The 63,324-nt window shown below is 41.9% G+C and overlaps 1 protein-coding gene across 1 annotated transcript; it reads right to left on the bottom strand.

Moving 5' to 3' along the window:
* Positions 1 to 12,394: 12,394 nt before the first annotated feature.
* Positions 12,395 to 41,992, bottom strand: dcn (decorin). The gene is made up of 8 exons (XM_084049810.1): positions 41,793 to 41,992; positions 29,100 to 29,356; positions 21,508 to 21,620; positions 19,605 to 19,818; positions 17,268 to 17,381; positions 16,411 to 16,504; positions 14,376 to 14,514; positions 12,395 to 14,027 (listed from the first exon to the last, which is right to left on the bottom strand). The coding sequence occupies exons 2-8, from the start codon at positions 29,335 to 29,337 to the stop codon at positions 13,827 to 13,829; spliced, it is 1,113 nt and encodes a 370-aa protein (XP_083905936.1). The 5' UTR covers positions 29,338 to 29,356; positions 41,793 to 41,992; the 3' UTR covers positions 12,395 to 13,826.
* Between the last annotated feature and the right edge of the window lie 21,332 nt (positions 41,993 to 63,324).

Raw genomic sequence — 63,324 nt, 5'->3', positions numbered from 1 at the left:
TAGAGTATGTTAATATAGCAATATATCTACATCAGCAGTGGTTGGAGGTGGGGTGGTTTCCCTACTCTTCCATTGAGACATTAAGACCCTGGCGTCAGGTTGGACACTACTACTGGTTGACAAGTACTGCCTGAAGCTCATAAGCCCAACATGTTTCAATCAATCTCATGCATACAGCTCTACGGTTCTTCTTTGAGCTCTAAAAGTATTGCATGGCCCTGCTCCAAATTGCTTATCCCATGCAATTAGGCTATAATACCATAATACAATTTACAGTTTAGGCATTTAGCAGACACGCTTGTCCAGAGCATGCGTGCGTGCGTGTGTGCAGGGTCCCACAGCAGACCAGTTGTCCAAATAAGCTCTATTCACAGCAGCCATATTGTGAAGACATTCACAGGTGTTACCAATGATACTAATGAAGGCTCTGTTCCATTCTGGTCAAACAGAGTCAGGGTGCTGATATTGTGCATTTTGGCTCACTGGAAACACTCTGTTACACCAGTGGGACTAAAATGTGGATCCAGGGACCCTCATGGTTCCTTAAGGGGTTTCCAAATGTCCCTTTACGGGTGTGTAACTCTGAGAGTGTACAAATGGAACCAAATGGACCCTTACGGTCCAATGGAACAGAGCCTTCATTAGTATCATTGGTAACACCTGTGAAGGAAGTGATACTATGGCTGCTGTGCATAGAGCCTATTCCTCCAAACTTGGCACAAATATCGCTCATGGGTGTGGCTACTGGCGATATGGGGGGTGGGGTGGTTATGGGGGGGGCTTTCAGGTTGGATGTCAGAGTAAATGTCATGAACCCTAGTCAACAAAGGACTGGGTACATAGTCACACTCACATAAGTAGAGTGCAAAGAAAACAATGTATAGCCTAGTGCTTCAAAGAAATTAGGATTATAGGTAAACATCAAAGCTACTGTAGCATCTGTCTAAACAACTTAATCTGAATAATATGCTTAGCATTTGTGGTCCAGCAAAAAACTAATCTAAATAGCAAAACATATCTGAAAAGTAACCTGTATACTGTAGCATAACTATCATCTATCAAAATGTGGGGCACAGCGTTATTTTTTGTGTTGAAATTCCCATAGGGGAATCTTAGATCGTGTCATGTAAGAACTGTTTTCCAAAAATAAACAAATCATCCGGGCGCTTCTGTCAGGGGGGTGGCTCTGCATCGTTAATGATATTCATTCATATTTGAAGAGAAAATTTGATCAATTCTGCCTTCAATTTCTTAAAAACTACACTTCCGGGTCTGAAATCACTGTCCCTACAGCAGCCACGTTCATGGAAAATGTAGTCTTTGGGTAGTTTGACTTGTTTGTAGCGTTTATTGTGTTACTCTTTGGGTAAATTTGTACATTTCTACTTTCAGTCGATACTTCATATCCATATGAGTAAAATAGCCAGGGTGGTGTGTTTATGTTTGGAACACAGTTCTTAGATGAGAGATCTAAGATTCCCCTATGGGGATTTCAACACAAAAAAATAAATCTGTGGCCCAGAGATAGCGCCATCTAGCGGCAATGACGTCAGGACATTAAAACATTGTCTTCATTTTACAAATAGTTCATCTTTTACTCAAGGGGAACAACAGCGGTCGCAAGTTGATGACATCATTTGTCCATGTGTGGTCCAGCAATAAACAATCGTATTTAACCTAAACATAACTAAAGAGTACTTTCTAAGGTTAATATGAGCATCAAAGCAATATTATAAATGTTTTTTATTAGCACATGCATTCCATACATTCCAAAGGGCTGGGCCACACATGGACAAATGACATCATCAACTTGGGCCGGCATTGGCCCAGTTGAGTAAAAGATGAAAATAAAGACAATATTTAAGGTTTTTTTCATTCTTAATTTTTGTTATAGAGGGCAATTATAAGGCATACAAGGCTTTTTAGCCAGGGATTCTTCTTAAAGGATCACTTCACCCATTTTGAACCTTATATATATACTTGTGGACAGTTCAGACACCGACAGTACCTACCAGTGATATCAATGGGGATTCAAAGCTGATAGAAACTAGTCTTTTTCTTTTTGGAAAGTTAGCAAGCTGAAATAGAAGCCATTATTGTTGCCTTAATAAAAAGTAAAAAAAAAGAAGAAAGAACAAAAGTTTGAAATGTTGTATAAAATCACCAACCCTGCCTACCGATGATTTGACTGAGCTGTCCTCAGCACCAAGTGCCACGCTTTGAGCTTGTAGATCTGCTATTTTTGTGAAAGATTGTGAACATTTGTGCAAATCTTTGAATATATTCATTCATATATTTTTTTATTTTTTTAAAGCAAACATTTGTAACTCAAAACTTTGCTTCTGGGGATTCTACAAATGTCTTCTAAACAGTTAAAAAATATATATATATATGTTGCTATATGCGGTTCTGAAACTTTTTTCATGCAAGGACCACCCAAAATGATGTATTTGTCCGCGGACCCCCATCTCAAAATATTTTGTTCCAATAGCAGATCTACATGCTCATAGCGTGGCACTTGTGCCTTGCTGTGAGCTTGTATATCTGCTATTTTTGAATAGCCAAAGAAGTCTTATAATGACACAGTGAATCAGTGAGTCTGACAGAGTGAGTCTGCAGTTCTCCCTGCAAAGAGGAGTTTATTCCACAGCTTTGGAAGCCAGGAGGGAGGAGAGTCTAGGATGTGTCGAGTGTTGGCCAGGGTGTTTTATATTCCTTTAACCTGATGTCTTTAATATGGTAGTTTTATTTAGATTTTATATACTTGCTGTATGTTTTTTGTGTTCCTTTTATGAAGTATATTGGGGACCTTGTCACAAGTGTTGATTCTACACTTTAAATACATGAAATGGACTGATTATATAGGTCAGAGGTAATCAGATCATTTACGAGCACCAAGGTTAAAAGGACAGTAGGTTACTTACTTTTCAAGCTACAGAATCTCTGTGGGAGATAGAATTAGGACAATGTAGGAGATAAATATGAATTCACCAATGCTTAATGAGGAGAAGGCAGAGAAAAGTTCAATTTATATTTGGTTTAGGGAACATAAACTTAATTATTAGTAAGGCAATGATATAAAAACAATCTAAGAATATGTGTGGTAAACACTCCCCCAGTATGTCTCAGTTACACAGGGGCAAATACAAAATATGTATGACTTTGCATATCATCATATTCAAAAACAGTTTTTATTAGCTTCTAAGTATTTTTTGAAGGATTTTCTAAGGAAAATATGCCAGACTGAAACACTGGCCCAGTCCTTGTTGGTGTACCTCATCTGCGATCTGTCCAAAATGTTTATTTCTTTGCGGTTGAAGTGTTTTCAAGTCTATTACTGGCAGTGTTTTCGTGTGAATCCAGAGCGTGCCTATTCAAAACTGTTCCTAGTCTGGAGGCTGGAAAACAGACATTTTGCTTAGTCACTGTTTCCTGTCTTATGCTGTCACATCCTTTCCATGAAACCAAACTGCAGACATTGGCTTTCAACATTGTTTTCCCCTTTTCCTCTTTTTTACTATTACGGTAACACCATTCAATACCTCGTGAAACTGGAGCTCTGGAACATTGTGTCATGAGCTAATAAAATAGTACACACATTCTGTTTACGTATTGTTTCAAAGTACACAATAACCAATTAATCCCTCTATACTTAGTGTGTGTGTATATATATATATATATATATATATATATACTGTGTGTGTGTGTGTGTGTGTGTGTGTGTGTGTGTGTGTGTGTGTGTGTGTGTGTGTGTGTGTGTGTGTGTGTATACTGTTTTTTGGGGGGGGATTTTCCGGTAGGTGTCTAAATCTCAGCCAATCAGGAGAAAGTACCCATTTTTAAGCTTCATTTTTATAGTGTTCCAGTTCCAATTTTGCCTGCTCGTTTCTTAGTGTCATCACTTCCAATTTCACTTGTTTAATCTATATCCTGATTGAGTTCTCTATCCTGATTGGATACAATTGGAAATGAAACTGAAACGAAAATGCATTTTCTGTTTAATAAAGAGCTGGAGAGACAAGGAGACTCCTTTTACTGAACAAAGACTCTATAGCAATGAGTACTATCAGAATATAGAGCTATTTAACACTTATTTTAACCAAAGAAAATCACTTACCCTACCTTTAAGCCCTATTTTATACTTCCGTACAACATGTCACAAAGTGAAAATAGCTGATCTACAAGATCATAAAAAGCTTGTGAGCTTGTTAATATAATGTCAAAATAGGAACGGCAGGTTGAAATAGCTTAACCCCCCCTCCCCCATTTGCCAATGGAATGGCCCCTTAAAAAGATCCGCCAAACCATGCACGTCCCTGTTAATGAAATCATGTTTTTTTGTTTGTTGTTGTTGTTCTTTTGGTTAAAGAAGCTTACATCATCAGCTGATATTCACAGAAATGGGATTCTGTGGCTTTCCTTGAGTGTCATGATATCAATATAATATTTGTATGGAATATTTGACCTGAGTTTGATGTGGTCAGTCAGTTGCCTGGGCAGCTCTACGTGAACTATTTTAAGTCTCACCTTTCAAAATATATGACTGTAAAACAAAAACGAATGACTGAATATATGGATATGGACTCTGTCTCTCTCGCACACAACACTGATGATGTGTCCAAGTTTGTGCATCAGTTGATGTTTTATTAACTGAAAACTCTGGGAGTGCGAGTACCAGTGACAACCAGGAACAGACTGGGTGATAGTGTTGATTTTGACACCAAATTTTGATTCAGTTTTAGTCATAGTCTTTTGAATCAAATTCCATTTAGTTTTAGTCATATTTTAGTCATCTTAAATGTTTTACTGTTACTCTAGTTTTTGTTGACTAAATATCATAAGATTATAGTCGACTAAATCTACAGTTGATTAAGTCGACTAAAATGTATTTTGGCGGGGCCTTGATGGCGTCTTAATGGTTGATTTTACCCTTGGTTGCATGCTGAAAATAGCCGATCTACAAGCTGTGAGCTTGTAGATCTGCTCTTTTCAGAGCGCAACACCTAAGCATAAAGCATAGTCTTTTAGTTCTACTGGATCTCTTCTCCACTAGTCCCTCCCTACCATTTTAGTCTAGTTTTTATTTGTTGAAGAAATTGTCAATATATTTAGTCTTAGTCATCATAGCTTAGTTTTTATTTAGTTCTTATTTCTTTTTCGTCATTGAAAAAAGGTAGTCGACGAACATTTTTCGACGAAATCAACACTGGAGTGCGAGTACCAGTGACAACCAGGACTAGACTGGGTGACGACCACGAAGAGTGTGGTGACATCTGGAGAGACAGAGGACGGCCGGAGAGACGGCGACCCGGGGTGGAGAGGGTTGGCAGCCCAAACCACTTCTTCCGTGAGGAAGAACCCAAAAGCTACAGACTGCGGTCTGGGGACAAACATGCATATGCACACAATAATAAAAACACCATCTATACATGCTCTGACTGGGGCAAAGGTGATGTTCTTCACGTTGTAAGGGGGCTTGGATACTTCAAAATGGTCCCAAGACTCCCAACTACTTTCCAAACTTTTTTTGGCTCGCCTATCCGAGGCAAGTTCGGAAAGGACGAAAGTGATAGTGGACGGGGCCCGCCCACTCAGTAATCCGCTCATTGAACCTGCCTAGCAACACCGTGGGACCCATGCCCATCCGTCGTGAAAATTTGTCTTTCGCTGTACTGTGATTGGCTGATAAGTATTCAGACCCTTTGCTCAGTATTGTGATTGGCTAGCGAGACGCATGATGAAATTCATAACCTATAAATAGCACCACGTACTTCAAAATAATTACTTTTTTTAAAGTGAGCTTCCATCACTGTGATGACCTTAAATAACACCGCTCACTTCACACTGGGTGTGATTTATGGGCGGTGCAACCGCCCCTATATGTGAGGTTTGGACATCGACATTGGCTGCACTGTGATTGGCCACCATTGTACCCCCCTAACCCTACACATTCAATGCAAATCACTGGCCACCATTGTACCCCCCTAACCCTGCACCGTGATTGGCCACCATTGTACACCCCTAACCCCTACACATTCAATGCAAATCTATTGGCTGACTCTATTCAGGACTGTGATTGGCTAGTGAAACACATGACACATGTGCATAGCCCTATAAATAGGACTATGCACTTAAAAAAAACACATTTATGTTTTTTTTTAAGTGAATCACCCATTGTGGACCAACCATTGTTTATTTATTGTTTATTGTTAATAAATAGCACCACACACTTCAGAAATATTACTTTTCTTTAAGTGAACTTCCATCACTGTGATGACCACTGTGACCACACCGCCCACTTCACACTGGGTGTGATTTTTTGTATATATTTTGTATATCTATTTTTGAATAGCCAACGCTAAAATCTAAAATGGCACAGATGCTTCCTGGTTTTAATTGGTTAACCCCCGTATCACCCTCTTGACCCTCTGTGGGAAATCTGTCATGGAGGTACGGAGGTTTTACGATTTCTTGCAACAGGTTGGGTTTATGCATGGTCACTAGAGAGGGATTTAAGAGGTGTTTGTATCTCCTGGAGGCTGGCTCGTGAGACTACTACCTCTCCTATCAGCCAAAACATCTCTTTAAAACTATCACTGCTTTCACTGCTGGCAGAATGAAGCCTTGGGCTGAATGTGGAAACAAAAATAAATATATCACGCCCACCGTGAATGTCGACTGACCAACGTCTGACCAATCACACTGGCCGAACTTTCTTTTTAATGATTAGAACTCAAAAAAGATCTCATTTTATAGTTATTGCCTCCCCAGCAAAACAAAGTCTGGATGTTTAGACGGAGTATGTACCAGGCTTTAACCACTTAAACCTTACAGTATAGTATATTTAGTTCACCTGGGTCCCCCTCCCCAGGGCTCTATACTAGGTCCTCCGTCTCCTGTACACTAAATCTCTTCACCAAAAATAGCCGATCTACAAGCTCACAACGCGTTGCATTGTGAGCTTGTTGATTGGCTATTTTGGCTAAGTTGACCCCGGAATAGTAAAGTCTTAAGAATCAAGTGAACTGTTGCAGAACCACATTTCAGCAGAATGGTTAAATGACATTCTGTGGCATTCGGAAAATATATTGTAGGTTTATTGAAAATGGGGGGATGCTCATTATTTCACTAACTCTGAGCTAATTAAAACTCAGCTTGTGAGTCATTATTTGGTTCAGGCTTGAATCTTGCTGACTTAGGGTTCCATTTCATTGGTACATGCCGAGCAACAGACATATTAGATGCATAAGAGATATTTTTGGCCTTGTTGGCATGGACACACAGAGACTTGTAATAAAACCTCAGACACACTACCTAACCCAAGACAGAACCTTCTGTTCTGACCATGTGGACATGTGCTAAGCACAGTGCTTAAAACACAGGCTCATCCCTGTGCAGTGGTATAAAGTAACTAAGTACATTTACTCAAGTACTGTACTTAAGTAACATTTTGAGGTACTTTTACTTTAGAGTATTTTTAGAGTATTTCTATATTGCAGTATTGGTACTTTTACTTAAGTAAAACATTTGAGTACTTTTTCCACCACTGTCCCTGTGCAGGCCAGCACTTTCCCTGCACACACTCGCTCTCTCAATCTCACACACACACACACACACACACACACACACACACACACACACACACACACACACACACACACAGAGGTACGTATGCAAGCAGGTGTACAGCCCCCCCCCCCCACAGAGTACAGTACCCCTAAAAGCTAATGTTGATGTGTGAATGTGAATGTTAAACATTTTGAAGGGGAGTGTCTGTGGTTGATTGTTATTATTAATACAATGTATGAAGTTTACAGCATTATGATGTTGAATGTTAGCTTGATGCTGCCGGCAGAGCGCCATGTACTGCTGGGCCGTGGGATCCTACCGCTCTACCTTTACGACATGCCGAGAGAGCTCAGGTTACCATGGTTACATAAGTGCCACAAGAGCAGAAACTTCAAGCATATGCGACTAAACACAGCTCTCATGCAGACACACAGAGCACAGCGCACGTGCACATGTACGCATGCATGTACGCACCCACGCGCGCGCGCGCGCACACACACACACACACACACACACAAACCACAACTATTGGCTATAAGCCTATAGCAAAATAAGGTTAACGTCAAAAGGATGGACTGATTTTCAGGGGATCAACTTGCAACTTGCAGGGAGAGAGAGAGAGAGAGATAGAGAGAGGGAGAGGGAGAGAGGGGAGAGAGAGAGACGGGGGGAGAGGGAGCGCTGGAGAAGGTCTATACTGTAGTTTGATGTTAGTTGGAGAGAGAAAGGTGCCCTTCCATTAACGACCACATGGGGGCAATACATGTAAGTAGACTGGTCTTCTCATTGCAGAGCTGAGGTGGGTAGAGACGCTGGGATGTGTGCCAGTGCTCAAACACTGATGTGCTTCATTCTGCCCCCCCCCCCCCCCCTTACACACCAGACCCCAATCACATTAGAGGCCAAAAAAAGAAAAATCATAATCATAACTTCGCTCAGGTTAACCATTTGCGTCACTTACAGTATATCCAATGCTGAAAATAGGTTGATCAACTGAGAACTATGTATACTTTATCAGTGGAGCAAAGTACATTTACTCAAGTACTGTACTCAATTTTGACGGAGGCACGTTTACTTTACTTGAGCATTTCCTTTTTGATACATCTCAGAGACAAATATTGTACTTTTTACTCCACTAAAATGTTTTGAACCAGCTCAGTGCCCTGAAATCGGGAAGTCGGGGTTCAATTCCCCGGCCGGGGAAGTGGTGTAAGAGTACTTCTTATACCACTGTACTTTCTAATGAGTGGAAGGTGTGATCCTTAGACCTCTGCATGAGTACCTTTAAAGGGGGACTTTGCCTATTTTGCACCCAAATCCTGTTTTAATGAAGTTGAGGACATAATAAACCTGATGTTGGAGTGTGTTTTGTGTGTTTTTTCCCCTGTGTTTTTTGATTGACATCAGCCGGAGGGGCCAGTCTGACTGGAACTACAGGAAACATGGGCTGTAGTCCATTGCAGTGGAAGAATGGACCATGGTCCAGGAAGTGATGTCCGAGGGGAAAATCATGGCAGAAATAATGTTCCAAATAAATAAAAAACGACCATGTTTATTATGTCCTCAACTTCATTAAAACGGATTTGGGAGTAAACTCGTCAAAGTGCCCCTTTAAGAACTGATGCTGGACCAACAGTATAAGTATCATGTACTGTACCTCTGTGTATCTTCAAAACTGATTCTGGACCAGCAGGAGACTTGTCTCATACCGCTTGTGTATCTTCAGAGATGATTCTGGACCAGCAGGGGTCCCTTCTATGTGATCTCAGTTTCTCTCATCCAGCCAAATGTTCCCATGACAACTCATATAAATAAATGAGAAAACTATAAATCAGTGGTGACTCAGGGGCCAAAATGGTCCATATGTTTTTTTTCTCCCTCTCCAATATCCTTCCATATGAATGAAACGTGAACTGCATTCCAAATGAGTGATTTATTATCTTACCCCAGAACCCATGCTCCTTCAGTTACACTATATCACCACCTGGGAAACCCTGAGATACAGTCGTGACTACATTTTTATGCTAATGGTAATTTTTTTAAATAAAAAAATTCAAAGATTCCAACTGAAAGGTGATAATGAATTAATGGACACCCCTAGCGTCTTAGTATTCCAGTATGACACCCACTCATTTGAGCAGTCTGTAGTCTCTAAAGGTGTTTCAGAAAAGACATTTTAAGCACTTTCCATTTATAACCTTTGTCTGTTGATTGATATCAGATGTAAGAAACCTTAACTCTGTTCAAAGAGGTGTCTGAACTCTGAAGTAACTGACATTGAGCCAAAAAAATCACTTCATATGTTATCCCATACATACAGTATGTTGTGAAATATGTGACATATGTTTTGAAACATACTTTTCTATAGTATGCTCATTCTAATGAACACATGCTGCGCATCATGACCTCATATGAAATGGCTAATAGAAATTGTAGATTTGTAATGGCTGCAGGAAATAGTGGGATCATTGAACATTTTTACATTTTTATTTAAAAGACTGATTTTTACAAGATTTCTACCTCTCTCTCTCTCTCTTTCTCTCTCTTTTGGAATCTGAGGACTAAACCTAGGACTATGAATTGATGTCTATGCATCGTTGTCATATTTATATACGGACGTGGACGGCATAGTGAACGGTACCTTGTTTGAGTCCCATGTTGACGAGGAGGGATAGTTATTTACTATTTTCACACCGCTTGTCGCAGGCACAAGCAAGAGCTGTCACGATCATGAAATTTTTTTTTACTACACAAATAGTTCCGACGAACGATTTAATTATGTTTTTGGCATTGAACATTGGAACATAGTATTACAATTATATTTCTGTTTGTTTTTTTTTTTATAATTTTCAAATAATTTTCAATACATTTTATTAAATGGTCAAATTTATTGAAAATCTAATTTTAAACCCTATGTACTTCGTTGACCGGTGTCCCCTAAGGTTCTATACTGTAGATCTGCTGTTTTCGCCAAAATGTTTGCCCCAGAATAGGGACGCAAGGGTTCAGGTGGTTAATGGTGTTCACTACCACTACCCTGAATGTTGAAAAGCGATGTTAGGGGGTACGGTGTGCTGACCCCATGAAGAAATGGGGTCCTTCTGACCAAGTATCAGTATGTGACGATTTGGGAGTGAGAAAATAAGCACTTGAAGATTCTAAATCAGCATAATTTTGGATCAAAATCTGACCAGACAAAGTTTGTGAACTCTCTGAAATGCACGGCCCTGTGGTGACCCCTTTATTTTTCCCACTGGTGGGTCACATATACATAAAAAGTAACCAAATCAGTGGTCTTATTTTACCACAAAAACCAAGCCATAGACTTGAAGAGCTGTAAACTCCACTCTTATCCAGTTACTCTGTGCTGTAATTAAGAAAGGGATTATGGTCAGCTTGATAGCCTCATAAAAAAAACTACTTAATTGCAACTTACAGTAACTTTCAAAATGTGATCCTAGCAACACTCTCCAAAGACACATAACACTCGAACAAAAACTAATTTGGCACCCACACAGTAAATTCCTATGTTTTAATTTATCCATTTACCCTAACGGGTCCATGTGGTTACATGTGTACACTCTCTAAGTTAACACAGAGCATTTAACTGTTTAGATTGTATGAGATTCTCTGCTTTTCCTGCCCCCTACTTGTCATGTATCCTGAAGACGACAGTTCATCTTTTCACCAGTATATGTATTTATTAACCTAAAACCCTCATAACCCATACAGTTATAATAGAGAGGTAACTGGAAATCCCCGCCCATTCACTTGTATGGAGTTGCTCACAGAGCGCATACTCCCTTTTTACACTTTCTTCCGGGTTGGGAAAGTTTGACGGCCGGGGACTATCTGAGGCCTCTGCGCAAGCTTGTGAGTCGAGCCCATTGGTCTAAAACGTTTTCATTTGTTCATGTGTCTTCACTTCTCCCTCTCGGTTCTGGGGACTTGTCATAAGCCCAGCTGGTGGTTGTCTCTGTGGGCGCACTGTGATGATGCCATCTCGCCCATAGCCAATAGTTTATATTGAACCTGCAATAGCCCTTGCCACTATAGGCAGATTAGGCACGCTGGTGAGTTCAGAATGGCTGGTAGTCTATGATGCTAAAATTGTTTATTACAAAAGAGCGAAAATATTCACACATGAATTTCAGTTCGGTAATGATTAGAATCCATTATTAATTGGCATCCAACTAATCTAAACTATAACTGCCGCATGAAAAAATGACTTCAAGTGTGGCAGCAGTAGCATAACATTTGATTGATTGCATTACATAACATTTAACTGATGCTGTCTTCCTTACAACCTACTCGACTGACCATGGCGCCACCATCCCATGGCCGGTCCATATGGGCTATATGGGCTCTCCACTCTATCTACGTCAACTTCAATAAATATGCCGGCTGGCGACCACAAACAATAGAACGGCAATTATTTATATCACTTTATATGAATGATAATAAAAACTAGCCTATTCTTGCTAGTGTAAATGGGTGTTTTGGAGGTTATTCTCCATAGAGCTCTCCATAGAGTTCAAATCATTATGCTCAGCTGTGCAAGTCATTTGTCTTCTCTGTAGAAGTGCTTTGGTATATCTCACCTGTTCCTCCTCTTGACCTTGTTACAGTGGAGAGCATGCCCTCGAGAAGGAGCACAGCTTTGGTGGTGAAGCATTTTCCGGTCTGGTCTATCTCCCTGGTCCTTACATTGTGCTGTGACTCTTACAGAACCAGCTCTAGTGACTATAGGAGCACGTAACTCTCCACACACACCGTGGGTAGAATGTGAGTTGTGGTTGTTGTTACATCCACCAGAAACGGCTCCTCTTTTTCATTAGTATTTTTATTTTGTTCAGGACACCATAGTGGGAGCCCCTGCTCCAGGAAAAAAAAGAGAGGAACACCTTTATTGCTGATATATTAAGTCTGAGCTGTGGTAAGTGCTTGTGCTTTTAAGCAATTGAGAAGGTTTTATACAGCGTTTTATATACAGCGTCTATACATACAAACATTCACACTAACATGGGTGGGTGCTGCGGGCATGCCAGTCCGCATTCACTCTGAAATTCTTCTCAGACTCTTAAAAAAACAAAATTAATCAAAAAGTAAGGAAACAAAAGGATGGATACAAACACTCGTTAACAAGAAAGTCCAGAAACCACCTGCTTCAAGTTGAAAAGTAAAAAAAACTAACAAATCAAAAAGCATGCATACTTATAGATCTTTGGGAATGGCTTCTGTTCAAAACATATATGGTTTATTCTACATCTTGATAAGCTATTTTCTCGTTTTTCTTTATTTTTTTGTCTTTTTGTTTTGTTTTTAGCAATATTACATACCACAGGGAGCAGGGGATGGAATGTGATGAAGAAAATCACTGTTGTGCCATTGAACTATTATAGAAATACCCAAACTAAGTCAACACTGAAGCAAGCAGAAGACGTCAAAATGTGACAGAAGATACAGTTGCTTTTCTTTTCTTTTGTTTTCTTTTCTTTATCTGTACTTGAGTTGAGTACAATGCAAATAGAAATTCAGAATTCTTTCAAAGAGCACTGTATGACAATCGTAGACTCTGAATGCTATTCCTACTACACAGGTAAATATCTAGTACATTCTAATATACCGATGGTTGTTAAAAGGTATAGTAAAACACAAGTTTAAACCCCTCGCTGCCTGCTCTACAGGACAGCCCTCTCATAGTTCATGTGATGGCTTGAGGTTCAAAAAGCCTACAATTAATCCAACTGGGATTTCCTAAGATGTCCTACCGACTGAATTTAAAAACCCTTCAGAGTGGTTATTGTTTACAATTTTATCTGGTCCTCTGAACGAACGGCAGTGATGTTATGAAGGTGTAGAGATTATTTGCAGTGTTCCCGATGCATAGTATGGCGATATGATGGTGATTGGTATTGATATGATAATGACAGCCTTTAATAACCTGGTGTAAGTGAGAGCGTTTGCCATAGCGTTAATGCTGGTGATTTCTGTTAAAGCCGGAGGCGCTATCGATGCGTTCCGCGAGAAGACAATGTACAGTATCTGAGGTCAATGTCCACTGTCAGAGTTTTCTAACATTTCCGAGTCATTGGAATGGTGGTGAAATTAGATGACATCATTTAAGGGGAGGCCGCGGGGGGGGGTGGGGTTACAGATCAGTGTTGTTGGGGCCGTGGTTCAAACACACACTCTTACAAATCTCTCGCGCGCACATTCACAATTCATTCTTTCTCTTAGAAGGGTCGGGGGACTCTCTACTTCTTCCTGTAGTTGCCGAGCTGGATGGCAGAGCGGTCAAAGACACAGCGGAACGTGATTGGCTGAACCTCCCAGTAAGGGACGGGGTTGCTGAACAGGCTGATTCCAGAGTACATGGCCTTCTTGGTGTTGAAACCAGGGGGGCAGAAGTCCTCTGTTCCCACCACGGAGATCTTGTTGGCATGGAGATAGACCACCTGGAAGAGACATTGAAATTAGGAGAACTTTTGGCTCTTGGAAATTGATAAAAGTAAACTATAGAATGGGTATTTCCATTCATAACATAACATAACATAACATAACATAACATAACATATATATAAAGCCATATTTGCTCATAGGCACTCGGTGCCATGCTATGAGCTTGTAGATCTGCTATTTTTGAATAGTCAAAGTATAAAATAATGGTTATAGCTAAAATCTAAAATGACACCTGATGCGTTCCCGGATTTAATGGGTTAAACTCTCAAATAGATCATCACCCGGTTTTAACAAGGAAAGCTGTGAGATTGTCCTTGAGCGAAGCGTTTAGAGAGTCTACTCACCTGTATGTACTTGTGTTCAGGCAGACCGGGAGGCACAGTGGTCAAGGCGTTGTTGTCCATGTGCAGCTCTCTGAGGTGAGGAACGTTGGCCAGTGAGCTGTTATCCACAGAGCTGATCTCATTGTAGCTCAGACCAAGCCTGCAGATGAGAAAATGAACATAACGTGCAAAAGGAACTATAAGCCTAGGTCGTGCTGTATGAGACAATAGGTGAGCAACCTTTTGTGTGTGAGATCTAACCCTAACCCGAGGTCGAATGTTAATTTAACTTAAAAAAGATACATTTAGCCTTGACTTACTTATATGTCTACACCGTTATCTGTATGATCTGTAAGGGTCAAGGAACATGGACCCGTAAGAGTCTACTTTTAGCTGCAACCTCGTATAAAGACTGCGGCAAGTGCGGCATACTCCAGCCGAACATGAACTATTTCTGGCTTCGACAGGCCAATAAGAACAAAATGACGTCATAAGAACTCCAGTAGTGCCTTGCCGATATTAACTTTGGTTTGGCAGTTCTTACACCTCCATACACCGCTCGCCGACACTCAATGCTCTTATGATTTATAGTGTTTTATTTCCACAATCTGCCAGCAACGTACCATGGATAGTAATACAAAATATTGTGTGACGAGGTTAGGAGGTAGTCGGTACAAACCTCTATGAGTACGCTGTAATACAGTTGGTTGGTCTGTTGGATCAAAGATGTCAAGCGCTTGCTGATAGCAGGTCGCAGTTTATCACAAATTACATGTTACCCTTTCAGTAACACTCATGATTTTACTGTGTAGTTCCAAGGCTGGATAGATCTTCAGCCTGATCTTATCATCACCAGCCAAGCACACAGTGAAAACCACAGCAGTTTTCTAAGTCTTAGAATAAAGTGGAAGTTAATTTAGACTGTTTCCTTATTAATTCCATTTTCACAGCTGATTGCATTCAAAATATTATACAAATCAAATGTCTCTATTCATAATAGAGTATGGCCTGTGCATGAATGAAACGAGTGAAATTGCGTAAATGGAGTGGGATAAATGCATATTACAGATGGAGAATTTGAAAACTATTCCACACCAGCTGTCTATGAGTAAGTATGAGTAAATGGAAAATAAAAGAATCGCAGGCCTTCATCTTCTCCCTCTTCCTCTCCAACATAAACTATCTGTGCTGTACAACTGTGCTCTTTGTTCTCGTGTGGAATATCTTCCTCCCTCAGCCATCTGAGCGGTGATCTTATAAATATAGTGTATCCACTTTTATAAGGCAAACAGTTATTTTGATTATCCAGAAAATACTGTTTATGTCTGACTTTTGTTTGTAATCCAGATTATACCGGTAATGTGCTTTTGGTCCATGGGTAAAGCTAATGCTGTTAACGGTGTTGGGCAGTAGCTAAGAAAGTAGCGTAACCATATTTCCCAATAGCTTGTGGGTAGCTTCACTACTTTCAGCGTTCAAGTAATTAAGCTATTGTTTTCAACAGTAGCAAGCACTCCATTTTCAGTTGGCACATCAACATAAAAGAGCACAACCGATGCATTTTGAGTGTAGTTTGTCCATCACATCAAAGAGAGAATTCTCCATGTTCATCATTTTACACATGTTCTTTTCAATCAGTGTATATGTATGTAATAACATGTCATCAGCCACATTACTAAACCCATTAAGTGCAAAGTAGCTTCAATATTGCTCATTACTTTTACTAACTAACTTGTAGTGTAGCTTAGTAAATGTTTTACAAAGTGTACGCTTAGCTATAGACACAATTGCTTTTAAAGTAGCTTGCCCAACACTGGCTGTGTTAAACCAGAGAGTGAAATTGAGTGAGGGAACATTTAAATGGCAGAAAAAGAGTGAGACATGCATCAAGGTGAGCTTAATGCATGCAATCCAAGCTGCTGTATACATCGCTGAGCAGGAGATGTACGGAATGGCAGCGGATGGCTAAAATGTGGAGTGCAATCATCATGAAAGAATTTGATGAGTGCATGTATGGGAAGAGCAAGTCAGTCAGATACATCAGACGAATCATTACTTAGCCAGGTTCTTCAGGCCCTTCAGATTGTCAGCCGTGATCTTGGTGATCTTGTTTCCATCCAAGTGAAGCTCGGAGAGAGAGCTGGGCAGCCCTGGAGACCATCACAACAGGATTACTAGCTTGGTATGAGCAAAGGGCAACTTACTTTACAGTTTAACCACTTAAACCCTATATACTTCATTGACTCTACTTGGTCCTATACTTTTTGCCCCTCTACACCAAATCTCTTTGTCGAAAATAGCTGATCTACAAGCTTTTGTGAGCTTGTAGATCTGCTATTTTTGACAAATGTTCGCCCCATAATCGAGACTCATGGAGTTACCAAACCAAAGGAAAAACTGTAAGGCAAACTAAACAAGCTTTTTTTCTGGGCTAGTTCATTATTGGAACATTAAAAACCAGCAGCCAACACATGGCTGGCTTTATAGATGACCTTTTAGAGTTTTCCTGCAGCTACTAAAGAGCACCTTCTGGTTCACTATTTGTCTGGTAATCTTTTGAAAATAAGCAAATATTCAACAAATATTTTATATTGAAAGGACACAGCATAAGAGTATACTTTTTGATAGTAGTGGTAGTGTACTGGCTCCCAGCTATGCTGCAGAAATTCAAATTCTGTGTGCAAAAGATCCAGGCTACAGTAGCCATGTGCCAACATTTCAGGATCTGGCAAAAATGTTCCCATATTAAGAGAAGGCCGTTTTGAATTTCTTTGTGGTTAATTTTCTCTGTACTTTCACAATCCAAGTCTGCATTCTTGTGAAGGGTGTTTTTGGATGACTGAAAAAAACTCTGATTAAATCCCTCCATTCCCTCCTCCAAGTACTGTGTCCAACCATACATCAGAACTGTACCTTTGGGGATTTCGCTGATGTTCGTGTCTGCGATGCGAACGTAGGAGACCTTTTTCAGATCAGCAAAAGCGCCAGCGTCAATCCCGGCACCCTTAAGAGGGTTAGACCCCAGTTCTGAACACGGGATAGAGTACAAAGCCACAGAGTACAGAAAATAAGATGGTGGGAGAGACAGATGAAGAATAATAGTCATGAATCAGAAACGGCTTCATACTTCTTGCAGCGTGTTACAGGAACATACTGTACGTTTGAATCAGTGGTGTAAAGTAACTTTTACTACATTTTTAAGTACATTTACTCAAGTACTGTACTTAAATACAATTTTGAGGTACTTTTTCTTTACTGTAGTATTTCCAATTGTCTACACTTTTACTTCTACTATACATCTTAGAGGCAAATATTGTACTTAAATTCCACAAAAATGTATTGAAATTATTACATTATAAAACTTACATTAACCACTTTAGCCCTATTTTATAACTAGGCTATTTGAAAATAGCAGATCTACAAGCTCACAGCGCGTCGCATCACGACACGTTGTGAGCTTGTAGATCTGCTATTTTCAAACATTTTAGTTATTTTAGTTTTGGTACTTTAAGTACATTTTGATACCAATACTTTTGTACTTTTACTCAAGTACATTTTGAATTCCAGACTTTTACTTGTAACAGAGTATTTCTACATTGCAGCATTGATACTTTTACTTAAGTAAAACATTTTTCCAGTACTTTTTCCACCACTGGTTTGAATCATACATAAACTGCTATATAAATACAGATCCATTCTACTACAGAGAGGGGAGCTGTGAAACAGACCAAAGAGGGAAATGGGCAGTTGGAGTGAGATTCCATTTTGAATGAGAACTACAGCACAGATGCTGTGGAACCAAAATATTAAGGGATATGCATGCTATCATCACTGTCGGGTGGAAACCTTGGCCTTGATCCAATGAATCCAATGTAGTTATTTATTCACAAGCTTGTGTTAATATCATTGGTTAAATATAAAATACATAGACATAACCACTTTCAACCCTATACAGTATTATTAGGCCAACATTTTTCAAAACGTCACATTGCGATGTGTTGAGAACTTGTAGACTCAGACTGGCTGTTTTTGCTACTTTTGCAAAACACTGTCTATTGTGATTAAGTATAAACTAGGGCATTTATGAAGAAATACATTTTTAAAAAACAAAAATATATGAAATATGGAGATCCAAGGTTTCTAAGTCCAGCCATGACACTGAAACAACATACACAAACTTTCCTGACTCTGTAATTCTCTCCTGGCATACTGTATTAAACATTGACACTGCATGTCTTCAGTCAAACTCTCTCTAATTCTGAGTCTTAGAAATCCAAAGTAGGTCATTATCTACAGCAGCAAAAGTTTCCTTTCTTCCTTTGCATGGTTTTAAACTCCATGAACTCTGTCGTCGACAATATAACCTATCCTCAGCTGTGGAAAAGGATTGAGGTATTTGCAGTAGCACAGAACTGGATTAAATCGGATTTGCAAACATGGGTGGGGTGTTCCAACGTAATACAATGAGTAGCAGAAAATGTAATTATGGGAACACATTCGAAAGCCAGTTTTGTACTCTTCTGTTATTCAGATTAACCTGACACTAAAACAATAGCAGCTTTGATTTAAAAACAAATAGTATTTGACTGATGTCTGCTAATGTCGGCTACTTTTTGCTTGTCTGAAGTTAATATAGTTTCTGCAGCTTGATTTAATTTCCTGGAGAGAAATTTCTATTTGAACAAGAGATCCAATGTGTAATAATCAGCCCTTCCATTCCAAACGTTATTAACACAAATCAAGCCTTTTATTCCAAGGCTCCAAATCTTTGTTTTACGAAAGAAAATGTTCAATTTCATCTGTCAATATAAGTAGAGTAGCACAGTAGCTCTGCCAGCTCATACATCTCCCCTGGCCAACAAGGGATTCCTCTTTGGCTGAGTAGTACATGCTTGGTTTCCCATGTGGGAGACCATGGGTTCCAATTGCACTTCAGCAATTTCATCAACCAGGGAGGTAGTATTTATTATCATCAGACTGTAGCCTACCACTCAGTTTTGTAAGAGTAATTGTGACTTTTCTGAAATGAATATCATTGTTCGAATAAAACCCTTTTAACCACTTAAACCCTATACAGTACTTTGGTTACCAGAGTATATAGCCGATCTACAATCTCAGACATGACGCAAAGCGAGGCATTGTGAGCTTGTAGATTTCACTGAATGTTCGCCCCCAGAATAGGGTCGCTATGGGTTCATGTGGTTAATATAACAATCCTTAAAACAACCAGGAAGTATTTGATGTCCATACCCATGACGATCATATTGACCATGCCCTGGAAGGAGGCCTTCTTGATCTTGGTAATCTCGTTCTCGTGGATGCGCAGCTCCTGTAGGCTCTTGGGCATGTTGGCAGGGATGTCCTTCAGCTGGTTCTTGGACAGGTAGAGACGCTGCAGCTTTGACAGAGGAGTGAAGGCCTTGGCATGGATGGTGGTGATTTTGTTGTTGACCAGGATCAGAGCCTACGCGGGAGAACAAGGAGACACACTTTACCTGTGATGCTAGCTCCAATAATGCTAATATTAATGATAATTTGTAAAAAAAAAAAAAAAAGAAGCTTGTGCTTAATTCTGATTAACCAATGTATTTCTGCAATGGCAGGTGAAGATTAGCCCTTGTTTTGGTTCACTGAACCTCCTGTGAATGGTTTGTCAACAAATGCATTACTTTTAAATTACTTTAAAACAAGGGAGATATCGTTCAGAGTTTGCATACCAACTTCCCTGTTTGTGAAGGCAGTCTGGGGCTACTTTGCTGTCAAAATTATTCTTGTAGTGAGATTTTGAAATTGAACAGGGTTTTAATTTCGATATGTGCAGACATGTCTGTCTGTCTGTCTGTCTGTCTGTCTGTCTGTCTGTGACCAATGTGTTATTGCCAGAAAGTTACTCTGCACATTCATGCACATTCATGCACATTCATGCTTGTGGTGATCCCATCACCATTCTTCTAGGACCACCACAATGAACTGGGGGAGATTTTTTAGATCTTGGCGAAGGCCTGCGCTCCACTCAGTGCATTCTTGTTCAGATAAATTCTCATACTTGACCTTGGACTATCCATGTCAGAACCGTTGAAGCATTATTGCGTTATGCAAGTGTTTGTCATGTTAGTAAGGATAACATATTTTCCATGTGGTGCCTTGGCAGTCTAGATACAGGGCCAAGTTCAAGTTGACCCTGGCCTCAACTCTGGTGCAGTTTCAGAGAAAATTTCACTCCCGCTGCGTTCAGCTCTCACGTATACAGATGGGGGGAAATGTGAGGTATGTGGTCCGTCCCACGTGAGAGGCCAATTAGATTACACTGGAAGCAGCTTTGGCCGACAGAGGTATTTATTGCGAGCTATACAAGTTGTGAGGCGTGAGGTTGTCAGGCCTAGGGGTGAATACTTTCCTTGCACCTGGGGTTTTGGGGAATGGTGGTGCTATAGGATTCAGTTCCTCTGGCTAATGCATGGGAGCAGAGGTACTTTGTGGGTGGCAAGCCTGAGGATGTGGAATCCCTGTATGTTTTAGGTTACAAGTTATGGCTCACACTGTTGGGGTTGAGGACGGTGAGGTTTGGCTATACAGTTAAACAAACATAAACATTAAAGTTCATATTGTAAACTTCATGCTTAAGAGAAGAATCAGCTGTTGTAGCAGCAGCTACAGTATGCAGTAAGAGTGGAAACACAAGAGAGGTACTGGTAGAGAGATGAGAATAAACATAAAATAGAATAAAATAAATGCACTTAGCGTCTACCACTAGACATCTGCAGGTCTGACTGAGTTAACATATTTTATCAATAAATAATAGTATAAATGCATAATCTACGTATCACCAGAATATAATATTCATTCACTTGTCTCATGCATATTATGAATGAATATATGCAGGCAAGCACAAGTTAAATTTGATTCTATTCTACTGTCTCAGTCAAGCCAGCATTCTTTGCTGCTGTTTTCTATTAATTCTTCCTCATTGTTCAACACCTTTTTTTGTTATTACCGTACATCTACCCTGCCTCCTTGTCAAGATTAATTTCACGCTTGATTAAAATCATATTTTATGAAGCATATTATATCTGCTCAAGCCAAAATGATTGATGCAATATGTTGACATACAGTATAAATCACAGCCGTACCGTTAGGTCAACGGTTCACTTACATGGAGTCCCTTGAGGTGCTTGAAGTCGCCCTCTTTGATTTCGCTGATCTTGTTGTTCTGCAGGTCCAGCAGGGTGGTGTCTTCTGGGATGTCCTCAGGAACGGCCTTCAGACCTTAAACAAGGACATGATGACACAATAGAGTGATCAAATCAACTCTCAGTTGCTGTGTGTGTGTGTGTGTGTGTGTGTGTGTGTGCGTGTGTGTGTGCGTGTGCGCGTGCGCGTGCGTGTGTGTGCGTGTGTGTGTTCACAATGCAAGTGCAAGTTTGTCCTGGCAAATGGACCACGTCCTTTTCTGTGCTTCGGCTGTAATGCACTGAGGCTGATGGGAGTTGGAGTTTGCGGTGGGTGGTGACTGACAGCCCTGGTTCTAGTGGCGAGAGCTTGAGGTCTCGCTGTGACCTCAAGAGGAAATGGCAACAAAAGGGTTTACTTCAGTGGGCTCAAGCTTCCTATACGGACCACTGTTGAAATGTAAATCTTTCACGTTCAAGATTGTGTCCTTACAATTCTGTTTATTCGGTTCTTGAGAAATTAGATGACCTCAATTGCTTTACCTAAACGTGCAGGCATGTGAAATACAAGCACACACAATGTGTTATTGCTGAAAAACCCCAGTGGTCCAGTACAACAGCATAGTTGAATCTGAAATGTCAGGAAGTAGGTCTATAAGAGCAGTGACCTTCAAACCAAGACTCTAAAACGTTCTACTGAACAGTCCCAGGGAACTGAAGCACAATGTATTTTATGGTGACATTCCTAAGGGACCAAATGACTATGTTAAGTGCTCCAAGGTACACATGATGGAAATGGCCCTTGAAACTAATTTCCTTTGGAGTGAGCCAGTCACTGCATACCTGGACCTTGAGCTCATGCTGAACGCAGTTTTGCTTGGACCAGAAAATGGCAACAGTATATAGTATGGGAACCAAGGTCACCAAGCCTGTGTTTTGAAGGAACCGAACAAAGATGGCAGTTTTACGGCTCCGAGTAGCAACGTATGCTGGTTTGAATGTCGGGAGGATATGCCAAAAAAACAAACAAGTAATAGGCCGACCCCGCGATTCACAGCAGGGCATTTCGTTTCCATCTCTGGGAAATGGGACATGTAAAATAAACTGTTTGGTCGTGAGAGGCTTACGCGTAGCTGTCTTCCCAAGGTGGAAGCACTCATACGCAGACACATTTTGGCTCAAAGAGCCTTTGGCTGTGTTTTGCGCACACAAACATTGTTTTCAACTCAAAAGTCCTTTTCTGCCTCGTTGTCAGCTTTTCCAACTGTACTGAGGAAGACCTAACAGTCAGACAGCATTGGTGGTCAGCGACCTCACGACTGTAAACCTCCGCTCTTCTCACCCTCATTGTGTCTTTCTTGACCCTTGCTCATCCATTTCTCCTCTTTCACTGTATTTTACACCTCTCAACCACTCTTTCACTGTATTTTACACCTCTCAACCACTCTTTCACTGTAGTTTACACCTGTCAACCACATGAAACATAGCGTCTTGATTCTAGGGCGAACATTCGGCAAAAATAGCAGATTTACAAGCTCGTGACCTTGTACATCTGCTATTTTTGGGAGACAACACAGCACACAACAAAGTATATCAAGCTTTTTTTCACAGACTATGCTTATTACTTAAAATAATTCTTAAATGTGATGGAAATATTATTTAAACATATTTTTGATACATTTAACAAAGGTGCAATATATATATTTTAAACATTATAAAACATTTTCCCATGGACCACCTGTAATAATTCCATGGACCACTAGTGGTCGAGAAACAGTGGTGTAGAACTTAAAACGTAGGGTAAGTGATATTTTTTGGTTAAAATAAGTGATTAATAGCTCTACTGTATATCCTAATAGTAATCATTGCTATAGAGTTTTTGTTCAGTAACTGGAGTCTCCATGTCTCTCCAGCTCTTTAGTAAACAGAAAATGCAATTTCAGGTCGTGATACCAATTTTATCCAATCAGGAGAGATAACTCACACTGGATACAGATGAAACAAGTGAAATTGGATGTCATGAGACAAATAAGTAAGCAGCCAAAATTGGAAATAGAACACTATAAAATTGAAGCGGATAAATGGGTACTCTTTCCTGATTGGCCGAACATTGGCAACCCACCTGAAAATGTATTTTCTGTTCATTAAAGAGCTGTAGAGACATGGAGACTCCTGTTACTGAGCAAACACTCTATAGCAATGATACTATCACAATATAGTAGGGATGTCCGATTTTATCGGCCTCCCGATATTATCGGCCGATATTAGCATAAAAATTTATATCGGGAAAATATCGGTATCGGTTTTTGAAAAAAAAAAAAAATTTTTTTTTTTTTTTTTTTTTTTTTTGCTTTATAAATAAGTTACAGGAGTTTTTACTGTATATGGTGTGTGTGATATGAAATTTGAGCTTACCCTAATCACAATAATCCCCGCATATATCGGTATCGGTTGATATCGGTATCGGTAATTAAGAGTTGGACAATATCGGTATATCGGTTATCGGTAAAAAAGCCAATATCGGACAACCCTACAATATAGTGTTTTAACCTTTTAACAACAAACATTTTGTTTTAACAAAAAAATATCACTTACCCTATACTTTAAATATTAAGCCCAACCCTTACTTTGTTGTCAAATAGCAAAACTAGACAATCTACAAGCTGACAGCGCATCATGTTGCTATGTGTTGTGAGCTTAGATCACCAATTTCACTGAATGTTCGCCTATTTTCACAGAATGTTCTTCTATTTTAGCCAAATCAACTTTATTGTCACATCACAGGTATACAGGTGTAATACAGTGGGTGAAAAATTCCCTTTTGTGCAAACTCCATCCATTTTTTGTTATTTCCATAAGGGAAGAAGCTGAAGGGGGGACAAGGGGGAGAGACATCAATACAAGCAAACACATTATCTATATATTTACACATAGTACCGTTAGCCGGTGCGGTAAGTACCTGAGGTGTTAGCCTGTTATGACATTCCCAAAAAGGGACGCTACGGTTCATGTGGTCACTGTCAATGTCATCACCTTCTTTCCTCTCCTGATCCCTCTGGCGAGGAAGAGCCGTGTGATCGAATGCATTCCAAGCTGCTGGGAGCTCGGGGGAAGGGAGCCACATGATACAATGGTTTCCTAGCTGTCATGGAAGGTCTTATGGCTCCAGTAAACAGTTTAGAACAGGCCTGTCTGTGTATACGCATGGGGGATTTTAAAAGAGGTGAGAGGTGTGTTATTCAGGTGCAGTGTCAGAATTGGCTCTCCCGAGTTGTTTAGTCTCAACAGCCTTTAACCATCTGACTAAAATGCTCTAACCCTTATGAAAACACAAAACATAATGGATTTGTTTTGTGTGTGAAGTCTAGTCTGAATGACGTCTAATTCCACACTGGACTGTAGCCACTTTGTTAGAGATCATTTACCATGACACACTGTTCCACCAAAGCACTGCGGGGTCATATCTATCAACATAATCAGTGCTGTTGTAAACGTTTAGATGTATGATGGCAGCAATGTAACCAAGTTGGGCAGCCATAGCTGAATGGGCAGAAAGGCTGTGTGGGAAACCAAAAGGTCCCCGGTTCACCCCCTAGCTGGCCCCAGTCTATGTGTGGAAGTGTCACTGAGCAAAATAATTAACTCTGCACTGTATTAATGGCACCCACTGCTCCTCCTGATAACAATGACATTTCATGTACGTATGTGCAAATGTACTGCGACAATAATAGGAACGGGGAGTCTGGGGACCATATGTACACCTCTGAGTCACTCAAATCCTATATACTTTGATGACTGAACTTCCATGGTGGTGGGCAGTACAGCTTTACCCCTGCCCCACCCGAGCACCGCTATACTAGTTAATTTGAAGCATCACTGTAGTGTACATTGCTTTCTTTGCACTCTATTTACTTCCCACAGACCTGTATGTTCCCTCAGATTTGCGTTGGTGTTAAGGTTATAGGGTTGGCACAGAGATGAGTGAACATTGGGCTGAGTGAAAATAGGGCTGGGGGAACACGGACACCCTCCCTATTTACAGTACTTGATTAATTAGTTTACCCTGTTGTTTGTTGGGTTCTCTGATCTTGCACTTTGTACATTGCTCTGGATAAGAGTGTCTGTGCTAAATGCCTACATTGTAATTGTGTCCTGAGATTCTATCTTCTGCTATATACAGTATATCTGATGCTAAATGTTGTCTGCACGTTTGCACTGCACTGACTGTGACTGATTACTACAACCTATTTCTTAAGTTACATTTTGACCATGCACCTTGTGACACTTTGTCCTGTTATCTGACTTCATATCTGTCTCTATTGTATTCTCTATTCCTTTGACTAGTTTTTGAAAGTGCAAAACATTGGGAGCTTGTACTAAATATAATTCCACCCCCTTCTACAGCTGTCAACGGTGTGATGATTTGACAATAAACCTCAAGTGAAGTTGAATAATCAGCATCGTGGCTTTGTACTGACTGTGGTGTTTCTCTTCATGCTGCGCGATGTAGTAACGTACTAACGTTCACTCGACGGGAGAGGAACAAGACGTTCAAACCCAATACCTCTATTGTAGTCACTTTTAATCATTGTATTTGAAAGCTAAGTGAAGGGGATATGAAGCGAATGATTGCCTTGGGCCGAGGCCCTGCTGTCTTCAGCACATCCAACCATTAATGACCGTGTTTATGTCATTTCCTGCTCTGGGTGTGTAATTTTGGAGTAGAGTGAGGGGAGAACTGTGTTGATGTGCCTGGATCATCAACGGCCTGATTACCCCACGGGATGTGAGTTGGCTCTGAGTTCCTATGTTAGTCATTCACAGGCCATGCACGCGCGCACACACAGCAAAGCCCAGTCCATGTTTATTGAAAGATAAACAGTTGCTAAGGTAAAACTGTGCAAACAGGGGAGAAGTCACTTGTTTGGAAATGAGCAGGTCCAGTACATGTGTAGTGGCACTGACACTTTCTTAACAGCTCTGGTGAATGCATTCACAACTATTTGCCATCAAGTGTTTTAGCTGGATCCATGCCAGCTGCAAACTTGCTGGGGGATAAAAAAAAGACTTTGAGACAAAACGTTCCACTTTTCCCCCAAAAAAGGGAAGGGGAGAGTCAGGATGGTAGGCAGGCGGGCTGGCTTTCTCACCCAGGCCTCTGTGTGTGCGTGTGTACAGTATGAGTACCGTATTTGCTTGTGCGTGTGTCTCAGAGAGAGTGTGCGTGCGTGTGTGCGTGTGTGTGTGTGTGTGTGTGTGTGTGTGTGTACACACACACATACGTGTGTGCGGTGTGCAAGTGAAAGCACGTTTGCATATTTGCCAACGGGTCTGGGGAACAGATGCAGTCTTCAGGCCAGAAGGACCGAGACGCCGGAGATGAGAGCGGCGTTCTGCAAGCTCTCTCTCTCTCTCTCTCGGTCTCTCTCTCTCCAGGGAGAGGCTGCTGTGAGCTGCTGGGCCCGGCCTGATGGTTACAGCAGTGAGGTAATGGAAGCAGCCCTTTCCTGAACATCACTCTCTCCAACTGTCTGTCTGTGCGTCTGTCTACCTATCTATCTATCTGTCTGACTGTCTGTCTGTGTCTGTGTGTCCTGCCACCTGTCTGTGTGCGTCTGTCTGCCTGCCTGGTGTGCCTGCATATTTTGTTCACCTCAAACACTCTCCGTGGTTATCGTCAGGGATCTAGAAATTACTGTTTCTTAACCCTTAATGGGTTAAGAAACACATATGTTTCATTTTAGATTTCTTTGGCTATTCAAAAATAGCAGATATACAAGCCATGTTACGAGATACGTTAGCCACGTTACGAGCTTGTAGATCTGCTTTTTTATCGCTAAAATGTTGTGCAAATCTTTCAATATATATATTTTTAAGCAAACATTTGTAACTCAAATCTTTGCGTCTGGGGGTCCCTGGAACAAAATATTTTGAGATGGGGTCAGCGGCCAAATACATAATCATTTTGGGGGTCCTTGACATGAAAAAGCTTGAGAACTACTGATGTAGCAACATTTTTCATTAAAACTGTTGGAAGACATTTTGTAGAATAATGGGTTAATCTTCCCCCTTTCAGGCTATACTCTTTGTAATGTAACTACTGTACATGGACCAAATTGCTTTTGGTTTCTATTTCTCTGTCAGATCAGTCTATTGCTCTTTTTAATTACTCCTGCTTTTGTCTGTTAAGCCCACACATCTCCCTCTCAGAACACATAAACACATGCATCATGAATCATAAGCTCAAGGTGATGAAATACTGGGTTGTATTCTATGCAGCAAGAGGTGGGGTTCAGGGACTTTCCGTGGCTTCAGGTGACGCACACCGCGGTATAGCGTAGGCAGTCAATTAGACAAACAAACTTGATAAAACTCTAAACAATGATGAAAACAATCAAGTAAACTGCTTTAATTGTGCTGATGCAAGTTGCAGACCAATCATCTGCAGACTATTAACCTTCCAGTGTAAACTTTAAGGGTGGAAAACAACTTTCAGAACATGTTGGCTTGTTAAAAAACGGGGACAAATTCCGGACTTTCCCCAGACTAACCTTGCTAACATCAACCCTGTCTGAGAAAACAATTAGGAAAATGAGAAAAGGGCCCCGATTGGGTCAAATAATGTCATAGTTTTGCAGGAAGTGAAGCGCAGTTCACAGCATCTGTTAGTATTTAAGGAGTCTGCGCTGGGGCGATGTTCTGTGTGGGGGAATTAACAAGCTGATGATGGGCAGATCAAAGGCAAATGGCCTTTGAAGATCCCTCCATCTCTGGGCTGGATGTAGGAGACACCTTCATGGGAATGAGGATGACCGACCTTGTAAAGTCTCTCCCTCTCTCTCTCTCTCCCTCTCTCTCTCTCTCTCTCTCTCTCTCTCTGTCTCTCTCTCTAAACTTGGGGATGTGACTTCAGCGCAGAGACTTTTGTACTGTACATGTAAACTATCACAGTGTGCCATCAGGCCCGCCGTGCTCCATTCAGTTGTTTGATATCCAAACTACGCAAAGATGATGCTTCAGGTGGAATACACTAATATGAGTTGGATACAGGACGGGACTCATATTTGGGTCACGGACCAATTTTGTACGGGTCGCGAGTAAATATCCCCTATTTTGTGTCTTCCATTTTCAAAAAATATATTATTATTTCAAAAGATAAAAAAAAAAAGAATCACCACTTTTCATCTATTAAATGAATTACAACATATTTCAAAAGTATTTCATAAATGAAATTACCGGTAGATAAATCAAAACATTTTCATAAAAAAAAAAAACCCTTTTAAGTAGTGAAAATAGCAGATCTACAAGCTCACAACGCAGCACGATGCGATGTAGATCTGCTATTTTCATTAGTTTGGGTCCCGGGCAAAAGTCTGTAAGTGTAAGATAATGGTTAAAGTGGTTAAAGTCTAAAATGACAGATGCTTTCCCGGTCTTAATGGGTTAATTTACAGTAGATACAGGGCACTGTGACCAGCCGTAATTGAGACGGGTGATGGTGCAATTAATGTGGTTACCACGCTTAAGTTTCAGTTTTACTATCAAAATCACCCATGAAAGCGAGACGTTGTCTCACCGAGGTCGGAGCACTGCACCACGCGGAGGTGACACTGGCACCGGAACGGGCACTTGGGTCCTGCCGGCGCACCGACGGGCATGTCAAACTCCTTGTCTTCCGCCGTCGTGGTCAGGTCGGGCAACCGGTCCCCAGAGGCGCCCTCGTCCTCCAGCATGAAGTCCAGGAAACCGGACTGACGGAAGGGCAGCGCCCAACAGGCGGTGACCAGGAGCAGGGAGAGACAGGCCGACCTCATGGTGCTGCTGGCTGGGAGCCTGGGGGGGGGGGGGGGGGGATAGAGGTCACAGGTCAAGGGTCAGGGCATACATACAGGATACATTGTGAGTTGTGTTTGAAAGCTGAAGTGGAATGTCGTTAGTTTGTCCCACCTGGTGAGAGGCCACCGTAAATGATACCGCGTGGAGATTGATAACCCATCAAAACAAGGACAAAAGAACAAGCAGAAATAGACTTGAAATGGAGTGAACCTAAGGTGCATGGAGAAAGAGACAGACAGACAGACAGACAGACAGACAGACAGACAGAAGTGATACTGTAGGTAGGGGAGGGAGATAACAGTGGAAACCTATTGTAGTCTGAACAGTCATACATTCTCTCATTGGGCTAATAACTTCTAGTTGGTGAAATAGTAGTGGAATTAAACTATCCCTCGTTTTGCTGGGGACCCCCTGGAAACCCCCTCTGAATGACACCTGGGGTTCCCCGGACCGCACTTTGGGAACTAGTGGACAGATAAAAGTCCAGGACAAAGGGTACAGGTGAGAGGTTGAAGGTTAAAGGGTTAACTACTTGGGCGTAGTCGTTTTGTGGCACTGGTCACATAATGATCTATTTAACTGAGCAGCTGGTGTCACAGGTTGAGAGATTAGAGAGGTTATAGGTCAACCCAAAACAAAACACAGCAAAAGATCTCTAGATCACTGGTTCCCAAACTTTTTAGCTCAAGACCCAAACGAGAAGCTAGACATTTGTCCGGGACCCAAACTAGTGAAAATAGCAGATCTACAAGCTTGCAACGCGTCGCGTTGCGAGCTTGTGAATCTGCTATTTCCACTACTTCTTAAATGTTTTTTTTAAAATGTATTTTATTAATGGAAATTATTTAATTTGATTCATGAAATACTTTTGAAATATGTTGGAATTGTTTTTAATTGATGAAAAGTTGTGATATTTTTGATATTTAAAAAAAAAAATGTTTGAAGTATATATATATTGTTTTTATGTAGGAAACAAAAAAAAAGGGGAAATTTACTTGCGACCCATAAAAATTGGTCCACTACCCAAACATGGGTCCCGACCTACTGTTTGGGAAATGTAGGGTACGGGGGATCTTCACCTATCATCAGTGATAGGATCTTCACCATTATTACATGTAGTAACCTAGACAACGTACACAAAATGTCTATTTTGATTAGAGTTTCACTTTCAGCTGTTCCCAGTATCTATGTACAGTACAGGAAAAGAAATGTAAAGGAATTCTGGAGGAAATGACAGACCAAATCATGGCCAACAGTAGAAATATTCTCAGACTGAGGTGTAAAAATATATAATAATATAAATAATAATAAGATGGGGGTCTGTGGACTAATGCTCATCAAATGAGTGTCCTTGAAATGGAAAAGGTTGATCATTGCGCTAGAGGACACATTTTAAGGTATTAATTATAGTTTTAAATAACAAAATAATAATATTAAAATAATAATAACAACAATACTAGCTTGCTTTCCGACTTTATCTTCACATGTTTATTGGTAGGATCAATGACAAATAAAACAGTGCTAAGTCTGTCAACAGAATCTTTATTGCACATGCAGCAAATAAAAAACACCACAGATTGTCCACCCAGACATCAGAAGCTACAGCAATTCTCCCCTCTGCCACGAGAGGCAGTGGCCCGGAGAACTGCTTGCTTGAGAACCAAAGTGAGGTCTGAATATTGTAGGATCAGACAGCTACTGTAAGCACTACGTTCAGAACCGGTTCAAACAGTTTGCTGTTTTCTCAGACGGTATTTCCGGTAAAAAATGTTTTTGCACCGATTGACACAGATAATGTCACAAATTGTCTTCAACGTCATTTACTCCAAGTGTTTGGTGAATTACAACCTCAGCACTCTGCTTCACTGTTGGAGATGGTTGTTCACAATGGAAAGAAATAGCTGTTATCTTTTCAGCCATAAGGCACACAATTTACTACTGAGCATATCATTCATAGCGACTTACAAAGTGCAAGATCAGAGTAAAAGGTCACAGACAGTAAATTAAGCTCTATAAATTAACTAGGACACCAGGTAAACATCAACCCTAGTATTTTGTCTAAACACCAACCAGTGGAAGCCACTGTAAGTTTTATATTAGTCTACTTAATTTGATTTCACATCTTTGGATAACAAAGAGGCCACGTTGCAGGTGGCCATCCCAGTGCAGGTGATGACTGGGTGATTTCTAGACCTCAAACCCCAACTGTCTATCCTCTCTTAAGGCCTGCCTTGCCGACCTACAAAATTGGATGTCTGCAAATTTCCTGCAACTCAACACAGACAAGTCAGAAATTCTCCTGTTCGGCCCTCTCACCTCTAGATCCCACCTACACAACTGTCTTGAATCCATGTCAGCCAATGTATGCATCTATGCATCTATTCTCACTGATACTGTTGTTGTGTGTTGTTTTTGTTGCTGTAATTGTTTATGATTTATGATTCACTGTTTGATTCTAAGTTGTTAAGCACTTTACTTCACGTAACATATATTATATATATATTATTATTATAGAATGAAAGGTACAGATCATTACAGTATAATGTCAAAAGTACAGAGTCACAAGTACCACAGGGTGTAATAGAGTTGCTGTGGGAACCTTGTCTCCTTGTCCAACCATCCTTTTGTGACAACAGGCCCAACCTGGTACCCACACTGTCATTAAACACATATACAACTCAGTGACCTTTCGCTCTGTCTCTCTCTGTCTGTCTGTCTTTCCCTCTCTCTGTCTCTCTCTTTCACTTTCTCTCACACACACACAGAGCGACCCAGCAATCTGCCTGTCACACGCTTAGCCAAGAGGTCCTTCTTTTTCCTTTCGTTGCTACAATAATTGAAAGGCCCCAATGAGCCACATTTGCTAACAAATGATCTTAGTGCAGTTGACCATACAGTCCACCATACAGTGGACCGTGACCTTAACATCATGACCTGCATGATGAAACCGACCCCAAAAACCAGCTGGCAAGAACTGAAAGTAACTGCAGCCTGGCTTGAATGGAGCTCAATGACATTGTGTGTGTGTGTGTGTGTGTGTGTGTGTGTGTGTGTGTGTGTGTGTGTGTGTGTGTGTGTGTGTGTGTGTGTGTGTGTGTGTGTGTGTGTGTGTGTGTGTGTGTGTGTGTGTGTGTGTGTGTGTGTGTGTGAGGGAGAGAGGGAGAGAGACAGTGGGAGAGAGCAACCACTGCATCCGATTTTGAAAGTGTGCACGTATACAGTAAGCTTTGTAGACAGATAAATAAAGACAGATGGATGACTGACAGACAGACAGACAGACAGACAGACAGACAGACAGACAGAGATATACTATATGGATAGATAAACTGATAGTCCGATTATTTAACTCTATAAAGTGCTTCGAGTCAACGAGAAAGTGTTATGCCAATAAAATGTTTTACTATCATACTAGATAGTACAAAGTACAGCAGATTAATAAATACACTCACAAGTAAATAAATGCATACGTAGGTCAAGTCAGCTGTGTGTGTGTGTGTGTGTGTGTGTGTGTGTGTGTGTGTGTGTGTGTGTGTGTGTGTGTGTGTGTGTGTGTGTGTGTGTGTGTGTGTGTGTGTGTGTGTGTGTGTGTGTGTGTGTGTGTGTGTGTGCATGACGGGTCCAGATCCCAGGGTTGAGTCAGGTCAAGAGACTCATGGTTCATGGGAGCTCCCTCTGAACATGAGAGATAATTACAGTACTAACCCACAAGACAACCGCCACTGAGACTTACTGTATACTGTAATCCTGCAGAGCTTCAGCTGCTTGCCTCCGTGCACGTATTGTGCAGGCTTTTTTTTTTATCAATTTGAATATTTTTTTATCATATACAGCAGTGTTTTTCAACCCCTTTCATATCAAGGGCCATCATTTATTCGGCATTTGAGCCACGGAACCACCATTTGATGAGATTTAGCCTCTCAGACCCAAAACTTAGAATATTTCGTTATCGTTGGATACGATTTTTCCAATTCCATGCTGTATTGATGTGGTACCAATAGGAGAGATAACAGGCAAACGTTGATCAAAATAACAATTCTTTAATTAAAGTAATGCAATTTAAAGGTAGGGTAAGTGATTTACTTTGGTTAAAATAAGTGTTAAATAGCTCTATATTATGATAGTACTCATTGCTGCAACCCGATCTCACACGACTTAGTATACATTGCACGGGAGTGTCATTTCGCGCATAGACAACTGGAAAACCCAAAAATCTGTGCATAGCCGCCTCGCTTCTCCCCCATTGACAAAACCATTTCGGAGGAGCGCAGTCTCGAGGGAACTGGAGCCACGTTGAGGGACCACCGAGTGAGCTAAAGCGAGCGAGTTGCCGTCCCGAACGTTGCGACGTTCCCTTGAGCCTACTCAGCGCCGTTTGAGTTATGTACCGATAGGCACAGAATCGTAAATTTTGTTGTGGGGACTGCTCTGCTGCCGGGTTTTTCCGGGTTGCAAGTGGTTACGCCCACCGTGGGACTCGCCGTACATTTTCGGGTTTTCTAGGCGACTATGCACGGAATGAAAGATCTATAAGGGTCCATTTGGTTACCAACGCACCATCATTTAGCTCGGGACCTGGAACCCCCTCAAGGACCACTGGTGGTCCCCGAACCACTGGTTGAGAACCACAGATTATACAGGTTTATTTTTAATCATGAAAATGAATATTGTCTTTGCAAACGCAAGTAATATGACCCGAGGGAAGCGTGTGCATTGAACACAATAAAGCGCCCACAGTTTATCCCCGGGAGACACCACAGGAAAAGGGGGTCAGAGAGGAGGACGCCCGCCCCATTACCACAGCGGTTGATTTTCATTATTGTTGTTCACATTTCCTTGACCGACAAGTGAAGAGGTCATGTATGGAATTGCTTTTTGAGGTCAGTCACAAAGCTAGCTCACTGTTATTTGAGCATATAATCCTCTATGACACTCTATTGGCCTGAAAATAAACAATATCCAAGTTGAAATAGGTTGGGACTGCCCAATTGGTTAGGACGCGTAGCAAGTCCCCGGTTCGTTTCCCGGCTGGACGTACCGTTTGCTGCATGTGCTTCCCCTTCTCTCTCCACATGTCTTGTCTCTCTCTACTAGCACTGTCTAATAAGGGCTTAACCCCCCCCCCCCCCCCCCCAAAAAAAAAGAAATAATAAATGGGTTTTGACATTTATGTTTCATCATAGCGTGTAATAGCATGTGTGTAGTTTTCCATGCTGACCATTTGACATGTCGGAGCGTTGGAAACGTGGAGTATATGGTCGGTGAGAGATGAAGAAGTAATCTCCAGTCCAGATCCAGAGAGAACATGCTGTTCCACTCTTTTCAGCTCACTGAGTAATGTTGGCTGTTGTAAGAAATCTCTTATCGAAGTGAAGCTCGAACCTCAGTCCAATGAAAGCCATGTCTGCACACTTGGCTCTGCATTCGATGATGCAAAGGAAAGTCTGCTTCAAACTGTATTTGTGCTGTAAATACTTTCATGGTTTGATTTAGCTGATCTTGGGGCGAGATGGAGTTTGTCACAAAGGACAATTAAAAAAAAAAAGTTGTATTGATTAGTTTGATTAACTGTTGCAGGGCTAAATGAGACTGATCTAAGTAAGATGAAGCCTACCTGTATTGACATAATGCATGTTCAGGAATTCACTTTTGTCCCAATAGCAGATACTGTAACCCTTCAATTGTCATCGTTGAACCTTATCTCCTTGGATTCGACCCATGACCACAGGCACGTACTGTAGATGCACACACACACACACACACACACACACACACACACACACACACACACACACACACACACACACACACACACACACACACACACACACACACACACACACACACACACACACACACACAGGAAGCCATATAAAAGCCAACCTCCTGTGTATCCTCCCATTTATCTTAGTCCATAAACATTTCAGCAGTTTCTAATGTGAACCAGACAGGCAAGAGAGCGACCAAGCTCAAAGCTCTGACAACACAATGCTGTGAGCATTAAACAACTCCCGCTCCACTCCACACACAAGAACATGTAATTGCTGCCGACTGCCTAGTGAGTCATAATCAGTCACAGTAGATTTCCCTGGACATAAAGTAACAATTTGAAAATAAAACCACAGAAAGGAAAAACAAAGACGAATTTCCAGGACAGTTTATTTATTTTTTCTCTCTTTTTTTGTGTGTGTGTGTGGGGGGGGGGGTCTTCTACTAACAAACTTGAGCTGCAAGACAAACAAGAATGTGGTCATCCCAATATCCATGAGATAGCGGTGGTCATTGTCAGTTTGTGCGACAGGTGGTGTGCGTAAATGGTTGCATTCGCAGTTAAGCATGTAATGGTATTTTGTCTTGTTGACATGAAAGAATGTCATCAAGACCATGTCACCTTTCATTCACCAAGAATGAAAGGTGACATGAAAGTCACTTCTGTTGAAGTACAGTGTCGGTTGCTGATATATATCGTTAACTACGTGACTTTTTGACGAGATCAGTGTCTGCAAATTACGCAGCCGACGTGTCCCGACAAGTGTGACCACTTTCAACCTTGCATCCATATTTTGAGCTTGTCATTATGCGTAAGCATAACATTTTCAAAAGGCCTCTGAAATGTTCAATAATAGGTGACCTTACGCGCTTACAATGCGTCATGTTGTGGCGTGTTCTGAGCTTTTGGATCAGCTACTGTATATCAGATTGTAATTTTTTTTGGGAAACTTTATTCAAAGTTGTTCCAATTGATTAGAATTGATTTAGCACTACAAAATATCGGTCAAAACAATCAGTGATCGGTGGATTGTCCAAAATTGCAATCGTTATCGGACCCACAACTATGCTGTTGGTTGGCTGCTGATCTTTTAGACAGATCGCGCAGCCTCAAGAATCATTAGAAACCTAGATATTTCATTGATGGGGATCCCTCAGGGGTCTATAATAGGTCTCCTCTTTTTCCCCCTCTACACGAAAATGGCCGATCTACAATCTCAGAGTAGGCACAAATAGAGATGAATGTGGTTAACTAACACAGTTCAAGCATGTCTATGTTAATGCATGAGCATATATGAGTGTGTGTGTGTGTGTGTGTGTGTGTGTGTGTGTGTGTGTGTGTGTGTGTGTGTGTGTGTGTGTGTGTGTGTGTGTGTGTGTGTGTGTGTGTGTGTGTGTGTGTGTGTGTGTGTGTGTGTGTGTGTGAGAGAGCTGAACCTAGAGGGCTATCTCAGTAGCATGCTGGAACATGACATGAGTGAGTCCAAATCGTACCCATGTCGGCATTTTTTATTCTGTACACTTTTCAGAAATATCTGCACACACCTCCAGAACTGAAGCGTTTTCCATTTTCCTTTCAATCAAAGCCCTTCGTCATCACCATCTCTTTCTTATTCACTGGGAACCTATTAATGCTGAATGTTGGCAAACACTGTGCTTTCAGCTTTCTGTTTTATAATCCCTGTCCTTCAACATAATATTTTGTTCAGGATTAACCTTGAAAATTCAATGTGCAGTTAAAATGAATTGTTGATGGCTAACATAATTGTTTGCTGATAACTGCACAAGAAAGGCTTTGACAACACCAAGGATCATTGCTGAAAGAAAAACCAAACCAAAATGTTTGCACACTCATAATTGCCATTACTTACTTAAAGAGCACAGTAAACAATGCAGATACCACATTAACACCCTATTGACAGACTGACAAATTGATCCACTCATAGTCACCCAGATTCGCAGAAGACATCTGGTGTAGATTAATCAAACTATTTTAGTTAACATGACACAAAAAAAATCAAATCAATCTGGATGAGACCAGAATCAATGGTGGCTGGCTCTCTGACATTAAAGCTTCAAGCATTATTTTGTAAACGGCACAGTATTCCCAAAAAAAAACAGAAAACAAACAAGCTAGCTGAACCACAGAGGAACTGAAGTTAAACTTCATGTGCAGCAGTACATGATACAGTACAGTAGCTAATATTGAACAGTCAACCAGTCTTCCCATCAATAAAAATTGGAAATGCTTGGGGGATCTTTATTATTTACGCTGAATGTAAACTTTAATGTCAAACTTTCATCAGACCTTTATTTATTTATTTTTTGGAAGAGCAGTAGAATGAGTGGTGCAGTGAATGGGGCATCGTATATCACGAGCCAAACGTCAGTAGTGTGCAACTTGAAACGCTTTACTCTGATCAGTGGGGAGTCGGACGACAATTTAAGCTGTGTGAACTTTACTGCATTGGGATCGGCACTCTTTCAGGCCTTCAAAGAGCTTGAGGAATCTGCCAGGAGTCATGAGGGGCTTATCAAAGTTCTGCATGTGTGCACGTGCGTTAGACAGATGTGAAAAAAACAAACAAAAAAAAACAACAACCTGGCACAGGGAGGCAGAGAGAGAGAGAACGTCTGTGTTTTCAATCAATGGAAAACGGATATGGTGGAGATAAAGAAGTAGCTACAAGCCCAGGCTTTAAACATTTTAGCAGCCCGTGCATCTTCTATGCTCCTGCCTCTGCATGAAGCCTGAGGCCTGTGATTTGTCATTCCTTGTCTGATCTCTCTTTCTCTGAACGGAGGGGTGGAGGTTGACTCTTAACCCCTTAGGCGGCATCATCTCCCTTCACCCTCCATAAGTCCTATAGTAGTGTTCCTAATAAATCTAGGACAGGAAGCAGACTCCAGACTCACTCCCCGTTTTCCAGCCTCAGTCTGAAAACTCACCTCTTCAGACTTTACCTCACCCCCTAACTCTCCTCATTCCATCACTCACGTTGCCTCTTTAGGATAGATGCTATATGCTATACTATTTGCTTGTCCCAAAGGGTAAGAATGTTATTTGGATACAGTAGCATATTGTTTGGATAGATGCTGCTAGGTTTGATGTTTACCCGGTATCCTAGTTTCTTTGCAGCTCTAAATTGTTTTCTTTGCTCTTTTTTTTCTTTTTCAGTTGCTCTGGATAACAACATCTGATAAATGCCCAAATTGTAAGCAGAGACTCTTGAGTTTTCATCTCTTGAGTTTCCCGTCATTACTCCCTCTCTCATCTTTCTTTGCCTGTTCTCTGAAATATGAGACATATAAAAAATGATGAGTCATCCTTCGCCTGTTTCCATTTTGTTATATTTGTAGTCGATCTCTCCATTCAACAACATTCACTCGCACCTCTGCACTGCAGAAATGGAAGACAAAATACAAACAAATCATAGTATACAGGAAATGCATAACAGACATAAGGTAGCCATTGGCTGTCTGCAAGCATCTTTGGTCCATTGTCTGCAGACCTCAACCTCCCCCCTCCCCAACTCGCCACAGGTCTGTGTACTGCCCCTCCGGAACCTCTGACAGCAATGAATCATGGGAAGGTATTTACAAGGCTACGGGACATTTAAAACACGTGTGCCCGCTTTAAAACACATCAACAAGTGGTGAATGTTCTGTCCTTTTGTGTGCTTGCACATGCACGCACACGTGCACACGCACACACGCACACACGCACGCACGCACACACACACGCACACGCACACGCACACACACTCACTCACAAATATTGGCAGGGGTCATTTAGCATTGTTTTCAACAAAGATTTCTGACATGTTATTTTTCTGCATCTGGAAATATGCAAGAAATACAACCAACAAAAGAAATTCATCTCCGAAACAATGTGTTCAGCTGGAGTAATGCCATATGAGTTTTGTTTTGGAACCCAGCCCGCCCATGTAACCGGTCAACCCATCGTCTAGAGGGTCAGAACATTGCTTCAAGCGAAGTCCCCGAGACCATGACAAATTAGAGGCCATTTGACGTATCTGGTTGAGGTTTTGAGATAATAAAGAAGAAAAATAATCACTTCAGCCCCATAACCGCCACGAACAGATCAATTTGAGGTCCCTAAGGCATGCCTGGAGTCCTTGTACAGTATGAGCCAGCCAGCAAGTGGTTTGAACCACATTTCAGCTGCTCCACGAGGAGAACCTCAGAACCATTATCAAACAGACATGGATGAGCTGTCCAAACCTATTCTCCCTTTATTCTCTTTCCACCACCTCCTCCCTTTTTAGGTCCTTCCTTTTCTCTCCTCCTCCCTTCCATAGCTTACGATATATATATTTTTTTCTTCCTCTAACCCTTCTACAGTAAAAAAAAAAAAAGAAAAGAAAAGAATTGGCTAGGAGAATACACATGTGGAACTTTCTGCTGTTCCAGAGAATGAAAAAAAAGGAAAGTCTTTTCATGGCCGAGGTCCATTCATCTCCATTGTTCCTTTGCTCTTTCGCCCCAGACAGTTAAGGTCCAGATGGAAAAATGCAGCCCCTGGGTGCAGCTCATGGACCCGGTGTCCTCCAACCCTCCCCCTTAACTCATTTCTGCTGCTAATATTAAACATCTGTACAGCTCAACACACAAGAGTGACTCCAGTAAAAGTACTCCAGTACAGTCCACATACAGTACTGTACAGGTATAGTTTCTGTTCTATTCTATTCTTCTAGTTCCTCCATTGCTCTCCATTCCTTTCCATTCTGGCTCATTCAGTACACTGCAGATCAGTGCTATCAGAGATGTAATGAGTTAGCAGGGAATTCAACCAGACCTCTCTTTGATAGAGGAAGCTGTTATTAAAAATAATAATAATGATAATAATAACTCTTATCAAACAAGATTAAAAGGTCTTTAAGTTGAAGAAATACAAAATAAATAAATAAAATAATAAAATAAAATCAGCAAAAGAAAAAAGAAAAGAAAAGAGAGAGAAAAAAACAGGAAAACATTTCAGGATTAATAGGTATGTTGCCTAGGTAGTGCTGTGGTTTTGCTTTTCATCTCCTCTTCAAAGCCTCTCACTTTTAGTTGCCCCTAGCAATCACCAGACCCTACTCAGCTCCTACCAAAACACAGCACTGAAGGCGGGCCGAGGAAGGGTTCACATTGATGAGAAACAGAGCTCCAAGCAGATAGATAAGAGATTGGGGGTTGTGGAGTTGAAATGGTCTGTGTGTTGTTTGCACTCCTACACGAACCGCTGAGATGGAAAGTCTGAGAAACACAGAGCTTTTCCAATGAAGGGCTTGACAAACGGTAATGGGCTGAATCAACACAAAGAAATCGTTCTTGTTATTTCAGCCTCTTTTCTTCTCCTCTCTTGTGCTTCTAGAATGCTCAAACACCCAAAAAAGCGATGGAGAAAGAGAGAGAGAGGCAGAGAGACAGACAATTCAAAAAGACGAGAAAGGAATGAATAAAATCAACAACCGAGAAGAAAGGGACTTCTAAACCTGAAAGCTTTCCCACTGGAGCAGTGAGTGTAAAGAAAAGGCAAGGCAGAAAAGGAATGTATTCAGGAATGTAGACACAACAGCATTTGGCCACTTCGTACACGTCAAGTGATAAACTAACACACCCACGGATAGCATAGCATATGAGGAACATCCAAACAGCCTGCAGGCCATGTCAAAACACTTCACTTGGTCAATTGCCACAAGAGGCAACAAACTCCAAACCGCGACCCCGAAGAGGTAAACGCAGAAACCACAGAAGAGACAACATGGTGTCCGGTGGAGGATGCAATGGAAAGGATGATGGGTGAAAAACATGCCAACATGTGGATGCTGGTACCCTACTCTTGTGCCAAAACTATATTCTCTTTCACCCAATCCTAAGTGCAATTCTCTTTCAACCTGGTGTCCCTATTTTTATTTATTTTTTACAAATCTTCTTAAATGGCAGATCTACAAGCTCACATTGCATTGCTATGCAATGTACTGTGAGCTTGTACATCGGCTGTTTTCGCTGCGCAACACCTCCATATGACGTAGTTTGGTGCATATATAGGTATAGGAAATCCTGTATACATGGACTGGGAATAATTACTTATATGTTCCAGACCCAAAGACTATGTAGGGATGAGGGCTGACAACCTGGCACACAGATAAACACGTGATTGAGAAACAACACATGTGCGTACACACACACACACACACACACACACACACACACACACACACACACACACACACACACACACACACACACACACACACACACACATGCGCACGCGCAGCCATCACTTCTTCTTGATCTCTCTGATTTTGTCAAAGTGCATCATCATCACCTTGTAAACACATGCATCACTTTGGACACACGTGGATCATCATGTAAAACTCACTGTCACAGTGTGACCATTGTATCTTATCTAGCAGACATTCAATCTCTAAACAAGGATAAGAGACAAATTGCAAACACAATGATACCAAATATAGTTGCTACAGAGAGAATACTACAAAGGTTCAACAGCAATCAAACGCTCCATCCTCTAATATTTCCCCTTTTCTTTTCCATCCTCACATCACTCGTTTATACACTCTTGCATTTGCCACATATGTACATTCCTTCCACCCTTCCCCTGCATGTATTTCCCCAGAGTTATAGCCTTAAAGCCTACCTGTGCTCAGTAAAGGTGAGAGAGACAGTGGAGGGTGCAGAGATCGAGATGAGCTTGACTCCCAAAAATCCAGCCGAGTTGCAGCGGTGTGACAGTGTGAAACGCCTGTCGAGGGCCTACGGAGTAATTGGACTCAGAGCGCGTGCAGCCAAGACCAAACAGGTGTGCTCTGTCACGATAAGGGGAGGAGAGAGAGAGGGAAAGTCAGACAGACAGAGAGAGAGAGAGAGAGATAGAGAGAGAAAGAGGGAGGGAGAGAGAGAGAGAGAGGTGCGAGAGAGAGGCAGAAGGAGGGAGGGGTCGACCGCCACGCTGCCTCTCAGAACTGAAACAATTGGTGGAGGACTTCCCCCTGGCGTGCCTAGCTCTACAAAAAACAGCTGGAAGGAGTGAGGAGGGGTTGGGGGGGAGGTGGAGGGGGGGAGGAGGAGAGAGAGAGTACAGAGCAGGAATAAGAGAAAGAGAGGAGAGACAGACTTGAGGCAGTAAGCGGTGAGTCGGCTGACAGCCACACTCACTGTGTCATCTGGTAATGATAGGTCGCATGGACCTTGGAGTGAAATGCTGCAGCACACACACACACACACACACACACACACACACACACACACACACACACACACACACACACACACACACACACACTATCTCTCTCTCTCTGTCTCTCTCTCTCTCTCTCTCATTTATTCTTGATGGCAGTTTGTGTTGCATCCACTCTGAACCCACCCCCCCCCCCCTTTAGTGTGTAATCCTTCATCAAGTATGCAGTACTGATGCCAATTTATATCGCCCCTCCCTCTCACTGCAACCACCCCCCCCCACACACCACCACCATTGCCCCAATACTTATTGAGGGTATTTTTGTTGGGGGGGGGGGGGGGGAGGTTAATGGAGAGCGGTCCATTGGAGTTCATTAGTGGAAATAGAGGAGGCAGTCTGTCATTGTGAAGTGTGGAGTTTGGAACGGTGTGCATGTTGCTCTAAGAGCAGTGCTGTTGTTCTACCCTGAGCTCTGTCCTTGATGAAGAGAATCAAGAATACTCCGGGCTGTTGAGATTACTGGCAGGGCTTTCAGAACTTTGCCCTGCTTGGAATGGGTTTTGCTTGGGAGGCTGGGCTTAATCTTTTTAACTGCAAATAAATAAATAAAACACAGCTTATTTCTCTTTTTTTCTTTCAACCATACAGTACATGATCCAGATTACATCTTTGACAAGGCGGCAGCTAGAGGAGACTGGCTTGAAGGTTGGTGTAACTGTCCAGTAACCCAAAGGGTTAGCAATTCATCCTCCAGAACCTCAGTGTATCCATCAGTAGTCATGTGCCCTGTCAGAATGTCCTTGAGAAAAGATACGGGAAGTATTAAAGGTCTGCTGCCCGGATTTATCGCTGGTTCTGAATGGGAGTGAATGACTAAACATGGAAAACCCATTGAATCATCAAGGTTAGAAGTCACACTCTTCTTGTTCTTGCGTAAATCCAGACCGCTTTCTGTTTTCACCACAATCTGCTCACTTGGCTTTGAGTCACATATGACACATACAGTGTTGATGTTATACTTGTGTCCGTTGCCAAGTCCAGTTTCCTCTTTAAAAAATGTCATTGATTTCATAATCATGAACCTCTTAAAAAATTGCGTAAATAGACGATCTACAAGCATACAATACGATCACATTTTTGGTATTTGTTTGAAAATCTGGCTATTTTCAAAAGAGCTTATGTAAATAGCGAAGCAAACTTGTAGTTCTGCTATTTAAAAACTGTCTTGAACGTGAATGAGATGTGGAATATAATTAATATATATTTTTGGAAACATTTTTAAACAAATCTTATATGGTGTTCCCAGGCACAACATATTTTCATATGGTGGTCCTTGACATGAAAAGGTTAAAGGACCACTGCTGTAGATAAATGACTGTTACACAGTAGGTCAATATTTACACTCTCAGAGTTAAACTAACACACCATGATGTCTCAGTGATTGATTCTGTTTGCTGCAGTCAAGACGTTCTTTTGAAGGGATAGTAAACAACACAGGGAAGTTTAATCGAACACAGAGCAGATCAAAAGAATGATGAGCCCCAGACGTCTGCTGCAGCAGGTCTGATGTCATCCTTCCTTTCCATTCATCCTTGTGTCCTCTCCTCGTCTCCTTTACATCAGGCCGTTACTGGACTCTTGATATCAATCTCATGCACTGCTTACATCATCGGGATGAGAGAGGGGACCAGTTTTAGCATGGAAGACATGCACACACGTGCACACGCTCGCACACATGTTTCTATTACTATACATGTACAGTGAGGACATCAACATTTGTATGTTTGTACGACACTTTTTACCCTAACGCCTGACATAAGACTACTAGGCCTAATTCATTTTCAGGGTTGCTCCCCGTAGTATAAAATACTTTTATACTCCCAGTTGTTGTGTGACACTGGCACACAACTAAGTAGCCTATAAATCAAACATAACTCCAACCCCATCAACTAAACCTAACTGCTACGTACCTAGTCCTAACCCTAATCCCAACCTGAATCTTTGCTTTTTCATAAGCCTGACGCTAAAAAACTATTGGAAATGGTCCTCAGTTTCCTATTTCTCAAATTCTACTATACTTGTGGGGAAATTTGGCTCTCACAAGTGTATTGTAACACAATTTCACACAAATACACACGTACACACACACACACACACACACACACACACACACTGTCTTTTCCGTCTTTTTTTGACTCAGATCTAAAAGGATCAGATAGCAGAGAAAGCATGTTTATTCCTGTCTAGCTTCCCCTCCTTTCACTTGATTGTTTTTCCCGTCAGAAGTCAGGGGTGGGGGGGTTGTGGGGGCGTTGTAGGTGGGGGGAGTAGGGGGACAGACCACACACATGCACGGTGACCCCCATGTGTGACTAAAATGCTCCCAGCCAGGTTTTTGGACATTCTTTCTGATGAATGAATGTCAAACATTGACATTTTTCTCGTCATTCAGGGTGAAATATAATTGGTGTGGAAGGTGTCTGTGGTTGTGCAGGGTTTTGGTTGTGGAATGTGTGTGACGTTAACTTGTGACTACGCACAAAAAACGTGATTTGGCCAGCATTCTTAGGCTACTAATTGCATCTCTACTCTAGGCCTAAATAGGAATGTGTTAGGCTATATGGCCTAATATATTATGCATTTCATGAGCTTTCCGTCTACAGATCTGGTTCCCAAACTTTTTAGCTCAATACCCAAAAGAGAAATTAGACGTTTGTCCGGCACCCAAACTAGTGAAAATAGCAGATCTACACAACGCGCTGTGATTGATTGATTGATTGATGTATTTTATTTAGTAAGACATGAGAACAGTACATGACAGTACATAACAGTACATGGAAGTACAAATTCGCAATACAAGGTCTACTAAACTGGATAGCTCATTAAGCACTTAGCTTGTTTAAGATGAGATCCCCATATACACAAATCATGATGACATATAAGAGACAGACAGATATACACTACTATACAGAATGTCAACAATCAGTTTGCAGGTTACTGGTATGAAGAGTGAAAAATATGTACAAAAGAAGAAAGAGAGAGGGGGGGAGGGGGTAGGTTAGGTTAGGACATGGGGTAGGTTAGGACTTGGACAGGGGCCATTTTTGAAATGCAGCCTCCTGAAGGTGTATCTTTAGGGCATTTTTGAAAGTGAGTAGGGTTTTACACTCCTTTACTCCTTTTGGTAGGGCATTCCACATTTTTGACGAATAGCATGAGAACGAGTTCATTACCTTTGTTGTGCCAAATCTGGGTTGAACATGGTTTGTGGAGCTGCCTCTGGTGTTATGATCATGGACTTGATTAACATTTTGGAAGTATTTTGACAAATACAGGGGGATCCCAATGTTGTGGTGTATCTTGAAGACCAGGCCCATAGCAAGTTGCTGTACTCTGTCCTCAACCCTAAGCCATCCAATCCTAGCAAAATGGGCATGGGTTAGATGGGTTTTGTAATTGAGGCTAAGAAGTAGCCTTACGAGTTTGTTTTGGGATGTTTGGAGCCTTGTTTTTAAGGCCTTGGAGGTGTTGTGATACCGTGAAGTGCATGCATAATCATAATGACCTGAGCTTGTAGATCTGCTTGTAGATCTGCTATTTTCACTACTTCTTATACATTTTTTAAATGTATTTATGGAAATTATTAGATTTTTAATTTTATTTATTTAAATACTTTACTTTTTGCTGTTTATGTATTATACATATATATATTTTAAACATAGGAAATGAAAAATAGGGGATATTTACTCGCAACCCAGACATGGGTCCCGACCCACTGTTAATGGTGGTCTATACAGTGTCCAAGCATCCAATATCCTTTTAGTGTGCCCGTGGTACGCACCGCGTGCTCGACGGCGGAGCGAGTGTGTGCCTGCCGCTGTTAATATGGTTAGAATCAGAAGACTGACATCTTACAACTACGGAAACAGCTGCTTTTGTTTGCTGTTAATACGTATGAGGTTTGGCACTACTGCTATGGATTTTTCCGGAAGGAATAGGACAGTTAAGTAGAAGCCACGATCAGCGTAATACCTTCACCCGTGTTTCCAAACAGAAACATACCAAAGAATAATTTTAGACACAGAAAAAAAAGAAAGACAAAAAAAAAAAGAAGAAAAAAGAACGCCTTTAAGTTCGTGGAAATGTGCAATTTAAAATCAAATCTGTGCACACGTTTGGTGAATAAGGTGCATTGTCTTTTGAGCTCTACAGTGTCAAATGATGTGCTTATACAACTGTTATTAGAGTCCTCCCTGTTAGGACAGAAATCCTGAACCACTCCACTAAATTACCCTACCGAATATTGTTATCAAGGCAATCATGGTTTCCTTTTACTTCACACTGATTCGTATAGACATATAGCTCTATTATAATGTTGCTTTAACTAATGAATGTAAATAAGCGTATAATAATACAAGGAATAATACGAGGACATGCTTATGTTGTGGTTGTAGCCGTGGCCGTGCTGCGGTTGTATATGCACGGGGCCGAACAGGCTGAGAGCCATGCATTGCACATCTGTTACTATAGTTACTTTACAGGATTCCAGTTTAAAGGAGGAAACATGGGAAGGACAGAACAGTGGAAAGAACGGAATGAGGTGAGGGGATCAGGGGATTAAAGGCCATTTACGATTTAAGGAAGCCTTCAGGACACAAACACTGAGGTCACAATGTGGCACGATGCGCAACAAGGGACAGAGGGAGCGTGACGTGAATGGCAGAAAGAGAAAATAAATCCATACAGTATATCGATTTGTTCCATCTTTGGGATATAAGAGCCACATTGTAGTTCAGGCATTTAGTTGACAGTCCTCAAAACATCCAAGGCCACCTTGATCCAACCAGGCTTCCTGCAATGTAGTATATGTTGCTGTCCGGCAGAAACCAGCTAACTCCATCCATACATCAGGGCCATTGAACACCCTTTACGTCTGTGTGTTGGTAAAAAATATATTGAACCAATGAAACGCATTCAAAAGCGCTTCTGACAAAACCAGCTAACTCCATTGGATCCTCAAACTTTCTGCTAAACCAACTAACTCCACCGGAGTTAGCTGGTTTTGCTGACTCCACCCCCTTTTGACCTCCAACCTCATGGTGAGCTTCAGCTGTTCATTATCATTCAGCTGTTCTTATCAATGATGAACAAAACCTCCTAACTCCACTTTTTTTTCATTTCCTGAAAAATGTACAGTTTGGAGGTTCCTGCCGGACAGCAGAGGTATGATAACCTACAAAAAGTGATGGCATGCATAGTTTAATTGGTCCATTCCTTTAAATAACAACAATTTAGGATTACACAGGTATTAGAAAGTGAAATGTGTTCAGACTACCGGTGAAAAAGTTGGCCAAGCCAGCTACAGTACAGGGTCGCCCATTCACAGTTGAAGTGTTGATATGCATTAGGTCACGGACTCCCATTTGACATGATTTGTCTGGGACCCCAATCTACATTGTAAAATCCACATTGTCAATTTAATTCTGAGTGTGCAAATGGAACAAAATGGACCAGCGGTCCAAGTGGCAGCGGTGGCCTAGTGGTTAGAGGGGCGGCCTTGATACCGGAAGGTCCCTAGTTCGATTCCCCAATTCATCACATCAATCATGAATCACCGCTGAATAGCCCTTGAGCAAGGCTTCCATGCAGGGTCCGGCTGGAAACAAGCTTCGTGCTTAGTCCGACACCCTGGGTAAACAACAAACTTTGCTTTGCTTTACCAGTGCTAGCTTAAATGGACCTGTAAGGGTCCATTTGTTAAAAGTTGTGTATCCTAGACCTGTACCTCAAATAGGGTCAAAAGGGAAGGGGCCGGTTTTGAACGACATGCTTCAAGCACCGCTGGACTGATCGGAGGGGAAATTTGCATTATTTGGCTTTATTTATTTATTACTCTGGCAGTGGAGTTAAAAAGAGCATCATGACAATTTTTTTCCCAGTAACGTTAACCAGTTAATAGGGTGTCACTTACCATTCAAAAGTTACGCTTTTGTTAGAACCTGGTGAATTATTACAATTTTTAAATTGCAGTAATCTATTCAATATCAAAAACGGAAGCACAACAGGCCCTTTGACGTGAAGCATTCTTGTGGCTGGCTGCATAGTCTAAGCTAACGGCACTGTGCACAAGGTCCTTTATTTCCCACAGAGATGCCTGGAAGGCGGCCGTCATGCACTGGACATAATATGTCCAATGTGGACTTTTAGACAGCGACTGCATTCCAGGCATCATTTAGGATAAAACCAGTACCTTGTGCTAATTTGAATTCCACTGTAGTTCTTCAATGGAATCAGAACAGACGGAGAAATATCAAAAACATTGTTTACATAAGTGTGCCTCCTGGTGGCGCTATAAAAGGCAGATGTGAAAAATGCAGGGCAAAGATTTTTCCTTGGCTTCTAGGGATTGTGCATACAAAGTTTTACGCAGATCGGTGCAGTTATAGGTAAACATGCTAATCGGCCTGTTATAGCGCCACCCACCATGAGGCTGATTTGAACATTTTCAAGTGGCATTTCTTCCTTAGCCTAGCGGGAATGTGTGTGCACAATTTCATGGAAATCGCACGCTATGTTCATGATTTGAGGCCTTTTGTTGAAAATGGAGCACTCCTGAAAACTTTGGAAGCCAATCTTAGCCAATTAGGATGGAATATGACAAATCTGAAAGACCCGTTTCGTTTAATGACATTTAGATACAGTGTACCATTTTCGTGATGTTTGGACAAAGAGTACTGTCAAAAAAATGTGTTTTGCAAAAATCGGCCTCCTGGTGACGCTATAACAGGCCCATGTGAAAAATTTGGGGCAGAGGTTCTGCTCTGGCATCCAGGGAGTGTGTGTGCATAGTTTCGCTGCCATCATGCCAACGGTGGCGGAAATTAGCTGTTCACAGACAGAACCACACACGGACGGGCGGACAGACGGACAGGGTGCAAATCATAGTCTCAGCGGCCTGGCGGAGACAATGACAGATTCCAATACTTTCAAGCTCATTTAAAATTGAGACAAAAGCAATGTAAGTGATCAGTTCTGTCCATGGGTTTTGGTGAGATATGTACACAGATATAAAGGGGCCAAAGGGACCAAACCGAGCACTGCTTTAAAGCTCAACCAGTGGGTACACACACAAGGATGGTGAATCTGCTTTATCGTACAGAATGCAATGATTTGACAACCACTGACAAGACTTTCTTAATGCACAGTGATACACAGAATACAATGACTGCAGACATTGAGCAGAAGCATTCATGTACAATAGGCCACCATAGTCAAGCAGAGGTAAGTTGATGACACAAGGTTCCTGGCTCCACGAGTTAAAGCATGATTTACTCCTATAATAAAACAATGATTGGTAATTAATGGTTGATCTGAAAGCCCAGATTACAGTATAACTTGAGACTTGAGAGCTCAATAACTGTTCCTTATAATGTTAAAACAGGGAGATTTTGTGGAAGCTCACTAGCCCTGGAAATTAGCATGACCTTTGTTATTTCTGTGTTTGAACCAACATCAAGTTGTAATTGTAATCATTTTGGTGCTGTGTTAAACCAAATGCAGATCTGTCTTCAACTATTATTTCACAAAGACACATTATAGAGATGGCTATAGGTTCGTATTCATGTACCGACATGTCCATTATCCCTCCATCCTACACAAAAACATACACACACACGCACAGACACACACACACACACACACACACACACACACACACACACACACACACACACACACACACACACACACACACACACAGACACACACACACACACACACACACACACACGCGTGCGCAGAAATGTGCACGTCTTTGGAAAAGAGCTGGGGATTTAATGTACACACTGTTCTGGCTTTCTCTCCACCTTTGTTTCCATTACTCATCCAGTGTTTCATACTTCTACCTACAGCTTGCTCCATCCTCTCTCTCTCTCTCTCTCTCTCTCTCTCTCTCTCTCTCTCTCTCTCTCTCCCCTTCTCTCTTTCTCTGAAATCATACTTCTGGAGCCAGCTTACCATGGTACTATAACAGCCCATTGAACCCCCACACATACATACCTCACACTCAATCTTCCTCTCCACTCGTGTGTAATAGAACAGAATAGAGGCGTCAGCTCCATAATTTCAGCTAATGTCAGTCACTGATGCCCTGAAGTCAAAACATGTATTAGACGACTAATGATAAAACATTCCGTTCGTATAAAGAGCTTTTATTCTAGTTTATTATTATGTTTTTTCCATTTTGGACATGTTGGATCAGTGTGAGGGAGAATGGAAGTCAGGTGTGGTTTGGATTTGTGGTGTAGCTTCAGGTCTAGATGAGCTAGACTTGTTGAAACACCCTGAACCCTCAACGGTTGTACTTTTATACTTGCATTGTACTGCCCATCACTGCATTCATATACAGTGTATACATTTTAAACACATGGGCCCAATAGCATCCCTATTCTGGGGAGAACATCTGGCAAAAATTACAGATCTACAAGCTCACAACTTGAGCTTGTAGATCGGCTATTTTCAAATAGCCAATGTATATTGGGTCAAAAGTGGTTAAACTGATTTTGATGCTATATTAACTAATTTAGCTGAGGACCCCCTAGAACCCCTTCACTGGCCCCTGGGGGTCCCCGGACTTTGAGAACCACTGTCTATCCACTATCTTTTAAAAAAGAAGGGAAAAAAGAGTATTGTATCATTCTGAGGGGGGAAAATACTTTTCTGCAGGTTTCAAGTGTCTTGAAATTTAGAACCTGGCCAAGGGGCAGTAGAACAATGAAGGACATCACTGCTCTCATGTTTCTCATGTATGTATTAATTGTCTCCGCCAGGCCGAAAGGCTTGGCCAAGACTATGTTTTGCACCCCGTCCGTCGGTCCATCCGTCCGTCCGTCCGTCCGTCCGTCCGTCCATCTGTGTGTGTCTGTGTGTGTGTCCGTTTGTGAGTAGCTAATCTCCGGCACTGTTGGCCCGGTCGCTGCGAAACTGTTCACACACACTCCCTGGATGCCAAAGCCGAATCTCTGCTCCGAATTTTTCAGATTGGCCTGTTATTGCGCCACCAGGAGGCCAAATGTTTTATATCACTCCTACAGATTTACAAATTCTGTCCAAACATCACGCAAATGGCAAAATGCCTCAAATCATGCATGCAGTGTCCAAATGCCATGAAAGGCCTAAGAAGAAATGTCACCCCTTTCACATTGTTCTATTATAGCGCCACCAGGAGGCCACAATAACCTACCTGACCTGGCGGAGACCTGTGCTTCGAGGAGCACTTTTTCTAGTTTTTTATTTGTTCATGTCAACAACGTGTGGCATGTGTTGCATATGGGGCTGCTGTGTCGCAAGCCACATTTCAGTGAAAACTGACAATAAAAGTAACATGGTATCAATGTGCAAAGAGATCTGTCAAAACTTGTGAGCATGATATTTACAGGTTAGAGACAATCAGTTGGGTCATTGTTCGGAGCTCTGGTAGCCTGAGGGGAAAAAAGCCCTTTCTGTGTCTATAGTGGCTTTGTGACAGGCATTTGCCTGGCCGTAATGGCACAAACAGTCCATTGCTGGGGGTGATGGGGGTCTTTCAGAATCCTTCAAGCTCTACTCAGGCACCGTCTGGAATAGTCCTGCAAGGAGGGGAGGTAAGTCCCCACGGTGTGCTCGGCCGAGGAGCTAACTTCCATTCCAGACGGTGATAACCCCCGTCAGAATGCTCTGTGTAAACTTTTTTTGTTTACTTGGTATGCTCTTTTTTTCTCCTCTACACCTATACCTCTTTGCCAAAAATAGCAGATCTACAAGCTCACAACGCCTCGCGCTGCGAGGCGTTGTGAGCTTGTAGATCTGCTATTTTTGGCTAAAGTTCTCCTTTAGCCAAAAAGGTTAAGGTAAAAAAAAACATATCACACAAAGATTTGGAGGACCCCCTGTAGTAATTCTGTGGACCCCCTAGGGGTCCCGGACCCCCTGTTGAAGACCCCTGCATAGAGGGATTTCAGGACCTTCTCGTAGACTTTGAATTTACTCAGCTGTCTGTGGTGATATGGGCCAGTGGTTCTCAACGTGGGGTCCGGGGACCCCCAGGGGTCCTTGAGCCTTCCAGGGGGCCCCGAGCTAAAATGATTGATAGTGAAGAACCAAATGGACCCTTTTGGATCAGTAACTCTGGGAGTGTACGAATGGAACTAAAGGCATTTGGTTCCCTTTATAGTGCACTCCCAGTGTTAAATTAACACTGGATTTTACAGAGTAGATTGGAGTCCCAGAGATGAAAATAAAATTGTATCAAATGGGGGGTCGAGGCATAATGCAGATCAAACCTTGAAATTGAAAAGGTTGAGAATCACTGAGCACTTCCGTATGTATCCTCACCAGAGTGTCCAACTGTCCATGTGCACTGTCCATGACAAGTCGTCAGTGATGTGCACACCGAGGTAGTTGAACCCGCTCACCCTCTCCCTTGTTGATCATAATGGTGGTGTACTGCAGGTCCTTTGCCTAAATCCACAGCCATCTCCTCTCTAATCACAGTATCACCACACTGCAATTATTTGTTATTATAGCCTGTATGTACACAATTATAATAATATCCAAGACAATAGTACTCCGTCATCAACTCAAATGTGTCACGCTCCGTATGCTACTGGACCACAGAATGTCTGCATTCACAACTTTTTATTGTCTCCACCAGGCGGAAAGGCATGGCCGAGACTATGTTTTGCAGCCTGTCCGTGTGTCCGTGTGTCTGTGATCAGCTAAGCTCTGGCACTGTTGGCTTGATCGCAGCGAAACTGTGCACACACACTCCCTGCATACCAGAGCTGAACCTCTGAATATTTCACATGGGCCTGTTATAGCGCCACTAGGAGGCCGATTTTTTCAAAACAATCTTTTTTACAGTACAGATTTTGTACAAACATCACACAAATCAGTACACAGTATCTATTTAGTCATTAAACAAAACAGGTCTTCAGATTTTTCATATTCCATCCTGATTGGCTACGATTGGCTTCCAATTGTAACCACTGTAAATGTACAATTGACCAAAAATAGAAAAAACTAATATTAGGAACGAAAAGGAGGAATTAAAGTAAACCACAGTGACAACTTCCTGTAGAATAATGGTTAACAATTTATTAACAAAATGTGTGCACAGAACATGGGCCCAAAATAAAAAGAAATCCTAATATAGAGCTCTCAAACAAGTTCACTATAAATGTCTACCCGGGTAGTTTGTGTTTTCTTTATCAGTTAGAGGCCTCTTTCATTTGTTTTCTTTCTTATCTGAAATCCACTTGAGGAGCAGTCTGTTGATGAAGCTGAAAGGTTGGACTGTTGAAGTGGCAACCTGGACGATGAATGTAGAATCCTGGATATTTTCTTGACGTTGTCCTTTAACCTTGTCCTTGTCCTCTGTTTTGGCTTGTAGATGCTCTTCTTCACTTAGAATCAAGGAATACAAAAAACCAACCTGCATACCACAGGCATGAACTAAATTAATTCCCACATTCACATTTGTTATGATAACATCATGTTCTATTTCTCATTTGTAATATATCAATCATTCCCCAAAATAAAATACATTGAACATCTAAATTACAGCTGCCACATAGAACAATGTTGACAACAATAGTACATTTTGCTGTCACTTTAACATTACAATTGGTTGTGTATGCTTATTCATACATGACAGTTCTGAGATCAGCTTTGCTGATCTAACATAAACACCACATAGAACATCTCTGGTTGGTTTTTAGGTTTCAACAGTTACTCACAAAACAACACACACAAGTCAGGCCTGTAAACCCTCTTTCCCTTATGTACTGCAGCTGTATGCTAATAAAGTTAGCTTATCACCCTTGTTATGCAAGGCAACAGACTGTTACACTCACCAGATAATCTTGATCAAAATAAAATAAAACGATCCTCCCAGGTCATCTGGTAGATGATAGTAACTTAAGAGACTTATTTACTCAATCTCTGTATGTTTGATATTCTTATATTTCTCTCAGAATCAATCTTTTTTCCCTTTTAGGCTTTCCAACATGTGTCTCATACACTCTCTCTGTCTTTGCTTCCTTTTGCTCTTCTTCTGCACAATGCAGGGAAACAATCCTATACATGTGCTAAGGAGTTCCCCCTGGTGGAGAGTTCATTCACTGTTTTATTAGTGTTCATTGTATATGAAGCTCCCCCTGGTGGAGAGTTTATTCACTGTGTTAATAGTGTTCATATTGTATGGGCTACATCCTCCCCTCCTGAACTTACATGCGTCCCTGCATGTTCATTACACAGTCTCTGCCATTGTAGGCTGTAAATGGTTGATAACGGCATAGTGTCAACATTAAGAGCTTCAGAGAATACCTCATCTAAACCCTTCAGTATAGACTGCATAACTAAAATGAGGGGATTTCCCAGTGATGGGTATGTCATTCTCCTAGGGGCCACTCTTAGTCTCGAAGATCTCCTGAACTCTGCATCTTCATCCTGGACAGAATCAGGGGCAGAAGCCTCAAGTTCGTCCTCTTCTCCTATTGTCTCATTCTCCATGGGTTCCTGATTCTGTGTAGTCCCCTCTGTTGGTCTGTCAATCGCATCATCCACACTGGAATCATTCTCTGTACGTACATCCTGAGGATGCAATGCTGATTCTCCTGATAGCAGATTTGACTCTTCCTCACTTAATTCAGCTACCTCCCTCACTGGAGCTGACTCAACAGTGGATACGGGGTCCTCCTCAACTGAACCATTCTCGTCAGTAGGCTCTGCCTCTTTCCCACTCAGTTCTGTTTCTGCTATTACCACTTCTTCACGTTCAGTGACATCTGCCTCGTTTACTGGTGCAAATTGAGAATAGTAATACTCATCATCCTCATCATCACTTCCAGAGAGTTGGAGTTGCTCATTATCAATGACCTCAGCGTTGGTAGTTTCCGGGCTTCTCACTGGGTTGTTGTGGCTTGGTTCCTGCTCAGAGACAGTGGAGGGTAGGAACCCACAAGGTAGCAGTAAGTCACGATGCAGCACTCGCTCAGGGCCATCACTATTTTCTGGAACCACAACATAAACAGGTGAGTCTTCTATCCGTTTCATTATTTTATGGATTGTGTGGCTCCATTTATCGGCTATCTTATGTTTCCCACGGATTCCAACATTTCTCACAAGAACCCGATCTCCGGTTTCCAGGACAGATTCTCTGACCTTTTTATCAAATCGCTGTTTGTTCTGGAGGGCGTGCTTGGTGCTGTGTTCAACAGCGATCTTATAACTCTCCTGAAGCCTTTCCCTCAAATTCCTGACATACTCTGAGTGAGATACATTACTTTGTCCGTGAGGGTTAAGCCCAAAGGCAAGATCAATGGGTAAGTTCGGTTGTCTGCCAAACATGAGTTGGTACGGGGAGAACCCAGTAGTGTCATTCTTGGTGCAGTTGTATGAGTGTACCAATGGCTGCACAAAGTCCCTCCATCTCCCCTTTTCTTCTTCCTGGAGTGTTCCCAACATTCCAAGAAGTGTTCTGTTAAACCGTTCCACGGGATTCCCGCGTGGATGGTACGGTGTTGTACGCGTTTTCTTTATTCCAAGTAAACGACACAGGTCCTTTATCAGTGTGGATTCAAAATCACGACCTTGGTCACTGTGTAACCTTTCAGGGAACCCGTAATGGATGAAGAAATTGTTCCATAATGCCTTTGCAACAGTCCTTGCCTTCTGGTCGGCTGTAGGGACTGCTACTGCATATTTTGTGAAATGGTCAGTGATGACCAAGATGTTCTTCGTCCCTCTTCCATCCGGTTCCAAGGACAAGTAATCTATACAGACTAATTCTAGGGGTCTGCTTGTCTCGATGTTTACAAGTGGAGCAGATCGTTCAGCTCTAGCCTTTTGCCGGAGGCATCTTTCACAGGTTCGGACTTTGAGATCAACATCATCAGCCATGTGTGGCCAATAAAACCTTGTTCGAACTAAATCCATAGTTCGGTCAATCCCCATGTGTCCAACATCATCATGAAGACCTTCAAGAGCTGCTTGTCTGTAGTTTTGTGGAAGGACCAGTTGATAGGAGGGCTCTCCTTTAACAGTCCGTTTTCGGTAGAGGACTTCATCTCTCAAGACCAGCTGGTCCTGGACTCGTAACATTTGTTGAACCTCCCTTTCTTCTCGTTGCCTCACTCTATAGGACAACCGTTTCCCAGTCTTCAGTATGGACATGACCCTACTGATGGCAGAATCATTGTGCTGTTCTAGAGCCCAGTCCTGTTGAGACATGCGTGGCAGGGTACATGACCCAGGAAGGAGATCAGCATGGCTAAACTCAGCTGGAATAGCATTTGCATCCATGGCTAGACATTCAACATGGGCTGGTGCTAGAGCGTCATTTGGCCCTGTGCTTGGAGCCTGATAGATAAGGTGTCTCTGACAGACAGCTTTCACAGCTTCTGGAGGGAATTCTGGATTATTTCTTTCCTGGATAACTCGAGCTATGAACTGCTCAATACGGATGTCCTCATCTTTAGACGTATCATCTGTTTCACTCTGGGGTTGCGGACGCCTTGATAGGCCATCTGCATCTTGATTTTTCTTCCCCGCTCTGTACTGGATGTCAAAATCAAAAGTCGAGAGGGCGGCCAGCCACCGATGTCCAGCAGCGTCCAGTTTCGCTGACGTCAGTACATATGTTAAAGGATTATTATCAGTTACGACAGTAAACCTTGTGCCATAGAGGTAGTCAAAGAATTTGTCTGTCACTGCCCATTTGAGGGCAAGATATTCAAGTTTGTGGGTGGGGTAACGCTTTTCACAATTAGACAGTCCTCTACTGGCATAGGCAATCACTCGTAATTGGCCGTCCTGCTCTTGATAAAGGGCTGCACCAAGTCCATGTAGGCTTGCATCCGTGTGCACGATGTAGGGTAACCTTGCATTGGCAAACCCAAGGACAGGGGCAGTAGTGAGCTTCTGGATGAGCATGTTGAAAGCATCATCACATTTAGATGTCCATTTCTCAGCAAACGGTGTCTTCAGATCAACACTTGGGAGTTTCTTTGTATCTCCATGTCGTGAGTCTGACTTTCTGGATGGGACATAACCTACTGTTAAGTCATTTAGAGGTCTTGCTAGTTTGGAGTAGTCTCGTATGTATCTTCTATAATATCCTGAGAATCCGAGGAATGATTTTAACTGTTGAATGTTTTGGGGTCTCGGCCAGGTAGTCAGGGCAGCAATTTTCCCGGGGTCCGTCTCAACTCCGTGCTCTGACACGACATGCCCTAGGTATTTGACAGACTTCTTGAAAAACTGGCACTTTTCGGGAGATAACTTGAGTCCGAATTCCTTCAACCTGTCGAGCACACGCATCAGACGGTCCTCATGCTCTTCAAGTGTGTTGGAGAACACTATGAGGTCATCTATGAAGACTAGGACTTCACTGAGATTCATGCTTCCCATGCATTTTTCCATTATGCGTTGAAATGTGCTAGGCGCGTTGGTGACGCCCTGGGGCATTCGATTAAATTCCCAAAAGCCCATGGGTGTAACAAATGCAGTTTTGTGCTTGTCCTCTTCTTCAACCTCCACTTGATAATAACCGGATTTCAAATCCATGACTGAGAACCATTTTGACCCTGCTAAAGCTGAGAAAGCTTCTTCGATGTTTGGCAGGGCATATGCGTCTTTGATTGTCTGGTTATTCAGTTTGCGATAATCTATGCATAGCCTTATAGCACCATTCTTCTTCTTTACCACCACAATCGGGGAAGCAAAAGGACTTTCGGATTCCCGAATGATATTAGCATCATAGAGCTCTTTCAAGTGAAGCCTCACTGCCTCGTAATCAGAGGGGTGGATGGGTCTTGGTCTTTGTTTGAAAGGAGTTGGGTCTGACAAATTGATGCGATGCTTCGCTGCCTTGGTGCATCCATAGTCTAGATCATGGGTAGCAAAGACTTCTGACATTGAGTTCAACTTAGCTGTGATTCTCTTTTTCCAGCCCTCAGATAAAGGAGAATCACTAAAATCAAACTGCAGAACAGCTGTTGAGTCAGGTAAGCTTATGTTATTGCACACAGCTGTGGTTGTATCAGGGTGAGTCATGGCACAGGCCTTATCACTTTGATCATTGGCTGATGGCAAGGGAGAGACTGTCATTGGCATGTACAACTCAGCCATGTTTCGACTGGTAGGCATTGTGACGTCATGGCCACTCTCATTTTTTATTAGAATGGGCACTTTGAAGGATGTCTGAGCTGGGGCTGTCATGATATAACTGCATAATAGCAGGCCCCCCGGCAATCTTGACTGAGTTGAAGGCTCAACCAGCAGGTGTGCGCCCGGGCTGGTGTGAACATTCCTGGCATATCCGGTCACAGCCATCTTCTGACCTGCTGGAATAGTAACACACTTCTTGTTCATCAGCTTCACTTTTCCGACCTTTCCATTCTCTTGCTCAACTCTATATCTGCTGTACAGTCTTTTCAAAAGAGGAGCATAAGCACAGTGCCCATTTCTGCTATTTGTGCATCCCTCTTCTTGGCTCACACAGGATTTATATAGAATGTCCAACACATTTGTCCCAATCAGCACCTCCCAATCAGGAACCTCCCTATTAGTTCTACAATCAGGTACAATGAGGGCTAAAGTACGGATTTCTTCTGCTTTTCCTGCTATTTCTTTTGGAAAGAAAATGCTGAGTTCTATGTAACCCAGATAGGGCACCGCTTGGCCTCCGGCACCCTCAACTTCCAGGAGGTCACGTAGAGATTGGATGGGTCGTGAAGACAGGAAATTGTCATGAAAGGACTTGGACACAGTTGTCACTTGGGAGCCTGTATCGAGGAGACTGGTGCATTGAATTCCATCAACAGCGACTGTGGCAGTGTGCTTTTGGCCTACCAAGGCACTGAGAAGAGCCTCATCAGATGGCTGAGATACAGAGTGACTTTGATTCTCAGTTCGCTTGGTTTTCCATTTAGTTGTGGTATTTTCTTCTGATGGAGGACTTGTACTAAAGTTCTGGGTCTCAGTATGTCCCTCTACCGAAACCCTGTTCAGTTTAACTGTTGGCCATATCTGTCTTTCCACTCATCCTGCTTCACTTTGAGCTCTCTATTTTTCTGGTTCACCAGCTCTCGGTTGGGAGGATTCTCACACAGCCTTGCGATGTGGCCATTGTCACCGCACTTAAAGCAGAACCAAGCTCTTGGTTGTGGTCTCGGTGTCTCCTGGTGAACTTGGACATCAGCCAGAGCTGGGGCCTCTTCGGCTATGGGTTCTTGTTTGTTCCTCCTCTGGTTTCTTTTTTCTGTAAGCTGCACTTGTAATTCAGCCACTTGCTTCCTTAGACCTTCAGTCTCTGTAATATAGGTCTGTAAAACTAATGCATTTGGGTCTGTGTAAGGAGGGATTTCTGTCACAGACTGCATTTGGATTGAAGGTTTTCCTCTGGAGCTGCCAAGATGGCGCTGCATCCTGTCAATCTTTGTGGCCCTCCTGTCCTCTTCAGTACGCAAGAGGAGCAGGAGCTCTGAGAAGTCAGGGGCATTTGTTTTGAGCTCTTGTCGTAGAGTCAGGAGTAGGGATTGGTCCCAACAGCCACGAGTGAACTGCCTCATCAGTTGCCTGTTGGCATCCATACTGCTCACACCATTTCTCTTGATTGCAGTGCTGAGGAGTACTTGCAATCTCTGGAGATATCCAGAGGCCTTTTCACCAGCATCTTGGTGGGTGCTGAGGAACCTAGTAAAGATCTCTTCTCCATCCTCAACAAGTCCATATGCTGATTGAAGCACTCTGACATAATCATCTGGGGAAGAATGAGAACCAAGTTGTCTCATGATGTCTGAAGCTGGAGAAGATAAACTCTCCAAAATCATCCTCCGCTGCACATCAATGGGAAGGCGATCCTGAATCATAAGTTCAACATGCAGGTACCATGTCTCGAAGTCAACTTCACCAGGTGGTTTTGGATCCCTACCTGAGAAGATACGTAGTCGTTTTGGATTTTGACTTGAAGTATGAGGAGCTTCAGTCTTGATCACATGCTCAACTACTATACGTTGTACATCTGGTGGGTTCAGTATGTCAGGGTGTAATTCTGTGTAATGCCTGACTGGTTTATTTTGAGTTTTAGGTTTCGTGGCTCTTTCCTGTGATCTGGATGTCGGCAAAGCTGAGGTGGGTACAGGTTGAGCTGTCCTCTTCTGAGACTTGCGTATTAGGGGTGTGCTTTCATCAGAGTCCATCTCTTCTTGACCAGAGTTGCTGCTGTCACTGGAATCTGCACTGGCTTGCTTAACTGAATCTGTTCTAACTTTAGTTAGGGTCTGCATGGTGGTCTGTACCACTGTCTTCATGCTATTTAGGCACCACCATGCATTAGGGCTTCTGGGAGAGGCAATATCAGTGGGTAATTGTGGCTCAAGGAGCGTAATAGCTTCTTCAGAATCAAACTCAACGATAGCTCTAGCTGGTTTCAATCTTACCACTTTGGCTACCTGTCCATATTGTTCAAATGCACCAATGACATCTTCATCAGTGTCAAAATCAGTAATGCCACTGACAGATATTGACCTATTAGCATTTATCCCATACTTTTGTTCAATATCCATGATGGTAGATATTTGCACTTTTCTTTTCTTCTAGAAAATCAACAATATCTAGTCAGAATCCACACTCAATTTGCAATAATAACACTGGGTTTTACTTAAATTCCTCCTGGCTGGCTCGCCAAAAAGATGTAACCACTGTAAATGTACAATTGACCAAAAATAGAAAAAACTAATATTAGGAACGAAAAGGAGGAATTAAAGTAAACCACAGTGACAACTTCCTGTAGAATAATGGTTAACAATTTATTAACAAAATGTGTGCACAGAACATGGGCCCAAAATAAAAAGAAATCCTAATATAGAGCTCTCAAACAAGTTCACTATAAATGTCTACCCGGGTAGTTTGTGTTTTCTTTATCAGTTAGAGGCCTCTTTCATTTGTTTTCTTTCTTATCTGAAATCCACTTGAGGAGCAGTCTGTTGATGAAGCTGAAAGGTTGGACTGTTGAAGTGGCAACCTGGACGATGAATGTAGAATCCTGGATATTTTCTTGACGTTGTCCTTTAACCTTGTCCTTGTCCTCTGTTTTGGCTTGTAGATGCTCTTCTTCACTTAGAATCAAGGAATACAAAAAACCAACCTGCATACCACAGGCATGAACTAAATTAATTCCCACATTCACATTTGTTATGATAACATCATGTTCTATTTCTCATTTGTAATATATCAATCATTCCCCAAAATAAAATACATTGAACATCTAAATTACAGCTGCCACATAGAACAATGTTGACAACAATAGTACATTTTGCTGTCACTTTAACATTACAATTGGTTGTGTATGCTTATTCATACATGACAGTTCTGAGATCAGCTTTGCTGATCTAACATAAACACCACATAGAACATCTCTGGTTGGTTTTTAGGTTTCAACAGTTACTCACAAAACAACACACACAAGTCAGGCCTGTAAACCCTCTTTCCCTTATGTACTGCAGCTGTATGCTAATAAAGTTAGCTTATCACCCTTGTTATGCAAGGCAACAGACTGTTACACTCACCAGATAATCTTGATCAAAATAAAATAAAACGATCCTCCCAGGTCATCTGGTAGATGATAGTAACTTAAGAGACTTATTTACTCAATCTCTGTATGTTTGATATTCTTATATTTCTCTCAGAATCAATCTTTTTTCCCTTTTAGGCTTTCCAACATGTGTCTCATACACTCTCTCTGTCTTTGCTTCCTTTTGCTCTTCTTCTGCACAATGCAGGGAAACAATCCTATACATGTGCTAAGGAGTTCCCCCTGGTGGAGAGTTCATTCACTGTTTTATTAGTGTTCATTGTATATGAAGCTCCCCCTGGTGGAGAGTTTATTCACTGTGTTAATAGTGTTCATATTGTATGGGCTACACAATGTTTGCAGGAGTGCTCAGTTTTGAACAAAATGCCTCAAATCATGAACGCAGCGTGCAATTTCAAACATTACGCAAATCGGTACACATTTTCTCTATAGTCAAGTGATCAAGAATGATCCGTCTGATTTTTCATATTCCATCCTGATTGGTCAATTGCCAACATTGCTGGCCCACAATAACCTACCTGACCTGGCGGAGAACTGTGCTCTGTGATTTTTGTAGTTTATTATTATTTTTTCAACCAACGAAGATGTTTGATATTAGAGCATAATAAATGATGTGACATTTGAAACAGAGATGAAAGCGAAGCATATCCGTATAGACATGTCCATTTACGATGGGCAAGCACCTGCTATTTCCGCATGTTCATTCAAGTATATACTGTAGGGGTTAAGTGCCTTGCTTAAGGACACTTCGACAGGAAGCCAGGAGGGGTCAGGCATGGAACCAGGAACCTTTCCGATTTCAAGGCGGCCATTTTGCCTCCTACTTCTGAAGCCGTTATTATTGACAGATGGGAACGTATGAATCATTCACTTTCCCCAGACAAATTAAATGTTGTGATTCAAGCCAGCGACCTCCTGACCACAAGGTTGCTTGACCGACACGAAACCGTCCCTGCAGAGTCATGAAACGTGGCATAAATCCATGTCATGCTCCTATAGGTGAACGCGGAACGAAACCCGTAATGTCCCCCTGCGGTCAGCGAGACAATTACTGAACAGCTAAACGCTGTTTCGCTCAGAAAGCTTTGATGTGGTTGTTTTTTCTTGGCCAGTGGGGTGGGGTGGGGGGACGGTGCTGGTGGTCTTCGACCGACTGCATCTATAATACTACAGTGAAGCCAGATGATATCTAATGCACTCCAGCACCGCTTACCCAGTAATGTTGTGAGCCCTTTATACTTAGTTGTACAACAATGGTGAAAGTTGCCGATCTGCCATTCTTCGCAATCCTATATTAAAATGTACTAATGGGAGGGCGCCGTCCGGCCAGTGGGCGGATTACGGATCACTCTGACTCAG

The sequence above is a fragment of the Gymnoscopelus microlampas genome (assembly GCF_963454915.1).
Source record: "Gymnoscopelus microlampas genome assembly, chromosome: 23".
Taxonomy (NCBI): domain Eukaryota; kingdom Metazoa; phylum Chordata; class Actinopteri; order Myctophiformes; family Myctophidae; genus Gymnoscopelus; species Gymnoscopelus microlampas.
Note: the sequence above shows the minus strand (reverse complement) of the source record. Positions and strands in the feature narration are given on the sequence as shown.

What these genes read in the sequence shown, in the direction of transcription:
- dcn (XM_084049810.1), bottom strand. Translation starts at nt 29,337, where the DNA reads ATGAGGTCGGCCTGTCTCTCCCTGCTCCTGGTCACCGCCTGTTGGGCG. An exon ending in GGTCAATATGATCGTCATGG is followed by an intron (nt 17,382 to 19,604) that starts GTATGGACATCA and finishes TCCCGTGTTCAG; the next exon opens with AACTGGGGTCTAACCCTCTT. An exon ending in CATCAGCGAAATCCCCAAAG is followed by an intron (nt 16,505 to 17,267) that starts GTACAGTTCTGA and finishes GATGGTCTCCAG; the next exon opens with GGCTGCCCAGCTCTCTCTCC.